At 43.3% G+C, this 72,089-nt stretch overlaps 1 protein-coding gene across 1 annotated transcript; it reads left to right on the forward strand.

The window, feature by feature from the left end:
* Positions 1-29,952: 29,952 nt before the first annotated feature.
* LOC149290517 (uncharacterized) lies at positions 29,953-37,159 on the forward strand. The gene is made up of 3 exons (XM_089489310.1): positions 29,953-30,029; positions 33,492-34,055; positions 37,146-37,159. The coding sequence occupies exons 1-3, from the start codon at positions 29,996-29,998 to the stop codon at positions 37,157-37,159; spliced, it is 612 nt and encodes a 203-aa protein (XP_089345436.1). The 5' UTR covers positions 29,953-29,995.
* Positions 37,160-72,089: the final 34,930 nt, after the last annotated feature.

Raw genomic sequence — 72,089 nt, forward strand, 5'->3', positions numbered from 1 at the left:
CAGAATCCCATCATCGCAGGGAGCCTTGCAGTTAGAAGCAGTGCCAAACTGGATTATTTCTGCAGTATGGATGGCAATGGAAAAGGGAACGGAAAGAGAGCCACAAAACAAAATTCTGGGAAGACAGGGCCGGGATGCCAACGTACTAGGTGCTCTGCCCATGCTCAGAGGCATATTTAATCACTAACACACACACACACACACACACACTCAGGGACATCACATTCACATCACACAACCCAAGTGGTCCTCACAGTACAACAACGACCCTGAGAGGTAGGCTTGGGGCACTCTGCCCAAGCTCAGGAATTCAGAAATTCAAATGTCACTCTCAGGCAGACACAGAAGTCCACAACATCAAGCCATGATACCATGATCAAGTATTGACTTTGTGTGCCTTAAAACTTATGTCTTACTTGGAAATCCAAGGCAATTGGGAAGCCAGCCAAGATCCCTCACTCCCTACCTCTCTCCAGCACTTTTGCTCCTGGAGCCTGAGAATGCCTGAGGGGGGGGAGCAATCACTGTCCTCTCTCTGATTGGCTGAACTATTCCTCCAAACAGTTGGGGTTGGTTGGGCTTGCTCCCTCCTGGCTCTCAGAGGGAGTCATTAGAGAGAGAGAGAGAGAGAGAGAGAGTTTTTTCTCCAGCCCTCTTGGCTGAAAACTTACACTCCAGAGGGTTTTGGTTGCTCTGCAGGCAGCCTTCTCAAGCTGGAGCTGAAAGGGCCAAAGTCGCGGAAAAGGCACTGAATTAGAGCAAGGCGCGAAAATCACACGAAAAGCTCTGAAAAGTCCCCGTTTTCGTGTGAAAGTCGCGAAATTGGCAACACTGGACATAAAGCAGGTCCTCCCCCTCCTCCTCTGTGTGAAAGAGAAGTCAAATTCTCATTAGTGATGATGACACAGCATGAAAAATTTGCATTCCTGCATTTAAAAATCTGAGGAGTCCTGAATCCTGTTGGTTAACCCTAGAGAGTAGACCCACTGAAACCATAAGTGACTGGTGAGTCGACATATAGATAAATCCAACTGATTCAGTGATTCTACTCTGATCAGGACTAGGCACAAGATAGAGGCTAGGATTTAGTTCTGCATGTGGCTGGAACAGGATATTCCCAAGACAAGATGGATAGACAACAGTGTGGAAAATGGGCACTCTCCACATGGGCAAAGACACTATCAGAATTGTGACTTCTCTGCATGCAGAAGGCTGCCATGGGAATTGGGTGCTCCCTTTCCATCAGCTCAATCCTCTGGTGCCCCCTGATCCTGGGAGAAGGGCTGGATCCCATGGAAGGGGAGCAGCCTGAGAAGAGAGAGCGCCTTTCCTGCCCTTCTTGACCGGGGGCCTCCCTGGGGAAGGGCCATTTGTAGACCCATTCCACCCAGAGCAACACTGGAGCATAAAGAGTTCTGCTGGTTTGGCCACTGGGAGAATGAGGAACCACCAGGCCAGACAGCCTGACCCAGCAAAACCCTCTATGCTCCAGTGTTGCTCCGAGTGGAATCAGACTACAACTGGCCATTCAGTGGCCCAGGTCCTACCATACAGTTGTGGAAGCCATCCCGCATGGCCATTCCATGCCTGGTGAGAGTGTTGGTGTGAGGTATTAGAGAAGCATCCAGCTGTGTTTCTGTAGTCAGAAGCAAAATGAAGAAATCTTGCTCTGAGGGCCACTGGTGACCTCTGCAGGTTTCAGCAGATAATGCACTCATTTCACATCTAGCTATGAGGACATAGTCAGGACCCTTTCCAATTCCCCATCCCCTGATCCCCAGCTACTCTCACAAGGCATGGAGTAACTGTTGTGTAGGGGAGCTGTAGTGAGTCTGTGCTAGGTCCAGGGGTTTTTGTTTGGTGCAGAGGGAGGAAGGGGATGCTCACCTCTACATCGGCCCAAAGGAGGCGTATGTTACCTGCGTATGTCAGCAGCTGGATGCTGTTCTCTGTGTCTTTGACTGCTGCAGGGTTTCTTGCTAAACCAAGCCTTACCCTGGTCTTTTTTCTCAGGAACTTCATCGCGATTCCCTTGTACACAGCGTTGGGACATTGTTTGCTGGAAGTGACCAAAGTGCAGGGCCACCAGGATCCCCCTGCCCACCTGATGGCCAACACAAAGGCCAAGCAGACAGAGCTGGGCACCAACAGAAAGAGGCTGCCGAGGGTTAACAGCTCTTTGGTAAGTTGCCATCCTGACTGTTATTTTCATCTGTATCTGGGCTGGATCACGAAAGCAAGCGGAGAAGATACTGTCCCACTTTGGCAGAGAGTGTCCTGGTTAATCCTCTGTCGCCTCATTTTTTCAGGGGTTTAGGAAATGTCCTATTTCACTCTCCTCCTCCCATTTCCTCCTTTCTCCTCAGGTCAGTTCAGTTGCTGCAAAGTGCATTCCAGGTTCAAAAGAGTCTACAGCCCATCAATGCAAAAGAGGGGAGAGGGGAGGAGAGAAGGGGGCAGGGTCTTGCCCTTGCCAGGAGTCTGAGCCAAAAGCAAAATGCTGTACCCTTTCTCGCTTGTGTGATCTTTATCATTAACAACTTTGGCCATCTTGACCCACTTCTGGTGTTGCTTGTCCACATGTGTGTTGCTTTCCCCATCTGTGAAATGCTGGATGATATGGAAGAATATCTCTGGACCTAAACTGAGGGTGGGCCCAGTGGCCCTCAAGCCCAGAGTACTCCCCAGAACTGTTTATTAAAAATGAAATTTGCCTCTGAAATTAGGTGAAATATGGCTAAATGAAAACTAATATACATGTTGGAATAGCCAGTATGTTAATCAATCAATAATATTCCAGAAATGGCCGAAATTATATTGTTTATCATATTGTATATTATATTGAAAGGATTCGAGACAAACTGGATCTCAAAGGCTGTAGCTTTTTGCTTTCTTGCAGAATTTAAAGTTTATTTCCTGGACTGAATTCTGAAGTGTTGAAATAATATTTGCAATGCACCATGTGCTTTCCTCCCCTTTTGTTTAGTCACTCTCTGGATCAGGGCTATTTTCTATTGCAGGTGACCTTTGCGGATGTGGCTGTATATTTCACTGAGGAGGAATGGAAACTGTTAACGAAGAAACAGAGACTGATGTACAGTTATGTGATGATGGAGAATTATGGAAATGTAGCCTCTGTGGGTAAGGAACCTGAATCCATTTCCCTTCCTGTGAAGACTGAGGGCCCTTTCATAATTCACTGTCAGAGTGCTATGATTCCACGTTAGAATTATAAAATCAAAGAGTTGAAATAGACCACAAGGACCATCCGGTTCAATCTTCTGCCATGCAGGAATAGACATTCAAAGCACCCCCGAGAGATGGCTATCCAGCCTCTGTTTAAAGACCTCCAAAGAAAGAGACTCCACCAAACTCTGAGGGAGTATATTCCACTTTTGAAGAGCTCTTACTATCAGGAAGTTCCTCCTAAGGTTTAAGTGGAATCTCTTGTCCCTGTGGCTTGCATCCATTGTTCTCTGTCCATTAATTTGAAATTAATAATAATAATAATAATAACCATAATGCGATGCCACCATGCTCTGATGGAGTATATTCCACTGTTGAATAGCTCTTATTGTCAGGAAGTTCCTCCTAATATTTTGGTGGAACCTTTTTTCCTGTGGCTTGTGTGATCGAGTTTGGATTTATATAAATTTTGGGTACCAAGTGATCAAAAATCATGACCCCTGACTGACCCCATCACAGCCGCCATTATCCCAAAAGCGAGCTGACCACGTAGCCAGACAAGCCTAGCAGGCCATGGCTAAAGCAGAAAGGTAGATTTAAACCTTTAAAACCAGTTCTGGGAGTTGCCGTTATCGCAGGCAACCTGAATGAGGACAAAGGAAGTTTGCCTCACCTATTGATGGTATTAAGTACCCAGCCATCTACATAGTAGTCTTCTCCCAAAGAAGTGGCAGACCCTTTTGTGTATCCATTGTTTAACTTTAGTCTTAGTCAATAGATAGCCATGAAGACCTTTGTTCCGCAGGTAGCTATAGCCTGAGGATACATTTCGCAGTATAAATAAAACCCAGATTCCAGCCCTCCTTTGGGCTTTGTGAGCTACAGTTCCAAACCTCAACTCTGTCGAGCAATCGCTCCGGAGCTCTCTTGGGCACTGCGCCCTGCTGAAATCACTTGGGCAAGCCAAAGCCCACTGTCTCTTTCGGGCCTCTTGTTAGCTTAGCCCGCTGGAACTTAGCTCCTAGCCATCGCGGTTGCCGCTTGCTTTCTGTTCCCCGCTGCCGTGTTCACTTACCAACATCCCTCACATCTGTCGCTTGGAGAAGACTCCTAAGATAAATATTTCAACGGTGCCTCTATCCTTTCTCCTTTACCCCCAACTCTTCCCCTCCCTTGCTTTAGCATTGAATGTGCGTGTGCGTGTGTGATCCCTTTTTGGTTGTGTGGCTTTAATAAATGTTTATATTTTAATTGCAACTCATTGACATTGCAGTCTCTGTTTCTTGGGGTTGGACTATATGACCTCTGGTATACACATAGGGACCCAATCCGCTGTGTGCGTTGTTAAGACACGCCTCTTGTAAATTTGAGCTAATTAAATTCCTCTGATTCGATCCTTCCTAACACTTGCGTCCATTGTTCTGTGTCCTTTGTTCTAGAGCAGCAGAAAGCAAGCTTGCTCCATACTCAGTATCTCTTCAAATACTTGAACAGGGCTGTCATATCCACTCTTAACCTTCTCTTCTCCAAGCTAAACATACCCAGCTCCCTAAGTCATTCCTCAGAGAGCATGGTTTCCAGACCATTACCATTTTGGTTTCCTTCCTCTGGACATGCTCCAGTTTCTCAACATCTGTTTGAACTGTGGTGCCCAGAACTGGACACAGGATCATTGCAAGTGAGCCCTGACCAAAACAGAATAGAGTGGAACTATTACTTCCCTTGGTCTTGACACTATACTCCTATTGATACAGCCTAGGATCACATTGGCCTTTTTAGCTGCTGCATCACACTGTTGACACATATTCAACTTGTGCTCTACTACCATTCCTAGTTCCCTTTCACACATAATTTAATTGTCATAACAACTTCCTGTGGAATCTTGGAATTTCTAGTTTTAGTGAGGCACTATTGTTCTCCACTTTGTAAGGATTCTCAATATCCAATCCTAAACTGCCAATTCTGGAATTTTGTGGGAAGGAGCCATGGAGATTAATGCTTTTTGCCCCTAAATGGTCCTCAGCCCATTCCTGAGCAAGTTTCCTGTCTTTTGTGGCCCCTCTTCCAGCCTTTTGGGGCTCTGGAGAGGCTTCATGGGAAAAAGGCCTCCCTTGGCCCTGCAATGGATCAGAGAGGGCCCAACAGTGGCAAAATGGCCTCCACTTCCACAAAGGGATGCTGTGGGATATTGAGGGGCAAAACATTAAACCATATTTTTAGGCAACACAATTTGGGGTTTCCCCTGAGATCCCCTGGGGTCCAATGTGACCACCCCACTTCCGAACAGTAGTCCATCTCTGTCTTAGAGATGCCTTAAGGTTGTTTTAAGGCTCATCCCTCACACTTGACCCTCACTAATATCAGAAACCAGGTCCCAGACTCCTTGTTCTGCCTTTCCTAATGCATTAGTTGTATAATGATTGTCTTGCCTTTCTCAAGAAATGAGCCTCAAAGTGTCCCTTTTGTGCATCACACTCTGTGGGTGTGTGTCTGTGATAGAGAGATGGAGGCAATGTGAAAAACAGAAAGGCAGGGAAGAGATGCTGAAGGTCAAATGGTAAAGCAGTGCAGATGGGCAAGAGGCAGGGTTGGAGAGCGGAGGGAGAAAAGGAAGGGGATCAGGCCTCTGGGATCCAGGAGGGGAAGGCAGGAGCAAAGCCAGGATCGCCTAGCTTGAAAAACACAAAAAGCATCACAAGAAGTAATTTGTATTGTAGCAATAAGGGTAAACATCAATCCATAAAATGAAATCCTAAACCTGGCAGGTAAAAATTGTCCCAAATAACTTTGAGAAATATAGACTTAAAATAGTAGCTTTGGCACGGTTGCTTAGAAAGTTGTATCCTAACTGAGTATCTCCCAAGCTGAGTTATGTAACATTTCAAGCAGAATACAAGCTGCACATGGCGTGTTTATAGTGTTTATAGTGGTAACCCACTCATTAACTTCAAACTTCTAAAATGATTCATATAAAACAGAAGAGTCAAATGGATATAGTGCAGAAAACATCGTATACAATCCTATTAATTCCAAAATGGAAGTTGTATAAAAATGTAATAGCCTGACTCTTGGTCAAAATTATTTCAAGATATTACATGGGTGTTTCTACATCTGTTCCAAAAAAAATCTGCTACAAATAATCGCAGATGCACAATATCTGGCAACTTTAACAGTTACCTGCTCCTAATAATACAATTATTTGCAAGCTCTCCTCTCCGACTTCCATCAACTTCACCATCCCTTGTACACAAAACACTAATCCACACCAATCCACATGTGAGCTGTATACTGTATTGGTTGTGAGTCATCTCCTGGTGCCACACAGCATGAAAGGACCTCTGCAGTTAGCTTCCATCATGCCTTGGGCTCTGACTCAGGACTTTATGGCAGTCTCACAGGATATAATGCCACTTGCCAATCAAACTATTTCTCCATATGTTTAATAGAATATTTTTGCAACATTCCTTTTTCTGACTATCTGCTTCCAGTGATTCCCTTAAGTCCCCCTCCAATCTCTTCTTTGTTAACTCCTATTAATACGGATACAATTGTTCCATGGATTTAGGGGCATAAGTAGTACGGTCATGCTTGGGTTACTAGCAGAAACTCTCTTAATTTAATCTCTAATAAGGAGGGGTTAATGAGGGCTAAATCATGGGTAACACCCTCCTCTCTTAATGCTGATTTTCAGTCTTATCTGTCACTGTGCTTCTTTACAGAAAAACATTTGAGTCATGAGAGAATCCACACAAGAAAGAAGTCACATAAATGCCAGCATTGTGGGAGACATTTTGCTTACAAGACAATCCTTGTCATGCATCGAAGGGTCCATACAGGAGAGAAGCCATACAAATGCCAGCATTGTGGTAAATGTTTTTCTCAGAAGTCAGTCCTAGTGAAACATCAGAGAGTCCACACAGGAGAGAAGCCATACAAATGCCAGCATTGTGGGAAATGTTTTTCTATGAAGTCATTCCTAGTGACACATCAGAGAGTCCACACAGGAGAGAAGCCATACAAATGCCAGCATTGTGGGAAATGTCTTTCTCAGAAGTCAGACCTAGTCAGACATCAAAGAATCCACACTGGACAGAAGCCATAAAAATGCCAGCAGTGAACTAACATTATTTTTGTAAATAAGGAATACAAAAAATATATTTGCAGTCCTGCTGTGCTAAGAAAAGGCCCTTGTGATTTTGTTTTTCTGTCCATATGTCTGTTTATGTTTTAAAATTGTATTTTGTTAGATTTAGGTTTTAATTGCTAATAGAATAGATAATTGTTTTGGGTTGTAACTTTGGCTGGGGATTGTGGTTCGTGGTATAAGTTAGCTAAATGGGGGGCTGGGATTTGTTGCAGTTGGTTAGAATAGTTTTGGGAATGATAGCGTTTGGAATTTGTGGGATGTTGGCTGAAGAAAGTGCAGGCTGATATTAACAGGAAGGTGGCTAGTTTCTGGGAATGGCAATGGGGGGCTTGTTACCTGTGGGGCATAGACTGTGGGAATTGAAGGTGGGGGCTAGGTTGTAAGAGGGTGGAGTTTTAGGTTTGGGGGTTTTAATGTATTGTTTGGATTGGAGTGGGCAGTTCTGACGTAAACGCTGAATTTCTGACTATGTGTTCTCAATAAAATTCTTTGTTGTTTCAACAGACTGGACTCATTGGTGTACAGAAGTTCTGCATTTGCCCAAAATTTACCCTTTCTTCTCTCCTCAGCCATCATCTCCATTCCCAGCTATAAGAACAGCAGAGGCAAACACACATACATTTATATATATGTATATATGTGTGTGTTTGTGTGTGTGTGTGTGTGTGTGTGTATTATATCTACATACATACAGTATACATAGACTTTATTTCCAATGCATAGCCTTCCTTTCTTGCCTTTCCTGGGCTCCATTGTGGCCTCTTCGAAGTGTCCTCAAAATAAGGAAGGAAGGGGAGGTTGCTGAACCCCCGGCACACTCCTTCCCTTCCCTCAAAGGCCGCCAATGGAATAAACAGCAGGAGCAGTAAAGCCCTGGTGATCCCTGCGCATGATCAGAAGGGGTCTTTGGATGTATGTGCGCATGCACAGTCTCAGCCCTAAAGCCATTGCTGCCCTCACACTCTGTTCTGAGGGAAGGAAGGATGGAAATGGGGGGAAACCATTGTTCGTTCAGAGGAATGGCTGGAATATCTTCTGGGGGGGGGGCTTGGGGATTATAAGAAGAAGGAATCCCCTCTTCTCCCCCCAACCAAAACACAGGGGGCCTGCCAGGTCTCCTCTCCCTCTTTCCTTCCCTGCCCCTTCCTCGGGCGATTCCTTGGGGCCCTGGTACTTGGGGGTTATCATGAGAAGAGAGGACAGGGGAGACCATTAGAGAGAGGCATGACCATGGAGGGGGGTCCAAAGATAAAAAGGGCTTTGAGAAGCCCCCTCCATCCTGGAAAGTGGGGCAGAGGAGAGGCCCTCCCTTCTGATGCCTCATTTGAAGAAGATTTTTGTGCCAAATAAAGAGCACCACACAGCATAGGCTTCAATAGCATTGGAAACAACATTATTTGGGGGGGGGGGGGGTTCTCTGGGGTCTTGGGGGGAGGAGGGGGGAATCTGGGACCTGACTCAGGCACTCCCCCCCCCCCCGAACCCATTATTAGAGCCTTCCACAGCTCACTGTGATGCTTTAAATGACCATTTTGCAAATAAAATCTCTCAGATAAGAGCCAACTTGGATGCTAACATTATTGCTGATGCTATAGGTGAGGTGTCCAGTGACTCTGTGAATGGGATCATCCTGGATCAATTTAAATCTGTGAGTACTGAAGACATGGACAAGCTCCTTGGAAGTGTGAAGAAGACAACTTGCCCTCTCAACCCTTGCCCTTCATGGCTAGTCATCCAAGAAGGAGATGCACTTAGGACTCACCTGAGATATATCATAGATGCATCTCTGAGGGAGGGCTATTTTCCTTCTTCCATAAATGAAGCGGTGGTACAGCTGCCTCTGAAAAAGCCCTCCCTAAATCCCTTGGACATGAACAAATACAGACCGGTCTCCCATCTTCCATTTCTAAACAAGGTGATTGAGAAAGCTGTTGCTCTTCAACTCCACGTGGTCTTGGATGAAACAGATTATCTAGACCCATTTCAAATTGGCTTCAGGATGGGATACGGAGTCGAGACTGTTATGGTCACCTTAGTAGATTATCTCCGCTTGAGTATGGACAGGGGAAGTGCAACCCTGCTGGTGCTTTTGGATCTCTCAGGGTCCTTCGATACCATCAACCATGGCATCTTTCTTGAACGTCTGAAGGAATTGGGGACGAGGAGGCAATGCATTGCAGTGGTTCTGGTCCTATCTCTTGGGCAGATTCTAGATGGAGATTCTTGGGGATGGTTGGTCCTCTAAGAGGGAGCTTAAATCTGATGTTCCTTAGGACACCATCCTCTCCCCAATGCTGTTTAACATAAACATGAAGCTGCTGGGAGAGATCATCTGGAGACATGGCATTGGGTGTTATCAGTACGCTGAGGAATCCCAGATATATCTCTCCATGTCCGGGCTTCGGCGTCAACTAAGAAAGGCATCTCCCCTCTGAATGAATGTCTTGAAGAATTAATGGGCTGGGTGAGAACAAAACAGAATGAAGCTGAATCCAGATAAGACAGAGCTGCGTAATGCTGGAGATCCTAATCCAGGTATGGAGGTTTGACACGTGTGATGCACCTGTATAAGGGGTCACACTTTCCCTAAAGGACTATGTCAGTAGTTTGGGGGATGCTCCTGGATCCATCACTCCAGATGTCAGCTCAGATACATGTGACGGCGAGGAGTGCCTATTATCTCCTTCAGTTGATATGCTAACTGCACCCAGTCCTGGAAGCTGAAGACCTAAACACTATAGTTCTGATCTGAATTTTATTACATTATATTTATCAATTATTTCTATTAACTGATTTTCTGAATATATATCTGCTCACCTTTTTCCTCAAATAATTTTTCAAAATATGTAGTGAAAGTATTTTTAATTTTCCTTTGTTCTGTTATGACTGTGTTATTTTGTTTAGTTTTAGTTATCATTTTCTTTTCTCTCTCATTCTTTAATCTATTAGCCATCCGTCGGCTTATTTTATTAGCATTCTCAAATTGATTTTGCTTTGATCTTCTTAAATTTATAGCTATTTCCTCTGTCATTTTTTTCTCTAATTGTTCTTTCAATAGTTTTATTTCATTCATTATTTTTATCCCCTTTTGTTTGTTGTAGTTTTTGTTCTCTAATTTTAAATTCATTCCTAATTTTTTCCTCTTTCTGCTTTTCTAATTTTTTATTTCCATTGTTCTTTGTATAAATAGTCCCCTTACAAATGCCTTACTAGTATCCCATACAACCTTCATTTTTACCTCCTTTCCACTGTTTTCTTTAAAAAACATCTTTAACTCCCTCTTTACCTTATTTACAAATTCATCATCATCCAGGCTATCCTCTTTCATTCTCCATCCTATATTTTTGTCCCAATTTATATTTAATTCCAGCTCTATCATATTATGATCCGACATCGTCCTTGGCCAAATTTCCATTTTTTTCACTTTAGTAACCAGTTGCTTCGTCACGAAAAACATATCCAACCTTGAGAAGGATTTATGTGCATCTTAATAGAAGGTATACCCTCCTTTGTTCCCATTACAATGTGACCAAACATCTAACAAATTAAATTCCTCTTTTAAAACAAAAAACCTCTTGGTAATTTTCCTTGTGTTTTCTTAATTACTTTTTTCTGGGATTTCCTGTCCCAAATTGGATTTAGAACTCCATTGAAATCTCCTGTCAAGATTAATTTGTCATTATCAACTTCTCTCTTAACCTCCGCCAAATTTCTATAAAAGGTTTCCTTCTTCTCTAATGGCCCATAAACATTAATCAGTACATATTTAACATTATCTATCAAAATCTCCACACACAAGAATCTACTGTCTTTATCTTTCTTCTTTATATCTCCATCTTTTATTTTTGTTTCCTGTAAACGCAATCATTCAAAATTATTCTTCCATAGATACTGCATTACATGCTTTCTCTTTCTCTCTTGGCTTATTCCTTTTACATTCCACGAAACTATTTTAAGCCCCATTTTCCTTTTAGAGAGGTTCTTATGTCTTTTATGTAGACTTTCCTATCTCTCCTGAGTAACCCTCTTCTGAGCTTTTGTTTCCCAAATTGTCAGTATTTACCTCCTTAATCCCTAGATTATCTCTCCTTCCTTGCCCTTTTCTCTGGGTCTTTTCTTCTCTTTGTCTATTTACACTTTCTCCTTCCTTCTTGTCCCTTTCTTTATTTCTTTCTTCTTGCTCTCTGTTATCTCTGCTTAATCTCTCATAAAAGGCTTTTGCTTGTTCTATTGTACTTATCCTATATCTCCTCTGATGGTAATGAAAGATCACTCCTTCTATCATATCCCATCTGTACAGTATCTCATTCTTACTGCAAAAGAATATTGTTAGGAATTTATATTCCTGTCTCTTTCTAATTATTTGCAATGGTAAATCCTTATAAATTTCCACTATTCTATCTTCCACAATCAATTTTTTCTCATCATTTCGTTGCAATATTTGCTCTCTCATCCTTGAGCTTGTAAAACATACCGTAATGTCTCTGTCCAATTTCCTTTCCTTTGCTATCTTTGAGCTAAGTCTAAATATCTTATCAATCTGTGCCTCCATCAAATCCTCCTCAATATCCACATATTTTGCCAGCATAGGTATAATTTTGTCATATATTTGTTCGTCTTGTTCTTTACTTTCCCTAATTTTAATTGCCCTTTCCCTATATCTGACCTGCTGCAGAAGATTACTCTGTTGTTCCCTTAATTGAGCCTTTTCCAATTCTTCTGTTTTTTTCCCAGACTTTCCGTTCTTTCTAATACTTCCTCCACCTCCACTTTCACTCCTGATATCTCTTTAGCTAAATTGTCTATTTTTCCCCCTAATCCATCTATCTCTTTCTGCATATCCTCCCTTATCTCATTCCTGTTATCCTTCAATTCATCCCGTATCTCCTTCTTAATTTTTTTTAAAATTCCCTTAGTTCTTTTAATATTATAGCAGAGATGTCCGCTTGCCCCAATGATCCTCTTCTCGCCGTCATACTTCTAGTTTGCATTCACTTATGTTTTACCTATTACCTTTTCTCCTATTTTCCTTACTCACTTTAGAGGATTACAATCCCTAATTTACTATTCATGCAAAACCAATATCCGTACTAAACATTAAGTATCCATATATCAAATACCAATATGGGAATCAGATAATTATAGTCCTTATTGCTTTACATGTTTTCCCCTTAAAATGTGGGTGCCTTGAGTCTGATTCTCTCTTCCATCACTGTCTAGTCTTTTAATTCCACCTTCATTCCAGCTGTTTACAGTGAGGTCTGGTTGTTATCTTTACGCTGTTATTTCTCTCTCTTAATTTACTCAGCCTGTCCTCCCAGCTGTCCGTAATGAGCTCCAGATGTGTTCCTTTTGCTGTTTTATCTCACTTTTGAATTGCTGTCTTCCCAGCTGTCTGCAGTCAACTCCCAATATTTCCAATTTCTTTCGTTGTCCAACAATTACACTCTCCAAATTAATGTTTAAAGTTTGTTTTATCAAGATATCGAATGTCCAGTCCAGTGTCCAGTATCCAATCTTATTCAAATCCTTCTGTTAATTCAAATGCACCAAAGAAAACCCCTTTTGTAAACACAAACATTCAGGTATTCCAATGCTTTAGGATCCGTTATTAACTCTCTACATCAATTTCTTACAACTCAATACTTAGTGACTTTCAGCTTAGATACAACAAATAGTCTGTAAAGGAGTAGCAGGCAACTACCACAGAAAAATAAGTTCAGAAGCTTACTCCTCTTTTTTACCTCCGTGTTTATCAGTAATTTACAACAGAGTCCAGCTTTCCTCAGTCCAAGGTTTTCTTTTCCCACACTCTTCCTGGTAAGGAGCTACTGCTCAGAGATTCAATTATAACACAGAGACTTATCAAAATCTTCTTCCTTCTTCAATGTATAAAGTAAAGTTTGCCACGTTGCATCAGAGAATCCACACAGGAGCAAAGCCCTACAAATGCCAGCCTTGTGGGAAATGTTTCTCTTCAAAGGCACACCTAGTGAGACATCAGAGAGTCCACACAGGAGAGAAGCCATACAAATGCCAGCATTGTGGGAAATGCTTTTCTCAGAGGCCAAACCTAGTGAGACATCATAGAGTCCATACTGGAGAGAAGCCACACAAATCCCAGAAGTGAAATGACATTATTTTTCTCAAGAATGAATACAAAGAATATATTTTCAGTCCGCTGGTGATAAGAAAAGGCCCTTGTGATTTTGTGTGTTAGGTTTGTCTGTCGATATGTCTGTTTAAGTTTTAAAGCTATATTTTGTTAAGTTTTGGTTTTAATTGCTATTAGTATATTTCTTTGCTTTAGTTTATAAATTTGGCTGGGGATTATGGGTTGTGGAATAGGTTAGCTAGATAGAGGGGTGGGATTTGTTGCAGCTGGCTAGAATAGTTAAGGGAATGGTGGCTTTTGGAATTTGTGGGATATTGGATGAAGACAGTTGGTAGTTGGTATTAACATAAAGAGGGCTAGTTTCTGGGCATGGCAAAGGGGGCTTTTTTACCTATGAGGCGTAGACTGTGGGAATTGGAGGTGGGGTCTAGGTTTGGAAGAGGTTAGAGTTTTTGGTTTTAGGGATTTAATGTATTCTTTGGCTTGGGGAGGGCAGCTCTGGTTTAAAAGGTGAATTTCTCACTATGTGTTCTTAATAAAGTTCTTTGCTGTTTCAACACACTGGACTCATTGATGGACAGAAGTTGTGAATTTGTACAAAACTGACACTTTCTTCTCTCCTCAGTCCTCAGCTCCATTCCCAGCCATAAGAACAGAGGCAAACGCGCGCGCACACACACACACACACTCACACTCAGAGAAACAGAGCTATATGTACAAAGCAGAGCCTTCCCAGCCTTTCTCTCCTGAGTCCAGCTCCGCTGGTTGGGTTCCATTCTGGAAGGAAGGAAAGAAGGATGGAAGGAAGGAAGGGCGTACTCCTTACCTTCTTCCAAAGGCTGAGAGTGGAATAAGCAGCAGCAGCAGCAGCACCAAGGGCCATGCAATCCCTGCGCAATCCCTCAGGAGTGGCTTTTGGTTGCTAATGTGCATGCAGTTTCAGCCTCTGAAGCCATTGCTGCCTTCACAGCCTGCTCTGAGGGAGGGAAGTGGAGGAGAGCCCTTGTTCGTTTGAAGGATTGACTGGAGGGTCTTCGGGGGGGGGGGGGGTGGAATGTTGTAAGAAGGAATGAAACCCCAATCTCCCCCGAAAGAAAGGCAGGGGACCTGCCAGTCCGCCTCTTCCTCTTTCCTTCCCTGCCTCCTCCTTCGTGGGGTCCTTGGGGCCCAGGTACTTGGGAGGTTATTATGAGAAAAGAGGGCAGGGGGACCCTTGGAGAGAGGCATGGCCATGGAGGGGAGGGGGATCTGAAGGTAAAAAGGGGTTTGAGGAGCCCCCTTCCTCCTGGAAAGTGGGGCAGAGGAGAGACCCTCCCTTCTGATGCTTCATTTGGGGGAGATTTTTGTGCCAAATAAAGAACATCACACAGCATAGGCTTCAATAGCATTAGATCAATCAATCAATTTTTTTATTAATGCTTAAGCCAAAGGCCATTCGCATGATTAAAATGTAAAATCGGTGACAGAAATTCAGAATTATAAAATGCTCCATCAAATGACTAACATCCAAATTTTATACATTAAACATAATAAAATTCCAGACAATTAAATAAAACAACATTAAAAAGAACTTCAAAGTTTAGATAAGATCATCCCCATGACAATCAACTGCAATGTCCGCTATTAATGTCCGAATTTTGATTGCTGCTGAGGCAAACAGTGAAACCTTATAAGTTACCTGACAATCAATATCAGACAGGAGAAAAGAAATCTTTTCAGAAGTGGTATTAGACTGTAAATTGGACAGAATAGATCCCATAAATTTAGTTCTTGGATCAGTATATAATGAGCAAAAAAGCAGATAATGAGTTAAGTCCTCGATTTCTGGAGCTCCACAAATACATAAACGGGAATCCGTAGGTGTGTGTGAATATCTACCATCGATCATGGCTGAAGGCATTGTTTGGAAACGAAGAGCTGTAAAAGCCTGCCTAAGCTTTGGGAATGTAAGCTTCCCTAAGTAAACAGCCATCTGATGGTCCAATTTATATAATCTAAACCATTTGGAAAATGTCGAATTGTTAATAGCCAGTCTATCCAGATACACATCATGGTTAAAAATGTATTCACGAAGCTTCTCTCTTGAATTCCAGGTAGAAGGATTTTCAGTTAGAGCAGGATATGATTCAAGCAACCTATTGTATCTTAAACTCCAGACTTTGCAGCTTGGTAAATGTTGGAAACACAACTTAGGAAAAACCTTAACCGGAGAACCTATTACAGATCTCCAGTAGTTAAATAAAGCAAAATGAATACAAGCTCTGATGGAAGGGAGGCCGACCTCATCCCGAACCAAAGCTGCAGGTGTTTCAGGTGAAAGTAAGAGCAATTTCTTGAAAATGTATTCTGGATGGCCTCCAGTTTCACCAATTGGGAATCATCCCATCCCCACACAGAGCGCCATATAGGATCTGAGCTATAACTTTACTCTGAAATACTTTTAGAGCTGGTGCAACCAGATGACCCCCTGCCTGGTTGTAGGATCTAAGGATTGCTCCAATAGATCTCACAGCCATTGCTCTACTAGCTTCTATGTGGGACCATTTTAATAGGTCCTCTGCCCCCAACGGTGGGAATAGTGACCTTCAGCCCAACCTTGACCAGGAAACGGTCCATGGTCCATGGCAATGCGGAGATATGGACTACCTCCACCCACGGATGTGCCTGTTCCATACAGAAGACCACATTGAGAGTATGACCTGCACAATGCGTAGGATCAGAGATTGTGATGATCTCCTGGGGTCCAAGCAGCCAAACCACAGCCCTGTTATGGCTCTTAGCCCAGCAGACCCTTAAATTCCTTAAATCACGCTGCCGCACACAGTGCATTATAAAAGGATTTCCCTTAAACTACACTGGAACCGGTTAAGGAACCTTATTTCTACTTCTTTACTTATCTTCCCAAGCATCAACCAAGCCAAGACATGTGTAAAAGGAGCATCGAGTAGTAGATACTACAAGGAGATATTCATTATAAATAATAAATATAACTAAATTATAAGTCATGCAAGATATTTCATACAAGGGATTAAAACAAATAAATAAACCTAAGCGTCCAATTCTGAGACTAACTTCCAAGATCCGCTCTTTAACTCTCTCTCTTGATCTCCAACTGACACAATTCCCCCAACTGTCTCTTGGTCTCTCAGGCCTTATAGCTCCTTCTCACGGAAGCTTCCAGAAGAACCTTTATCCTGGTCTCTGATTGGTCAAGAGAGCCTTCCGTAGCAGTGATGTCATCCTGCATTTGCATAAACCTCCCTTTACTGCCTGAAGAAGATCTCAATTGACTGGAGCCCTGTTATTACAACAACAACAACACCCCCCTCTTTTCCTTGGAAGAGATTCACAACTATACCTTATTTTCCGGTTGGGAAGAACAGGAGGATTCCAGAGGTTTCCATTTCCACTAAGATTTGGAGCTCCCAAATGTCCATGGAAGAGGCTTCCTAAGGCATGTGCCAGGACAGAGCGGTAATGGGGGCTCCTCATGGGTGAATTACCATTTGTCAGCTGAACTTGGGACTCGGGGTCCCTAAGAAGAGGAGTTGCCCAGGCCCCCAGAATCCCCTCTGAGCCTCCAGGAGAGCAAGACTCAGGGAAGGGACAGTCTGCAAGGGGCTGAGAGCCACTTGGACCAAACCTTGAGGGCACTTTCCCAAAAGCTGGCCAGGATTGGTTTCAGGGTCTGGCATTTTCCTCTCAGAGGACCTTCAGGATCTCAAAGACCACTCCCCATTTTGGATATCATTTTTCGACTGTGCTGCCCTCAGTGGAGATTGCTTGCTCCTAAGGTGGCATGGAGGTGAGCATGGAATACACAGAGAAGATGGCTTTTGTAATCTTTACCACCATTGAGCTTACCTTATGTTGTCTTCAAGCCTGTTAGAAGAGAGCAGGAAAGTAATTGGGAGGAGAAAGCAAAGTCCCACATTTGCTCCCATAAGCTCCCCCTGAAACTTTTCCCAGCATGCCCTAGTCCTCAGTCTCCCTTCCAGGCTCCACCGTTTCCTCGAGAGATGGGAACCTTCAAGGGAGAGTCTTTGGGGGTCAAGCCAAGCTCTCCTCTGCTTCCCCAAGGCCTCCTTCTCCATCCACTGCTGGTCTTTGGAAGGGAGACCTAGACTGCTCTTGGGAAAGTTACTTTTGGAGAGACAGGGACTCCCAAAACCTCCCACTCTGGCTCTAATATTAAGTATGTCAGATATCTGCAATGAACTGGGCCAGGTCTTACGCCAGGAGTGGGGATCCTGGGGCCCTCGCTCTCTATCTCCATTAAGAAAAAGACTGATTCATCATAACTAGGGCCATGTTTCATACTCTTGGGATGGGAAGCCAGGAAAACAGAATGCTTCAAAGAATTCAAAGGTTTATTGGATGGAGATAGAAGTGCAAGATGCCTTAAAATCATATGTTTTGAATCAGACAGCATCAAAGGGGGCTCTAATAGTTTTACAGGACAGAATCTGGATAGACTCTCCCTCCAAACAAAAAGTATTTCACACTTCCACTTTCCTTTCTGGAAATGCTGATGCCTCAAGGGCGGGATTCTAAGCAAAACAAGAGATAAGGTTTGAACTGCTGTGCAATTCGGAGGTCAAGGTTTGTACATGGTTTTTGATACGATTTAGTATTTTCAAGGTGCAACTGTATAAATGGTTTAAGTTTAAAAACTTTGCATTGTTTTGAATTAGTACTGTATTAAATTTATTGTTAGCCACCCCGAGTCCCGATATTGGGAGAAAGGATGGATGTATATAAATAAAATAAATAAACTGGAGATCCTTTGGAGATCCATGGGTTTCTTGGTGTAAATAGCCCTCCATCAAAAGAGACAGAGACTGAATGAGTCTGTCCAGAATTGCTATGGGTCATTTTTGGCACCTGGGTTGTATCTCCATTGCCCAAACCTAGCACTTTGACACCATGAAACTTCCAGGACTCTGTCCAACAGAATCCTGGGAATTCTTATTTCATGAAGTACTTCGAATAATATAGAAACTCATGAAGGACTGCACTGGGACTCTCTGCCAAGCATCCAGTTCTAAGCACCCCATTCCCAGGTTTCTCTGGGGTGGATCCACAGCCGGTAACATGGCACCAAACTGCTACAACTGGATAATATGTATAGGACTTTGGTTGCCTACTTTCTGGTGTCCCTCCATCTCTCTTATAGGGTTGTGAATTCAGGTCCTGAGGTTTGTGAGCTAAAACCTAGACCTGGGGCAGGGCCTCTAGCGATCTCTTTCAGCCTAATGCATAAATTACAAACTACAGTCGCTCACAGTTTGTCATTCAAATCTACTCAAGATGCAAGAGCGGAGCTCCTATTGAGGTAGTGTGGGGCAGGGGGAGGTATGGCGGTGGGAGAAGGGACTTGCGTTACAGAGGAAGGCGAGATCGATGCGTCATATCTATCTCTCCTTCCGGTCCCCCTCCCAGCCAAAAGGACCTGAGGGTCACTCCAACCGTACCACAAACCCTGTCGCTGCTCCTGTGCAATGCCAGGTCGATTAACAATAAGACCCACATAATACACGATCTGCTAGAAGATAGCAAGTGCGACCTGGCTTGCATTACCGAGACCTGGCTTGGGCCTGAGGGAGACACTGTGTGGGCACAGGCCCTCCCTGCCGGGTTTTCGGTGAAGGACCAGACCAGGTTAGGTGGGTGGGGGTGTGTGTGTGGCCTTGGTACATAAGAACACCTTGTCTCTTACCAGGAACCACATCCGTCAAACTTCCTTTATCGAGTGTATTTACCTGACCCTGAAGGCTAGGGATAGTCTAGGGATTTTGTTGGTGTATCGGCCACCCCGTGCGCTAACAGACTCCCTTAACGAGCTGACACAGTTGGTCGCAGAGCTGATGCTGGAAACACCCAGGCTACTTGTCCTCTCCGTCGCGGCCAACTATGTTCCACCCGGTGCGGCTCGGGAATTCATGGATACCATGGCGGCCATGGGCCTGTCCCAGCTGATTTCTGGTCCTACGCATTTTGCGAGAAATACACTGGATATGGTTTTTTGTACGGATGCGGAAAATCCGTGGGCGGAAATAACTAATATTTCCCCCTTGTCATGGACGGATCATTTCCTCGTGGAGGCAAAAATCAAGGCTTCTACCCAGATCCCCCCCCCCCCCCCGGGGGTGGTGGACCTATTAGGATGGTCCACCCTCGAAGGCTGATGGAACCCAAAAGGTTCCAGGAAGCCCTAGAGGGTCATATGGTTGGAAGTGACGGCAACTCTGTTGATGCCCTGACTGGTATCTGGGATACCGGTCTCTCTAGGGCTATATACAGCATCGCTCCCAAGCGCCCTCTCAGGCCCGCTTCCAAATGTAAGCCCTGGTATACGGAAGACCTCCGGACAAGGAAGCGGGTCCTGCGACGGCTAGAGTACCGCTGGCGGAAACACCTTTGCTTAGCCGACAAGGCTCTCCTAGACCACCTTTTGGAGGACTACGGAGAGGCGATACGAGCAGCTAAGAATTCGTTCTATGGTGCTCATGTCACGTCCGCGGAGTCATGTCCAGCAGAATTGTTCAGGGTGGTCAGGGAGCTAACTCAGCTCCCTCCCACTCTGAACCAGATCCTTGAACCTTCTAAGGCCTGCTGTGACCAATTTAACAACTTCTTCGCGGATAAAACATCTCGGATAAGCGAAGGTCTTAATGTCGGCATTAGGGCAGAACCAAGAGTAGAGGCATCCAGAGCCTCCGTGGACTCTATTAAACTGGATCAGTTCGAGTTGGTCAGTACCGAGGATGTGGACAAGATCCTTGGAAGCGTTCGGAAGACAACCTGCTCTCTCGATCCCTGCCCCTCATGGCTCGCTGTTACACCGGATTATTAATACATCTCTGAGGGATGGGCAATTTCCAACCAGCTTGAAATTGGCCACAATAAAACCGCTGTTTAAAAGCCCTCCCTCGACCCCCTGATACACAGTAATTATCGGCCAGTCTCGCTGCTGCCATTTTTAGGGAAGGTGATCGAGAGGGCGGTTGCAATCCAGCTTCAATCGGTCTTGGATGAAACGGATTATCTGGACCCATGTCAAACTGGCTTTCGGGCGGGTTACGGGGTTGAGACGGCCATGGTCGCCTTGGTCGATGACCTCCGTCTGGGCATCAACAGGGGAAGCGTGTCCCCGTTGGTGCTCTTGGACATCTCAGCGGCTTTGGATACCATAGACCATGGTATCCTTCTGGAGCGCCTGGCAGAGGTGGGAATCGGGGGCACTGTGCTCCAGTGGTTCCGATCCTACCTCTCTGGGAGGTTCCAGATGGTGCAGCTGGGAGACGTGTGGTCCGATAAGAGGGTCCTTACATCCGGGGTCCCTCAAGGAGCCATTCTGTCTCCCATGCTTTTTAACATTTACATGAAACCGCTGGGAGAGATCATCCGAAGCCATGGGGCTCGGGGTTATCAGTACGCTGATGACACCCAAATAGTCTTCTCTATGTCTCCGACTGATGCAGTGACTGAGGATGGCGTCTCTCCTCTCGTGGCCTGTCTGGAGTCGGTAATGGGCTGGATGAGGGAAAACCGACTCAGTCTGAATCCAGAGAAAACGGAGGTACTTGTGATAGGTTCCCCTGGTCCAGGAATGGCGGTTGTTCCACCTGTCCTGAACGGGATCACGCTTCCTGTGAAGGACTCCGTGCGCAGTCTGGGGGTGCTTCTTGACTCGTCGCTTCACCTTACAGCTCAGGTGAATGCGATGGTCAAGAGCACCTGTTATCAGCTTCGGCTCATTCGCCAGCTGCGCCCATACCTGGCCCAGAGGGACCTTGAAACGGTGGTACATGCTCTGGTAACCTCTCGATTGGATTTCTGCAATGCACTCTACATGGGGCAACCCTTGTACCAAACCCGGAAGCTACAGATGGTACAGAACATGGCAGCCAGACTGGTCACTGGTACTTCCAGGGCCAGTCATATTACACCTGTACTCAAAGACCTGCATTGGCTGCCCATCCGCTTCCGGGCACAATACAAGGTGTTGGTTATAACCTATAAAGCCCTACATGGCTTGGGCCCAGGTTATCTTGAGGACCGTCTCTTCCCATACATTCCGCCCCGCACCCTCAGAACATCTGGGCAGCAACTATTGAGCGTCCCTGGGGCTAGATTAGTCTCCACTACAAGGAGATCATATTCCATCATCGCCCCGACCCTCTGGAACACGCTGCCCATTGAGCTCCACTCGGCCGCCTCCCTTGCCCAGTTTAAGAGGGAGTTGAAAACCCTCTTGTTTCGATCTGCCTTCCCCAATACAGCAAGGGTAGCTGGCTGATGGGGTTTTTAATATTGTTTTTAATGGTTTTGTATTTGTATTGTTGGTTTTGATAGTTTTTTTTGATATTGCACTGTATTGTATTGTTTTGATTGTTGTTCACCGCCCTGATTGTAGGAAGGGCGGTATACAAATAAAATTTTTATTATTATTATTTATTTCCTGTGTAGAAATGAAGAGAGAAATTTTTAAAGGTCTGTTCCCAGATCAAGGGGAAATGAGAGAATTATTCTTTCTCACTTGCTTGGAGAGACAGGATAAAAAGCGTGAAGTCGAAGGCTTTCATGGCCGGCTTCCATAGCTTTTTGTGGGTTTTTTGGGCTATGCGGTCACGGTCTAGAAGAGTTTCTTCTGATATTTGGTCAGCATCAGAGATGCCAGCCACAGATGCTGACGAAACGTCAGGAAGAAACTCTTCTAGAACATGGCCACATAGCCCAAAAATCCACAAAAAACTAAGGATAAAAAGCATTTAATTTAGCCTCCTTCTTTCTAGCCAGATGGCGAATGCAGAGTATAGTAGTGAGCCCTTGTACCATCACAACTGAGACAAAGCAAGAAACTGAACCAATCCATAGACCCCTGCAATTATTCTAGTTGAAGGCCGGTTACAAACCGGCATTTGGGACGTCCAGAGGACGTCCCATTTTAAAAAAGGGGTGTCTCTTCTAGACGCCCCTGGGCCTAATACGGACTCCATCCGTACAAGATGGCACCGGCCCTTCTACATGGCCGGCGCCATCTTTGCGTATCGGACGCTGAGCATCCATATGCGTCGTGTCCTTTGTGACGTAGCGAGTGCGCCCCTGGCGCCTCACTACATCGCAAACGCGACTCTAAAAGAAGCTCCATTTTGGAGCTTCTTTTTCGGTCCGCACGGGAGCCGTGCTGTGTGGAGGCTCCAGCTCCCCCGTGGACTAACCAGCGGCGGCGGCAGACCGCCGCAAAGCAGCGGTCTGTAACCCGCCGAAGAAACCAATGAATGAATCCTTGCAAATTATAATAAGCTACTGCTCTCACGTCTGATCTAGATGTTTGCACAGAGATCTTTCCTCTTTCCTGGAATTGGGCTCCCTCCAAAATTGAGAAGAGACAGCCTCATCTCCTGTCTGAAGATCATGCATTAAAACTGGAAGCTCAATGCCAGGCCCTGCTGTATCGTATCTTTACTGCCACGTGTAAAAAGGGCAAGGAAAAACACATGTTACAGGAGAAGAAAGCAAATAAAACCTGATCCTTTCTGGTCAAGGTTTAGGTCCTGGGCAAAAGAAGGGAAACCAGGATTTGACTTGGGAGTTAGCAAATGTTGTGTGGCCTGCCCTGCCTGCCCTGGGGCCTCCCTGGGGACCAAATCCATCACCCTTCTCTTCCCCCTCAGTCAGCATTCTCACAAAGGAACCAAATTTAGGGGTCTCCCATCAGCATCTTCAGGCACCCACCTTTCCTTTCCTTTCCTGCCAAGGAAACCCAGAAGGAGCCCTTCTTCATAAGCAGCCAACGACCAAAGCCACCAGCCTTCTAGAACCCTATTCAGGCTCCAAGCCAACCACTAACAATGGTCCAAGTTCAGGGCTGCTTTAACTGTCTGGCTGAATGCTAGGGAATGCTGGGAACTGTAGTTTTGTGAGATATTTAGTCTTCTCTGTCAGACAACTCAGATGCCATAATAAACTAAAATTCCCAGGATTCCCGAGCACTGAACTAGGGCAGTTGAAGTGGTTTATTTCTGCAAACTGGATTATTTCTGCAATGTGTTTTTGACCTCTGTTACTATTTGAGCATCCACAAGGCTCTCTGGGTTTGAAGGGAAAATTCATCATAATCATAATTTCTGCAGTGTTTTTGAACCAGATCTGAGAGAGCCCTGCAGCCTGGATCTGCCCAAATCCCAAATATTGCCCTCTCAGCAAAGCCTGGAGATATTAACCTTTAAGGACCAGAGCTCCTCAAAGGCTGACTTTCCCAATCTCTCCTGAGAGACCCTCCTGGACCTAGAGCAGCCTCAAAGGAAGGAGTCCCATTGAATGGGGGGCCCATGTCTTTCTGAGTCTGTGGGTCCAGAGGAAGAGGACTTTTTTTCCAGGACCCTCTTCCTAACCCACAAGGCATCTCTTAGCATTTGCCCAACATGCAAAGATCAGGCAAGCAAGATCTGCTTTGCTGTTTGAAAAAAAAGATGGAAAAACAATGGGCCCTTGGTATCCTTTGGGATTTGGTTTGGATAGCAAAATCCATGGGTGCTCAAGTCCCATTATACAAAATGGGTGACCTTGGGTAAGTCACACTCTCTCAGCCTCAGAGGAAGACCAATGGCCAACTGGAAGGCAGACAACACACGCACACATCTACATGATGGAAATGGCATTCATTCCGGGCCATGAAACCCACTGCAGGGGAACCTTGGGCAGCAGACACTCTCTCAGCCTCAGAGGAAGCCAAAGGGCAAAGTGGAAGGCAAACCTGAAGGCAAGGAAACCCTGGGAATAAGGTCAGTAGACATGGGTTCAAGGCACGCAGCACACACCTCAGCCACCAAGGCACACTCTCTCAGCCTCAAAGGATGGCAATGGTAAACACCCTTTGACAAAATCTACAAAGCGACTCCTGTGTCAGTGTTGCCTTAGGATCCCCAGGAAGGAATTGAAGGCACACAATTGTCCCCCAAAGTCTGGGAGGAAAAGGAGGAGGAAGGCTTAGAGGACGGGAGTGAGGAAGAGGAAGAGGAGGAGGAGGAAGAGGAGGAGGAGGAAGGCTTAGAGGAAGGGCCTGAGGAGGAGGAGGAGGAGGAGGAAGGCTTAGAGGAAGGGCCTGAGGAGGAGGAGGAGGAGGAAGAGGAGGTGGTGGAGGAGGAGGGCTTAGAGGAAGGGCCTGAGGAGGAGGAGGAGGAGGAAGAGGAGGTGGAGGAGGAGGAGGAGGGCTTAGAGGAAGGGCCTGAGGAGGAGGAGGAGGAGGAAGAGGAAGAGGAAGGGCTTATAGGAAGGGCCTGAGGAAGAGGAGGAGGAAGGCTTAGAAGAAGGGCCTGAGGAGGAGGAGGAGAAGGAGAAAGCCTTAGAGGAAGAGCGTAAGGAGGAGGAGGAGCAGAGAGACCTCTGGAGGATTCTTCAGAGGAAGAAGGAGAAGAAGAAGGGGCTCCTGAGCATACGCAGAGGCCTCTGGGGAGAAGCCCCAGGGAGAAATCTCCTGGTTGTAACTTATTATTACTATTAGTAGTAGCAGCATTAGTATTATTAAATTTTATTTATTTATAAAGACATGTAAAAGTATTTATAAAGAGCATCTCAGGGAGTCTCTATATTATAGCATCAGGAAAGATTTTAGGTGTTGTTAAGGTTTGGAAATGCTGTTTGGGGTCCCTTCTGACTTTGGGGCCCTTTCATCCTCCATTTTGGGTTCCCTGAAGGCCTCAAACTGCCAACTGTCAAGCGCTGAGACAGAGGCAGCCATTTTGTGTTCTGGCGGCCATTTTGTGCTTCTTGTGACTGTGGGGAATAATGTTGCAGAACCTTCTCTGAGCCTCAGTTGAACAGAGGCTTCTCTTTCTCTCCTGAGGCTCCAGAGTCAGAAGGAGGCCAGGCTCCTTGGGCCAAAAGGAAGGAAGTGTGTCCCTTTGTGTCTTTTGTGTCTCTTTTCTGAGAGGGTTTTCTTATTACACAGCTCTGCTCCTTCTGGGGAACATGGGTTTTAAAAGGGATCAGAAATGGGGAGGAGAGTTTTAATACAAGTCTTATTATTCTTCCTCACAAACATTGGGCTTTGGCTTCTAACAGGAGGCTAGTCCTCCAAACAAGGCCAAAAGTGGCTCCTTTGGGAGGTTTTAAAAGTCTCCCCAGTTTCCTTATTAATAGATTTTCAGGCAAAAAGGAAGGAGACAGACCAGAATAACTCATATTACCAAGAATGAAACAAACAAACATACAAACAAACAAGAACAACAAAAATAAGAATTAGACAGAAAAACAAACTGCTTATATTTAAAAAAAGCAAAACCATTTTTAACAGGATAAAAGTATGAATTGGGTTCTTCTATCCTTTATAACCGACTGAGGCTGTGTCTGAACTACAGAAATAATCCGGTTGGAAACCACTTTTTTTCTTTTGTAATTTATTTATAAACAATCCTTTACAAACAAAAATGAAAAAACATACCAATACATTTGCATAACAAATACAACTACAACAACAAAAATGTACAAATACCTATAACATAGACATACAACATGCAATAAATAACATCCTCATATACAAAACAGTCAGAAATGTACTATTAAGTTACTTCCCAGTTAAGCTAAGATGACCCTTTTATTTAATTTACTTAAATTCCTACAAGGTATCGATACGTGTTAAACCTCTAATGTTCAAGTAGACTTTCCATATGATATCTGGGATTGTAAATTAATAATTAGTATTACAAAATAAATCAAAGCATGACCAGTCCTCTTTAGTTTTCTCAACTGGTTTATCCCTCATGATTGCGGTTAAAATGTCCAATCCCTTTGCTTCTCTTAGTTTAATTATCCACTCCTCTATTTTAGGAATGTGGATGTTTTTCCAATACTGTGAGGGACCATCTACAAAATTAGTCAGGAAAATCTTTTAGCTACTTCCTTTTTCAGTTTACATGACATATTCAGCAAAAAGATCAAAGGGTTTAAAGGTATTTCTTCCTGTAAATGCCATCAAAGAAAATGCCATCAAAGAAAACCATTATCCTGAAACATGGAAACAAGCTAATTTAACTTTGCTGTTAAAAGAAGATTGAGATGCAACTGAGGTAAAGAGCTATAGGCTAATTTCCTTATTAAATATGGATTATAAACTATTTTCTATTATTTTGGCCCATAGACTCAAAAAAAGTTCTTAAAGACTGGATTCATAAGGACAAGTCAGTGATAACATACAAAACATCTGAAATATAATTGAATATTTTCAAAGGCACAACGAAAAAACACTTATCTTTTTAGAAAAGGCCTTTGATAACATAGGATGGGATATGTTATTTGTGACACTTGAAAAATGGAAATAGGAGCTTCTTATTATAGATGGATAAAGGCAATGTATAAAGATCAAAGAGCCAAACTAACTGTTTGCTATAAAAAACAGAGGAATTTAAGATTTCTAAAGGTACAAGGCAAGCTTTCCCACTATCACCTTTTGTTAATTCTGATCCTTGAAGCACTGAATAATAGGATAAGATTAGAAAATAAGATCAATGGAATAAAAATTAAAAACAACTGAGTTTAAAATGAGAGTCTTCTCAGACGACATTTTTATTCCCTGGAGAACCCAGAAAAGAGCACAAGACAATTGATGGATGTAATAGTGGAATTCAAATATGATTAAGGACTAAAAGTAAACAGAGACAAAACAACATTAATAACACAAAATATGGGGAAAAGGAAGAACAAATCCTGGAAGAAATTAGTTGATTTAAAGTGGGAAAGAAAGTTAAATATCTAGGAATCAATTTAACAAATAAAATCTCATATCCATTTCCCAATAACTATGAGACACAAGGAAGGAAATCAGAAAAGACCTAGAAAAATGGGGGAAATTACGCTTATCGCTATTAGGAAAAATATCACTGATCCAAATGAGTTTCCTTCCTGAAATACTGTTTCTGTTTCAAGCGATACCCATCATCCAGAATGAAAGACCATTGAATCTATGGCAAAAGGAAATCTCAAAATTTATTTGGAATTAAAAATAGAGCCAGGATAAAGACGAAAATACTTTGTGATGACAAAAGTAGAGGAGGGCTGGGTTTACCAAACTTAAAACTTTATTTTGCTGCTTATTGTTTAGTTTGGATTAGAGAATGGTTTATGTCAGAGAATGAACAATTATATCTGGAGGGTGAACATTTAAGATTTGGGTGGCATGGAGACCTAATTTACAGCAAAGAGAAAGTTCATAAAGTTCATAAAGAAAGCTCAAATCATTTCATAAGAAAAGCAATATTGAAGATCTGGGGAAAACAAGTGTAGAATATGTCCAAAAATACCTTTATGGTGTTCGCCGCATGAGGCTCTTTTCGGGAGGAAAGGTATCCAGAAAACTAAATGGTTGAGATACAAGGATGTCCTGAAAGAATCGCAAGGAAATCTAGACATCAAAACACAAGAAGAACCTAAAGAATCTGGCCTAGATTGTCACTGGTATCTTTATCATCAAACGAGGGAGAGGTTTAAAATAGATGTGAAATTAGAAGGAATACAAAGTGAAAAATGGAAATTGTGGAAGCCATGCTCCATGTTCATTCCATGCCTGATGAGAGTGTTGGGTGTGAGGCATTGGAGAAGCATCCAGCTGTGTTTCTCTAGCCAGAAGCCAAAGGAAGGCATTCTCCTCTGAGGGCCACTGGGGAGGTCAGGAGGTTTCAGCAGATGATGCGCTCATTTCACATCTAGCTACAGGGACATAGCCAGGGTCCTCTCCAATTCCCCATCCCCTGACCCCCCTCCACTCTCACAAGGCATGGAGTGTCAGGACCATGGTGAACAGGTCTGAGGAAATGACATGCATGTGGCCACTAGATGGAGCTGTTGTGGAAGGCATTGACAGCTCTAGTGGCAGTTAGATGTGTCAGCATTTAAACAGTGCATCACTGGAATGTTGATGCAACTGTCAACTGTCATTCTCAACTGTCACTGAGGAAGAGTCAGACAGTGTGTGCCTCAGAGTGGGTTGTTACTGGTGTGGATGGTGGAGGGTGTTGATGTATATAGTGTTGTACACAGTGGAACTTCTCATATGAATAAAAGCCTCATCTGAGAGAAGATTACAGTGTCTCTTTGCTCACTGAGAAAGCGACAGGTGTTTCTTCAGTTCACAATCTACTGACTACAGTCAAGATACAGAATCTGGCGCCATACATTAATGTTTAGCTTCATGTGCTGTGCAACATAGCAATGTCAAAAGCATTTTAACATGGAGTATCTGTTGTGTAGGGGAGCTGCAGTGAATCTATGCTAGGTCCAGGGGGCTTTGGTGAAGAGGGAGGAAGGAGATACCCATCTCTGCATTGGCCCAAAGGAGGCATATGTCACCTGTGTATTTCACTAGCACCATGCTGTTCTTTGTGTCTTTGAGTGATGCGGGATTTTTTGACAAACAAAGCCTAACCCTAGTCTCTTTTCTCAGGAACTTCATATCGGTCTCCTTGTACACAGATCTGGGGCATATTTTGCTGGAAGAGACCCAACTGCAGGGCCACCAGGACACCCTCCCCCTTACCCACCTAATGGCCAACACAGAGGCCAAGCAGAGGAAGTTGGGCTCCAAGAGAAAGAGGCGGTTGAAGTACAACAACTCTTTGGTGAGTTGCCATCCTTACTATTAGTTTCATTTGTGTCATTGTTGGGCCAGCTCATGAAAGCAAGTGGAGAACATATTGTCCCAGTTTGGCAGAGAAAGTTCAGGTTAATCCTCTGTTACCCTACTTTTTCAGATGCTTTCAAAAATATCCCATTTTCTCTCTCCTCCAGCCACTTTCCTCCTTCTCCTCAACTCATTTCAGTTGCTGCAAAATGACTTCCAAGGAGTTTGCACCCCATCAACTCAAAAGGGGGGAGAGGAGAGGAGATAAGTTGCCAGGGTCTTCCCTTGCCAGGAGGCTGAGGCAAAAGCAAACTGCTGTGCCCTTCATAGCTTGTGTGATCTTCCCAATAAACAACTTTGGCCATCCTCACCACCTTCTGGTGTTGCTTGTCCACATGTGCCTTGCTTTTTCTGTCTGTGAAATGTTGGGGATATGGGAGACCATCTCTGGATCTAAATTGGGGGTGGGCCCAGTGGCCCTCATGTACACAGTGCTCCCCAGAACTGTTTTTTACGAATGACATTTCCTCTGAAATTTGGCAAGAAATGGCTAAATGCACCATAATTGTTTTGTGGCTGAATGTACTATATATTTTGGGAAAGTCAGTATCCCAATTCATCCTCAATATCCCACACATGGCCTAAATTATATTCTTTATTATATTGAAAGGATTCGAGACAAAGTGGATCTCACAGGCAGTAGCTTTTTTCTTGCTGACAGAATTTAAAGTTTATTTCCTGGACTGAATTCTGAAGCGATCAAATAATATTTGGATGCACCATGTGCTTTCCTCCCCTTTTGCTTAGTCACTCTCTGGATGAGGGCTATTTTCTATTTCAGGTGACCTTTGCAGATGTGGCAGTATATTTCTCAGAGGATGAATGGAATCTGTTGACAAAGAAACAGAAACTTTTGTACAATTCTGTAATGATGGACAATTATGAGAATGTGGCTTTTGTAGGTAAGGAACCTGAACCCATTGCTCTTTCTATAAAGACTGAGGGCCCTTTCATACTATATCAATAATAATAATAATAATTTGTTTTATTTATATACCGCTATTCCAAAGATCATAGCGGTGAACAGCAAGTAAGCTAATTAGCAAGTAAGCTAATTTGCCCCCAACAGTCTGGGTACTCATTTTAGCGACCTCGGAAGGATGCAAGCCCGAGTCGAGCTTGGGCCCTTTTGCTGGTCTTGAACTCGCAACCTTGTGGTTTTGAGTGAATGGCTGCAGTACAGGCATTTAACCACTGCGCCACCATGTCGCTATGGTTCCATTAGAATTATAGTATCATAGAATAGGAATAGACCACAAGGGCCATCCAGTTGAACCCCCTTCTGCCATGCAGGAATACACATTCAAATCACCCCCAAGAGATGGCCATCCAGCCTCTTGAAAGACCTCCAAAAAAGAGGACTCCTCCAAACTCTAAGGGAGTATATTCCACTGTATAAGAGCTCTTACTGTCACAAAGTTCCTGCTAATGTTTCGGTGGAACCTCTTTCCCTGTGGCTTGCATCCATTGTGGTGTCTCCCTTTCTCTGTAGCAGCAGAGAGCAAGCCTTTTCCTTGCGCAAAATGACACCCTTTCAAATATTGAACAATGGCTATCATATCCACTCTTTATCTTCTTTTACCCAGGCCAAACATAACCAGCTCTCTAAGCTGCTCCTCATAGAGCCTGATGTTTTCCAGACCCTTCACCACTTCGGTTGCCCTCCTTTGGACATGCTCCAATTTGTCAACATCCTTTTTGAATTGTGGGGCCCAGAACTGGACACAGGATGATTCCAAGTGAGGGCTGACCAAAGCAGAATAGAGTGACACTATTACTTTCCTTACTCTAGAAACTATTCTTGTAATGATACACCCTAGAATCACATGGGCCTTTGTAGCTGCTGCATCACACTGTTGGCCCATGTTCAACTTGTGGTCTCCTTGGAATCCTAGAGCCCTTTAAAGCATAGTTTAATTGTGATAGCAACATCCTGTAGAATATCTGAATTTGTAGTTCAGTGAGGCACTATTGCTCTCCAGCTTCTAAGGATTCTAAATACTCCATCCTAAACTTCCTATTCTAGGATTTTGTGGGGAAAAGCCATAGAGATTAATGCTTTTCACACCCAAATTGTACTCAGCACATCCCTGGGCAAGTTTCCTACTTTTTTTGGCGCCTCTTCCATCCTTTTAAAGCTCTGGAGAGTCTTCTTGGGGGAAAGACCTCTCTTGGGCCTGCAGTGGCTCAGAGAGAGCTCAACAGTGGTAAAATGGCCTCCACTTCCCCAAAGAGATGCTGTGGGATGCTGAGGGGCAAAATATTATTTCATTCTGACCCCCCTCCCCCCCCCCCAGCAATACAATGTGGGGTTGCCCCTGAGATCTCCTCCAAACCCCATCAGTAGTCCATGCCTGTCTTATAGATGTTTTAAGGCTGTTTTAAGACTGCTCCCTGGCACTTCACCCTCACCAAAATTGGAGTCCAGGTCCCAGCTCCTTTGCTCTGCCTTTGCCAATGAATTATTTGTATATTGATTATCCTGCCTTTCTCAAGAAATGGGCCTCAAAGTGTCCCTTTTATGCATCACACTCTGTGCGTATATGTCTGTGATAAAGAGACGGACGGAAAGTGAAAAAGTGAAAGGCATGGAAGAGATGCTGAAAATAAGATGCTGATGGGCAAGAAAGAAGGTTAGAGAGCAGAGGGAGAAAGTGAAGGGGATCAGGCCTCTGGGAGCCAGGAGGGGAAGGCAGGAGCAAAGCCAGGATCGCCTAGCTCTGTGCGGAGAGGAAGGGACCCCTGGGAAGGGCCAGGAGAGGGGCCTTGGGGATTGGGAGGCAGTTCTGACAGATTTTAAGAACTGGTTTCAGTGAACTAATGAGAACCGGATCAGGTCCTTGTTTTCAGACATATTAAGTGGTTTTATTTAGCAATTATGAGTAATATTTAGGAAGGACGGAAATGAGGACACAGTTAGAGAAAAAGCACTTTTATTTTCCAACCTGAGCTTGCTTAGCTGCCTTTTTGGTTCCAGAGGCCCTTGCAAGGACACTTGCAAGTGCTATGCTTTGGGAGGGGGGGGATTTGGTACTTAGCCCAAAGAAGAGACATAATTTTGTTCAGGCAACAGTGACCTCAGCCCAACTATACCAGGCACACAATCTCACATAACTCCAGAGGCATTTCAAATGGGTTTTTATGTTTTATTTAGGGAAAAAGCAAAATACATGCACCCACACGGCGCGCGCGCGCACACACACACACACAAGCATTCATTCATACACACAAGAGGTAAGTAAAAAAGGTGGGATTGGTGAATAATGTAAAGCTATACTAATGGTAATACATTTCCTAGAATGTTCTTGATTCCAATTGCTGAGGGTCCTGCAAGGGAACGGAAAGTGGGTTTGTTGAGTATATTGAGGCGCTTAGCCATGTAAACCAACAGAGTTTCTCTCTGCAACGGGACTGACGCCAAAGAACAATAACTATCGGGGCGGACATTTATACTGAAATTGTTGCTTACAGAGACTGAGGGTTCAAAATGGTTTAAATCGCTTTAGTATGTTTCCTGGGTGGGGAAAGAATTGTCTGAATCCAAATTGAATGCAACGGATGCCTGATGCAAATACCTCAGACAAAAGGGATTAGCACACCGGCTCTCAGGTCCTTCTTGGCTCTGAATTCCAGTCCTGTTCATAAGCCAATGTACAGCGCGATCTGGAAACAACACTTCCAGATGCAGCTCAACAATAACATAGCAGAGTATGGAAACACATATCCAGATATAGGTTTTGGCAGTGCACTGATTACTGTCCACACTTAAAAGTATCTCACAGACACAGTTGATTTCACCCAAGTCCTTGGAGGTTCTCCATCCTGAGTTGCAAAATAATACAAATATTTGCAAGCTCTCTGACTTCCATCAACTTCACCATCTCTTGTACACACAACTCCAATCCAGTCCACAGCAATCCGCATGTGAGCTGTATACTGTATTGGTTGTGAGTCATCTCCTGGTCCCAAACAGCATTAAGTGACCTCTGCAGTTAGATTGCATCATGCTTTGGGCTCTGACTCAGGAAACTATGGCAGTCTCATAGGAAATGATGCCACTTGTCAATCAAAATATTTTAAATCATGTTTAATGGAATATTTTTTCAACAGCCCTTTGACTATCTGCTTCGACCAATTCCCTTAAGGCAGTTCTACTACAATCTCTTCTTTGCTCCTGTCAGTAGGGATACAATTGTTCCATGGATTTCGGGACATCTGCAATAGTGTCATGCTCAGGTCACTCTCACCAACTTTATTAATTTAATATCAAATAGGGAGGGTTCAGCAAGGGCTAAAAATTGGGGTAACACCCTCCTCTCTTAATTCTGATATTCATTCTTGACTGTGATTGTCCTTCTTTACAGAAGAACTTGTGAGTCATGAGAGAGTCCACACAGGAGAGAAGCCATACAAATGCCAGCATTGTAAGAAAGGTTTTTCTTCAAAGTCACACCTAGTGAGACATCAGAGAGTCCACACAGGAGAGAAGCCATACAAATGCCAGCGTTGTGGGAAAAGGTATGCCTACAAATCAGTCCTTGTCATGCATCAGAGAATCCACACAGGAGCAAAGCCATACAAATGCCAGCATTGTGGGAAATGTTTTTCTCGGCAGCCACACCTAGTGATACATCAGAGAGTCCACACAGGAGAGAAGCCATACAAATGCCAGCATTGTGGGAAATGTTTTTCTTGGCAGCCACACCTAGTGAAACATCAGAGAGTCCACACAGGAGAGAAGCCATACAAATGCCAGCATTGTGGGAAATGTTTTTCTCAGCAGCCACACCTAGTGACACATCAGAGAGTCCACACAGGAGAGAAGCGATACAAATGCCAGCATTGTGGGAACTGTTATTCTCAGCAGTCAAACCTAGTGACACACCAGAGAATCCACTCAGGAGAGAAGCCATACAAATGCCAGCATTGTGGGAACTGTTTTTCTCAGCAGTCAACCCTATTGACACACCAGAGAATCCACACAGGAGAGAAGCCATACAAATGCCAGCATTGTGGGAACTGTTTTTCTCAGCAGTCAACCCTATTGACACACCAGAAAATCCACACAGGAGAGAAGCCATACAAATGTCAGCAATGTGGGAAATGCTTTTCTTGGAGGTCAGGCCTATTCAGTCACCAGAGAGGCCACACAGGAGAGAAGCCACACAAACCCAAGCAGTGAACGAACATTATTTTTGTAAAGAAGGAATACAAAATATTTCTTCAATCCAGCCGTGCTAAAAGGCCCTTATGATTTTATATGTACGATTTTTCTGTCCATATGTCTGTGTATGTTTTAAAGTTATGTTTTGTTAAGTTTAGGTTTTAATTGCTACTAGTAAAGATAATTGCTTTGGGTTATAAATTTGGCGGCGGATTGTGGGTCGTGGTTTATGTTAGTTAGATGGGGGGCTGGGATTTGTTGCAGCTAACTAGAATAACAATGATAGCATTCAGAATTTGTGGAATTTTAGCCAAAGAAAGTTGGGGACTGGTAGTAACACAAAGGGAGAAAGCTTCTTCGAATGTCTGGGGCAGGGAGAGATTGTGCATGTGAGAAGGATGGCAAAGTGTGGCTGGTTAATAATGGGGGATAGATGGTAGGAATTGTAGGTGGGGGCTAGGTTTGGTAGAAGGTAGAGTTTTAGATTTTGGGGTTTCAATATATTCTTTGGCTTGGGGAGGACAGTTCTGGCTTGAAAACTGAATTTCTGACTATTTGTTTTCAATAAAGTTCTTTGCTATTTCAAGACTCTTTGATGCACAGAACTTGTGAATTTGCACAAAACTGACCCTTTCTTCTGTCCTCAGTCGTCAGCTCCATTCCCAACCATAAGAACAGCAGAGGCAAACACACAAACATCTATATCTATATACTTACAGTATACACAGAGAGACTATTTCCAAAGCGAGCCTTTCTTTCTTGGCTTTCCTGGGCTCCATTGCGGCCTCTTCAAAATCTCTTCAAAGGAAGGAAGGAAGGAAGGGGGGCTGCTGAACCCCTGGCGAACTCCTTCCCTTCCCTCAAAAGCTGACAGTGGAATAAACAGCAGCAGCAGGAATGATTTGATGAATAAACAAGGCAATATGATTAAATTAAAAAGTTAGAAGAAATAAGAGAAGAAGGTAAACAATGCAATTGGCTTATTTTCAGGCAAATAAGAGAGAGATTTTTGTTGGATATGAAAACATATGGAATAGAAATAATTAGTACAGAAATACTAGGAAATGTGCTTGCTATTGGGAAAGGTTCACTTGTGAGATTGTATAAAATCCTGTTAAAACATGAGATGGAATCTCTTATATACACAACTCCAATCCAATCCTATCCACAGCAATCCACATGTGAGGTGTATACCGTATTGGCTGTGATTCATCTCCTGGTGCCACACAGCATGAAGCATCCTCTGCAGTTAGCTTGCATCATGCCATGTGCTCAGACTCAGCGCTCTCTGGCCATATCGGTGATGGCATGGGGACACCTTGCCGACAGCTTAGCATGCAGTAAACTCTGTTTTCACTCGGCCATGTGCGTTCCCTGCCCATGCCCAGAACGGAGACAAATGTGTGTGCGATAAGTTCCTATGTAAAGCACTGTGCAAACTTTATAGCACTCAATAAATAAATAAAGAATAAATAAATAAATAAATAATAAATTATCAATCAATAAATAAAGAAAACATGGTTCAATGGCCAAGAAATCTTGGACACAATATTGAGATGGAAGAATGGGAGTTAACCTGGAAAAGGAGGATAAAGTACACAGCTTCCAAAGCCCTGAGTGAAAGCTACTACAAAGTATTTTTATATAGTATTTGAAACCTGAAAAAAATCCATAAAATATCTAAGACTTGTTCTGATGGGTGCTGGATGTGCGGAAATGAAAAGGGCACATTTTTCCATCTCTGCTGGTCCTGTGTCAAAGTGAAAGAATACTGGAATACATTGTATAACAAGACTGGTAGAAGAATGGGACAAAGTGATGGACTATATCAAAATGATAGAAGATTTAAGGGGATTCATAGAATCAAAGAGACCCCAAGGGCCATCCAGTCCATCCCCGTTCTGCCATTCAGGAACTCTCAATCAAAACATCCCTCACAGATGGTCATCCAGCCTCTGCTTAAAGACCTCCAAGGAAGGAGACTCCACTATACTCCAAGGAAGGAGTGTGTTCCACTGTTGAACAGCCCTTACTGTCAGGAAGTTCCTCCTAATGTGGAGCAGGAATATCTTTTCCTGGAGCTTACATCCATTGCTCTGGGTCCTTGTCTCTGGAGCAGCAGAAAACAAGCTTCCTCCTTCCTCAATATGACATCCCTTCAAGTATTTAAACAGGGCTATCATATCACTTCTTAACTTCTAACTATACTTCTATTGATGCAGCCTAAAATCGCAACGGCCTTTTTAGCTGCCGCATTGCACTGTCGACTCATGTTCCATTTGTTGTCTACTTGGACTCCTAGATCTGACCTGACTTGCCTTGTAAAATTCATTGAACGGCTCTCACTAGAGACAAAGCTCTGTGTCCCATTGTATCCAACCCCCTTAGTGGCTTCCATCTTAGTGGGACAGTGAATCCATGTTGGTTTTAATCTTGACTGTCCAAGGGATTCAATTTATTGGTGGGAAGAGAGTTCAGTAAAAAGTTTGGGGTGGATTTAATGCTCCCCTGCCCTGACCTCCGTTACTTTAAGGATAAATTCTCAGTGGGGAGGAATAACTAACTCTCTTTGCAAGACAGCCAGATGCGAACACGCTGCCCAACTCTAAAACACCATGGAAAGTGCATGAGGCTTCTTCTGTACCTTGTCAGTTAGTTCCAGGTCGTCGTCTGGAGCCCATTTCCAAAATAGAGTCAGCACCAGAGAGAGCTCAGACTAAAAGACAGAGCAGATTCACCAACCCACTAACATGGAAGTCTCCATTCACTACTGTCTATGCGAGATAACTCCAAGCCATTGTCCTCCAATGTCCTCTTTCCCTCCCAGTTAACATTTGTAGATTATCCCTTGCAGATCTTGGAGAATGAACTTCCTGTCAGGGATGATGGGAGTTGTTGCTCTTCACCTCTGGCTCGAACTCACCACCTTGTTACGCACCGGCGCTGACCAGTTTTGGCCAGTGGTTAAAGCTTTGCTCTAAAGCAGCAGAGTTACAGAGAATAGGCTGAAGACCCTGACAAACTCTCCAAGCCTTCTCACTCTTGCTTCCACAGAAGTCTTCCCACTTCTTCAGGATCCAGCTGGCTCTTGTGTCTTCACCCAAGACACCAGACAACTCAGTAGTCTTATATAAAAGATCTACTTTATTCTACTATATACAGCTCCACAACTCCAATACAACAATACTCCTCACTGCTACTACCCACAAAATACATTAGGATTCATAGCCATTATTATAGTCCTTGGATAATACCACCCACTCTTGTCAGTATCCACCCAGTGGGCGTGTACATCCACTCTCATTGGTTCTCTTGTTTCTACCCAGAATTAATTGATTTCATCATCTCAGCCTTGACCACTTAACAATTCTCAGGTGTGTTCAATTATCCACTTTGCATTTCTGTCCTTGGCATTTAGGACTTTTTAATTCCATTACCTTCTACACCTGTGTGGCTCCTAATTGCTTCTGCTGAGTCACCCTGACTCTCACATATATGTTTTATTTCATTCACTGTATGTCCCATGTTGCTTTTTCCTTAACAATCCCCTCCAAAATAAAATATTGTATGTGGCTTACAATGTCATTCCAACCATTTGTGTCAACCTTTCATGTTTTTCCACTGTTAAAGCTTTAGTAAACAAATCTGCTATGTTATTTTGTGTTTCTATGTATCTCAACTCTATTTCTCCTTTTTGAACCATGTCTCTCACATTTTGGTATCTTACACCCACATATTTGGTTCTGTTCTTCAAACTTTCTGTTTCAGCCATCGCTATGCATGATTGCGAATCTTCTTGAATTTCTACAGGTACTCTGAAATTTTCGTTCAAGTCATTTAACAATTGTTCAAGCCATTGTACCTCGTTCACAATTTCATTCAAAGCTGCAAATTCTGCTTCAGATGTGCTTAACGCTACGTTTGTTTGTTTTCTGCTTCTCCATACTATTGGACTTTCACTATACTTGATGATCATTCCTGTGACTGACTTCTTGTCTCCTAACTCTGAAGCAAACGAACTGTCTACAAAACAATCTAAATCTGCATTACTGCTTCTGATGATTAACTTTTTGTCTATAGTCCCTTTCAAATATCTTAATAAATGTTTCACAGCTGTCCAATCCTCAACCTTAGGATCACAAAGTCTTCTAGATAAAACGTTAATGGCATACGAAATGTCTGGTCTAGTGTGGAAAGAAATGAATTGTAGAGATCCTATGACGCTCCTGAAAAATGTCTAGTCCTCAAAATCTCTGGTTGTTGGTTCAGAAACGAAACCAGTTGTCATTGGAGCTCTAACTATCTTAGCATTCTGTAGTCCACACTTTTCAATCAAGTTTTCTATCTTCTTTCTCTGACTTAACAATGTCCTTCTTGTGTCCATTCAACATTAATGCCTAAATAAGATTTCAACAAACCTAGGTCTTTTAAAACAAACTTTTCAGACAATTCTCTCTTCACTGACTCAATTTCCTGTTCTGACTTTGCTGCCACGCACAAGTCATCCACATAAATCACTAACACTATGTCTCCTTTTGTATAAACACAAGCATCTGAAACGCTTCTTTTGTATCCTAACTTAACCAACTCGCCATTAATGCACAAATTCCATGCTCTGGCACTTTGTTTTAAACCATATAACGCCTTCTTCAATCTATAAACTTTCTGACTTCCATTCTCCTCAAAACCTTGTGGCTGTTCCATAAAAATTTCTTCATCCAAGTTTGCATTTAAATAAGCTGTCTCAAAATCAAAATGTTCTACAACCAAATTCCTTCTTGCTGCTACAGCTAACACCATTCTCAAACTTTCTGGCTTTGCTGTTGGAGAATAAGTCTTGTCAAAATTCTCATACTGCTGTTGTGCAAAACCCTTAGCTACCAATCTTGCTTTGTACTTAATGCTTCCATCAGGCATTTCCTTTCTCTTATATACCCATTTACAACCAATCACTTTCTTATCTATGGGTCTATCAACAATTTCAAAAACATTTTTGTTCACTTGGCAACTAAATTCACTATCCATTGCTTCACACCATCTTTCTTGTTCTTCCCTAGAAAAAGTTTCTAACTCTTCAAAACTCTCAGGCTCTTCTACTACTGTACAAGCTCTTGCCTGTGTCACAACAAGCCTATCTGGTGACTTCCTAACTCTGTGACTACGCCTGGGTATGAATTCTGTCGATCTGCCTCTCTCCTCATCACTGTCTGCACTAGAAGATGCTGTCTTTCTGCTAAACCTTTTGTCTTCTGTCATTCTAGTGGTTACTGGTCTTGTTTGTGTCTCCCCATCTGAGGTACTACCACTACTGCTAGTAGAGGCTTCTGGCTTGACTGAAACCCCTCCGTTTCCTGAAGTTGGTTCAGTCTGGGCTTCTTGCTCACTTGAGCTACCTAACCTCAAGAACACTTCCTTGTTGGCATGCAGCTTGTCCCAGCCAGCATGTCTTTCAAAATTTGCAGACCTGGAGTACTGTACTTCTCTTCCTCCCAAAAGAAATTTGTAGCTGTTCCCTGAATATCCTAAAAACATAAGCCTTTTGCTTTTTGGTTCTCCTTTTCTCCTAAAACAAGCAGGTATGTACACATGTGCATATTGTCCAAAAACTCTTAAATATCTAAAATTTGGCACTCTCCCATACAAGACCCTGTAGGGAATGTCTTCAATCTCAGAATGAAACAACCTATTACTTATATGTATGGCAGTCAGAGTTGCTTCACCCCAGAAGCTGTCCCCAACCCCCGCATCTGCCATCAAACAAGCAGAAATCCTTTTAATGTCTTGGATTTTCCTTTCAGCTAAACCATCCTCACTTGGACAAGCAGGGTTAGTGGTTTCATGCCTTATCCCCACCTTTTGAAACCAATTATACAGCTGGTTGTTTAAAAATTCTCCACCTCTATCTGTAACAATTGTTCCTACTCTGCTATCAAATTGTCTTTCTATCATCCTTACCCATGCTTTCAAACTTTGCCCAGCATCAGACTTATTTTTCAATATTCTTATAAAAGCATACCTTGAATATCTATCCACAATTACTAGGAAATATTTGCTTCCTCCTAATGACAAACAATTAGCTTGGGCTACATCTGCATGTACAAACTGAAATGGTCTTTGAGCAATTCTTCTGGATTTCTTAGCTACTGGAAAAGCTCTGACCTTGACTTGATTACAAACAGTACAGTCTAAATGATTTTTACATTCTGCCACTTTTAGATCTGGACACATGCTTATTAAATTCTTTAAACACTTAAAACTAGCATGGCCAAATTTTCTATGGAGCTCATGTATGCAGTCTTTGTGCATTGGCACATTATCAATATTGTTGGCATTCTCAACCTTGTAATTATTAACATTTTCTTCTAAGAAATAAAGCTTATCCTTTTTCAAGCCTATGCCACGCAGTTCCCCATTCAATGTTATTTTACACAAGTTCTTTTCAAATGTGACTATGTAGTCTCTGTCTGTTAATCTGCTCACTGATAACAAGTTGTTTTCTAATTCTTTTACATGCAAAACATCATTAAAGTTTTCTTTTAGCCCTGGAATGTAAACTGTTCCCATTTGATTTACAGTACTAAGCTCATTCCCATCAGCCAAAACTACAGCATTTACATTGGCTGGCTTCTTATCACTAATTAAATTAATATTGTTACACATGGAGGACGAAGATCCTGAATCTACAAGCCATTTAGAGTTAGTATTTTGTTTTTCCTTGATCATTGTTGCAAACTCATTATTATTATTTCTATTGTCCTTCAAAAATGGTGGCTTGGACTGCTTCTGCCTCTGGTCGTGCCGTGGTTGCCATCTGCTCTCTTGCTTGCTTCTCTCAGCAGCCAAAAGATTACAGTGCTTCTGCAGATGTCCAATCTTTTTGCAGTAAAAACATCTCCGTTGCTCCCTCGAAGAAGCTGCCTGGTCCAGCCCACGCACATCAGGCTTGGCTTGCTCACTTGGCACAGTCTTAGAAGTTGCTGCGTCATGTCTCTCAGACTGTCTCCTCTGGTTCTCTTCCAGAATCCTGGCCACAATTAAGTCTCTAGTCAACTCTGCTTCTGGTAAGTTTTGCAAACTGTTGGTAATGTTCCCCCAAGAAGGGTCTAATGATTCAATTAATATGTAGCACTGCTGTTCTCTACTTATTTCAACTCCTCTTAGCTCAGCCTGCACAAACAAGTCTTGCATCGTTTTCAAATGCTCTACCACACACTGGCCCTTTTCCATCTTCTGCCTATAAATTCTCTTAGACCATAGCATTTTTGCAAAGGCAGTCGAAGGAGTGTGTAGTCTCTGCAGAGTGTCCCACACATCTTTGGCGGTTTCCTTATCTCTGACATCATTAATCAAGTCTTCTTCCAACATTAGAAAAAGACAGGCTTTGGCTTTGTTATCTTTCTCTTTCGTGGCTTCATTAGCATCGGCTGGCAGCCCGGCTTGAACTATGGCCCACAAACTTTCTTTTACTAGCAGAGACTGGGCATAAATCTTCCAGGTGGAGTAGTTGCTTCTGTTCAATTTACTAAACTTCAAAATCTCCATCTTAATTTGTGCAGTGACTCAATTGACACAGTCCTTCTGAGTATGCACAGCTGACCCCTTTTGGGCTTAATCAAAACACAGGAGGAGTTACTCACGGAGCTTATCAGTGCAGCGTAAACAGCTTGCTCTGATCTGTCTTCCACAAAACTGTCTTCCACTCTCTGGAACTTTCAGCTTCTGTGGATGCTGGGTGCTGCAGTAACTGGGCCCATAACCCTTGTCAGGGATGATGGGAGTTGTAGCTCTTCACCTCTGGCTCGAACTCACCACCTTGTTACGCACCGGCGGTGACCAGTTTTGGCCAGTGGTTAAAGCTTTGCTCTAAAGCAGCAGAGTTACAGAGAATAGGCTGAAGACCCTGACAAACCCTCCAAGCCTTCTCACTCTTGCTTCCACAGAAGTCTTCACACTTCTTCAGGATCCAGCTGGCTCTTGTATCTTCACCCAAGACACCAGACAACTCAGTAGTCTTATATAAAAGATCTACTTTATTCTACTATATACAGCTCCAAAACTATCCAATACAACAATACTCCTCCACTACTACTACCCAGAAAATACATTGGGATTCATAGCCATTATTATAGTCATTGGAAAATACCACCCACTCTTGTCAGTTTCCACCCAGTGGGTGTGTACATCCACTTTCATTGGTTCTCTTGGTTCAACCCACAATTAATGATTTCATCATCTCAGCCTTGACCACTTAACAATTCTCAGGTGTGTTCAATTATCCACTTTACATTTCTGTCCTTGGCATTTAGGACTTGCTAATTACATTACCTTATACACCTGTGTGGCTCTTAATTGCTTCTGCTGAGTCACCCTGACTCTCACATACAAGTTTTATTTCATTCACTGTATATCCCATGTTGCTTTTTCCTTAACAGCTGGAGCATGTCCAGAGGAGGGAAACCAAAATGGAGAACGGTCTGGAAACCATGCTCTCTGAGGAATGACTTAGGGAGCTGGGTATGTTTAGCTTGGAGAAGAGAAGGTTAAGAGTTGATATGACAGCCCTGTTCAAATATCTGAAGAGATGCCATATTCTGGATGGAGCAGGCTTGCTTTCTGCTACTCCAGAGAAAAGGACATGGAACAATGGATGCAAGCCACAGGGACAAGAGATTCCACTTAAACTCTAGGAGGAACTTCCTGAGAATAAGAGCTCTTCAACAGTGGAATACACTCCCTCAGAGTTTGGTGGAGTCTCTTTCTTTGAAGGTCTTTAAACAGAGGCTGGATAGCCATATCTCGGGGGTGCTTTGAATGTCTATTCCTGCATGGCAGAAGATTGAACCAGATGGTCCTTGTGGTCTATTTCAACTCTTTGATTCTATTATTCTAAAGTGGAATCATAGCACTCTGATAGTAAATTATGAAAGGGCCCTCAGGGTTCACAGGAAGGGCAATGGATTCAGGTTCCTTACCCACAGAGGCCACATTCTCATAATTGTCCATCATCACAGAACTGTACATAAGTTTCTGCTTTTTCGTCAACAGTTTCCATTCCTCTTCAGTGAAATATACCGCCACATCCGCAAAGGTCACCTGCAACAGAAAATAGCCCTGATCCAGAGAGTGACTAAACAAAAGGGGAGGAAAGCACATGGTGCATTGAAAATTTTTATTTCATCACTTCAGAATTCAGTCCAGGAAATAAACTTTAAATTCTGCAAGAAAGCAAAAAGCTACAGCCTTTGAGATCCAGTTTGTCTCGAATCCTTTCAATATAATATACAATTTGATAAACAATATAATTTAGGCCATTTCTGGAATATTATTGATTGATTAACATACTGGCTATTCCAACATGTATATTAGTTTTCATTTAGCCATATTTCACCTAATTTCAGAGGCAAATTTCATTTTTAATAAACAGTTCTGGGTAGTACTCTGGGCTTCAGGGCCACTGGGCCCACCCTCAATTTAAGTCCAGAGATATTCTTCCATATCATCGAGCATTTCACAGATGGGGAAAGCAACACACATGTGGACAAGCAACACCAGAAGTGGGTCAAGATGACCAAAGTTGTTAATGATAAAGATCACACAAGCGAGAAAGGGTACAGCATTTTGCTTTTGGCTCAGACTCCTAGCACGGGCAAGACCCTGTCCCCTTCTCTCCTTCCCTCTCCCCTCTTTTGCATTGATGGGCTGTAGACTCTTTTGAACCTGGAATGCACTTTGCAGCAACTGAACTGACCTGAGGAGAAAGGAGGAAATGGGAGGAGGAGAGTGAAATAGGACATTTCCTAAGCCCCTGAAAAAATGAGGAGACAGAGGATTAACCAGGACTCTCTCTGCCAAACTGGGACAGTATCTTCTTCCCTTGCTTTCATGATCCAGCCCAGACACAGATAAAACGAATAGTCAGGATGGCAACTTACCAAAGAGCTGTTAACCCTCGGCAGCCTCTTTCTTTTGGAGCCCAGCTCCGTCTGCTTGGCCTTTGTGTTGGCCATCAGGTGGGCAGGGGGATCCTGGTGGCCCTGCACTTTGGTCACTTCCAGCAAACAATGTCCCAACGCTGTGTACAAGGGAATCGCGATGAAGTTCCTGAGAAAAAAGACCAGGGTAAGGCTTGGTTTAGCAAGAAACCCTGCAGCAGTCAAAGACACAGAGAACAGCATCCAGCTGCTGACATACGCAGGTAACATACGCCTCCTTTGGGCCGATGTAGAGGTGAGCATCCCCTTCCTCCCTCTGCACCAAACAAAAACCCCTGGACCTAGCAGAGACTCACTGCAGCTCCCCTACACAACAGTTACTCCATGCCTTCTGAGAGTAGCTGGGGATCAGGGGATGGGGAATTGGAAAGGATCCTGACTATGTCCTCATAGCTGGATGTGAAATGAGTGCATTATCTGCTGAAACCTGCAGAGGTCCACAATGCCCTCAGAGGAAGATTTCTTCAGTTTGCTTCTGACTACAGAAACACAGCTGGATGCTTCTCTAATACCTCACACCAACACTCTCACCAGGCATGGAATGGCCATGCGGGATGCCTTCCACAACTGTATGGTAGGACCTGGGTCACTGAATGGCCAGTTGTAGTCTGATTCCACTCGGAGCAACACTGGAGCATAGAGGGTTTTGCTGGGTCAGGCTGTCTGGCCTGGTGGTTCCTCATTCTCCCAGTGGCCAAACCAGCAGAACTCTCTATGCTCCAGTGTCGCTCTGGGTGGAATGGGTCTACAAATGGCCCTTCCCCAGGGAGGCCCCTCGTCAGGAAGGGCAGGAAAGGAGCTCTCTCTTCTCAGGTTATTCCCCTTCCATGGGATCCAGCCCTTCTCCCAGGATTGAGCTGATGGAAAGGGAGCACCCAATTCCCATGGCAGCCTTCTCCACGCAGAGAAGTCACAATTCTGATAGTGTCTTTGCCCATGTGGAGAGTGCCCATTTTCCACACTATTGCCTGTCCATCTTGTCTTGGGAATATCCTGTTCCAGCCACATACAGACCTAAATCCTAGCCTCTATCTTGTGCCTAGTCCTGATCAGAGTAGAATCACTGAATCAGTGGGATTTATCTATAAGTTGACTCACCAGTCACTTATGGATTCAGTGGGTCTGCTCTCTAGGGTTAACCAACAGGCTTCAGGACTCCTCAGATTTTTAAATGCAGGAATGCAAATTTTTCATCCTATGTCATCATGACTGATGAGAATTTGACTTCTCTTTCACACAGAGGAGGAGGGGAGGGCCTGCTTTATGTCCCAGGTGGAGAAGCTCTAGCTCTTGGGCTGGATGAGACATGAATTACTTTACAGATGTAATCCATGCCCTCCCATCACCATGGCCTCCTTCCCATTTAGACACTGGCCAAAATAATTATTTTATTTTTGCAGATGAGACTATTTCTCTAAGCTTAACTGCTGTGTTTGTCTATGTCAGTCATAGCAGGAGCATGAGGTATCTACCTCCTCCCTCTGCTTGCTAAAGCCACATAGAAATTGAGGCATGTACATTTGTGTGCATTGTTTCTGAATGGATCTATTGTTAAAATCACAATTTCTTCATTTTTCCTTGAATATTTTTTAAAAAGATGCACACTGCTGAATATGTTGCACTTGATATAACAAAAATCTATAAATGTATAGCTTTATGACTTGAATATTGCACCCTGGATTATGCTCATTTGGGGTAAATGAAGACGTATATAAATTCATCTTATAAACCCAGTGAAACTAATATTTCACAAAGTTCTAGTAAACAACACATACACACACAGTTCCCATAAAAAGGACTCACTTGCGCACTGTGTGTCTGAGGTCTGGAAATCTCCCTTCCACCTTCTGGGAAGACAATGCTGTTAGAGAGCGAATTTGGGGCTTTATGCCTGCAAAGCATGGGCTCAGTCTCTCAGCTGCAACCCTTCCACACAATCCTGGACTGAAACATTTAAACCAAGGTCCTCTTCCAGCTCCAGGAATAAAGGCCTACCTTCAGTACAAAGACAGCCCCAGAAAGGCCTCTTCTGCAGTCCTTTATGGCCGGAGCTTCCCTGGGTCAGAGTCCGTCTCCTCAGCCATAGAGAAGGGTTGCTCTGAGTGCGAAGGAGGAGGAGGTCCACAGGGCTGAGGGAGGGAAGGCAATGGGAAAAGGTCAGTGCCAATGGCCATGGAGGGCAGAAGGTGACAATGCCTAGGAAACTCCTCTGAGTCCCAGCCCTAGGAATGAGTGTCAGGAGTTAGTTCAGGGGCTGAGGGGGTCTTCTTTCCCAAAGGGGGAGGCAAGGACCGGTGGACCCTCCCCAGCTAGGGCCCAAAGGGAGGGTCTCTTTCCCCACCTCTCTCTCTCTCAGCCCCCAAAGCCCAGCCTCCCCACTGGCCCTGAGTCCCTGCCTCCCCTTCTTCAGAGCCTCACAGGCCCCTTCCTTCCTTCCTTCCTTCCTTCCTTCCTTCCTTCCTTCCTCCCAAAATGGAGGGTCAGAGGCACAAAGGGACACACAACCCTCTTTTTGGCCCAAGGAACCTGGCCTCCTTCTCGCTCTGGAGCCTCAGAGAGAGAAAGAGGAACCTCTGTTCTGTTGGGGCGTGTGGAAAGACGTGCTGTGTCCACCACGACCACCTGCTGAGTTGAACCACATCGACAGGACGCCAGGGAGAAGGAATCTGTGGAGGTGTCTGCAAAGGTATTCTGGTCAAGAAGGAAATATTCCTTCACCACTGCAAACGGCCTTCAGCTCCAGGCTTGAGAAATAACCACAGAATAAGCCTTCACTCTTCATGAGGACTTTAATCTTCGTTTGCAATATTTACAATATATATATATATATATATATATACATACATACATACATACACACAGTGTATTGGACAACTGTCTCTAATACACACTATTTACACCAACCAACAATAATAACACAACCTGTGACGCAGCCACAGTAATACCATCCACAGAGAGGCAGTTGCTCTCACACACCAACTGTCTCACTCTGTCTCTCAGTGACAGTTAGGAATGACAGTTGACAGTTGCATCAACATTCCGATGATGCACTGTTCGAATGCTGACACATATAACTGCCACTAGAGCTGTATATAACGTGCACAACAGCTCCACCTAGTGGCCACATCCATTTCATTCCCTGACATGTTCAACTGAGGCTTCAGTGAATGTTCCGGAACATTATTCCCCACATTCACAAGCAGCACAAAATGTCCACCAGAACACAAAATGGCTGACAGAAACGAAAAAGTCCACCGGGACACAAAATGGCCGCCAGGACACAAAATGGCTCCCTCTGCCTCAATGCTTGGCAGTTGGCAGCCTTCAGGGAACCCAAAATGGAGGATGAAAGGGCCCTAAAGTCGGAAGGGACCCCAAACAGGATTTGCAAACTTAACAACACCTAAACATTTTCCTGATGCTATTGAAAGGAGGAATCTGATCCCCTCCTTAATTACAATCAATAGTGAAAGATATTAATATTGATATTAAGAGTGCCCATTGTCCACAACCCAGCTCAGGTCTTGACCACTCAGGGAGGCCAGTCCAGCTGCAGGTGGCCCTCCGTCCGTCCGTCCGTCCGTCCGTCCTCCTTTCCTTCTGCATTCCTCCTCTTTTCCCCAGCATCAGCCCCTTTCCCAAGAAGGCTGGATCCGCACTTAGAAATAAGACACTTTGACACCGCTTTAACTGCTCGGTGCTTTGGAATCCTGGGATTTTACCTTTGGGACATTAGCCTTCTCTGCCAGAGAGCTCTCATGCCACAACAAACTACAAATCCCAGGATTCCATAGGATGGAACCAGGAGAGTTAAAGCAGTTTCGAAACAGATTACTTCTGCAGTGCAGATACAGCCTAAGTTGGTTGTAAAAGAATAGAGGCACCCAAGTCAAATTTTTATCCTGTAAAAAATGGTTTTGTTTTTTTAAAATATAAGCAGTTTGTTTTTCTGTCTATTCCTTATTCTTCTTGTTGTTGTTTGTTTCTCTTTTTGTTTGTTTCATTCTTGGTAATATGAGTTATTCTGGTCTGTCTCCTTCCTTCTTTCCTCAAAATCTATTAATAAGGAAACTGGGGAGACTTTTAAAACCTCCCAAAGGAGCCACTTTTGGCCTTTTTCGGGGGAGAAGCCTCCTCTTAGAAGCCAAAGCCCCATGTTTGTGAATAATAATAATAACACTTATATTAAAACTATCCTCCCCATTTCTGATCCCTTTTAAAACCCATGTTCCCCAGAAGGAGCAGAGCTGTGTAATAAGAAAACCCTCTCAGAAAAGACACACACATCCTTCCTTTTGGCCCAAGGAGCCTGGCCTCCTTCTCTCTCTGGAGCCTCAGGAGAGAAAGAGAGGCCTCTGTTCAACTGAGGTCTCAGAGAAGGTTCTGGAACATTATTCCCCACAGTCACAAGCAGCACAAAATGGCCGCCAGAACACAAAATGGATGCCTCTGGCTCAGCGCTTGGCAGTTGTCAGTTTGAGGCCTTCAGGGAAGCCATAATGGAGGAGGAAAGGACCCCAAAGTCGGAAGGGTCCTCAAACAGTATTTCCAAACCTTAACAACACCTAAAATGCCAAACCAAAAGAACATTCCCAGAGTTCCATAGCACTGAGCCATGGCCATTACAGTGGTGCAAAGCAAGAAGGCACAGGAAGGTGACATTAATGATGATTAAGGTCTGGCAGCAGCTCTAGCCTCCCCCCTAGGCCTGATAAAATCATCATCATCATCATCATCATCATCATCATCATCATCATCATCATCATCATCATCATCATCATCTTTGCTACAGCATGAGCGCCACCATTAAAAGCACTGGAATCCCCTTTGGGACTTCAGAGAGAGTGGGCCATGCCTAGAAGGACTGCTGGGCCTCCTTCCTCCCCTCCTTAATGGCAGTGGCCAAAGAAAAGCAGCAGCAGTAGACCCAAGCCAGGCCCAGAGAGATCTCAGTGCATCAGTGAAGCCTAGTGGTTCCAGGCCGTGTCCCTCTGCTGTCGCTTCACTCCCCTCACTCCTTCCTCCCTTCCTGTCTGTCTCTTTATCTCTCTTACACGCTACTCCTCTCTCCTCCTTCCTTCCTGTCTCTCTATCTGTCTCTTTCTCCCTCTGACACTCTGCTCCTCTCTCCTTCCTTCCTTCCTTCCTCCCTCTCTGTCTCTTTCTCTCTCTTACACTCTGCTCCTCTCTCCTTCCTTCCTCCCTCTCTGTCTGTCTCTTTCTCTCTCTTACACTCTACTCCTCTCTCCTCCTTCCTTCCTGTCTCTCTATCTGTCTCTTTCTCCCTCTGACACTCTGCTCCTCTCTCCTTCCTTCCTTCCTTCCTTCCTCCCTTCCTGTCTGTCTCTTTCTCTCTCTTACACTCTGCTCCTCTCTCCTTCCTTCCTTCCTTCCTCCCTTCCTGTCTGTCTCTTTATCTCTCTTACACTCTACTCCTCTCTCCTCCTTCCTTCCTGTCTCTCTATCTGTCTCTTTCTCCCTCTGACACTCTGCTTCTCTCCTTGGTCACTTTTCCGCACGCAGAGCTAAATAGAGAAGCAGAAGCTCCTCCTCTTCTTGAGGCTGGCCAATGGGGGCAGAGGACCTGGAAGACCCCACCCCCTGCCCCAGACTCACATTTTCTGTTCCGGAGGCCATTTTGTTTTCTGGCAGCCATTTTGTGTCCCTGGCCCTGATTGGCTGGAATCCCAGTCCCTGCCTCCTTGTGTTCTGGCGGCCATTTTGTGCTGCTTGTGACTGTGGTGAATAATGTTCCAGAACCTTCTCTGAGGCCTCAGTTGAACAGAGGTCTCTCTTTCTCTCCTGAGGCTTTAGAGAGATAAGGAAGCCAGGCTCCTTGGGCCAAAAGGAAGGAAGTGTGTTTATTTTTGTGTGTTTTGTGTGTCTTTTCAAATAGACACAGCTCTGCTCCTTCTGGGGAACATGGGTTTTAAAAGGGATCAGAAATGGAGAGGATAGTTTTAATACAAGCATTATTATTATTCTTCATAACATCAGGCTTTGGCTTCTAAGAGGAGGATTCCCCCCCCCCCCCCCCGCCAAAAGGCTAAAAGTAGCTCCTCTGGGAGGTTTTAAAAGTCTCTTCAGTTTTATTATTAAGAGATTTAAATGCATGAATGAAGTTGACAAACCAGACCATCTCATATTACCAAGAATGAAACAAACACACAACAACAAAAATAACAAAACAAAGCGCTTAGTTTTTGAAAGTAAAAGCATTATTAAGAGAGGAAAAAAACCAGACTTGGGCGCTTCTACCCTTTTACAACCAGCTCAGGCTGTGTCTGCACTGCAGAAATATTCCAGTTCGAAACTGTGTTAACTCTCCTAGCTCCATCCTGAGGAATCCTGGGATTTGTAGTTTGTTAGGCACCAGAGATCCAGAGCCACCCCAAGGCAAGGCTCTCCAGGGCTCTCTTGGCCCTCCTTTGCTTGCAAATATAGTGGGGCCCTGGTATACGTGGGGGATCCGTTCCGCCCCCCCCGGCGTATACCAAAATCCGCGTATGCTCAAATCCACACGTGCCAACATTGGGGACAAAAGTCCCTCTCCTCTTCTCCCCTCCCCAACTTTTTCCCTCCTCACCGCCACGGTCGGGGGAAAGGCCGCGTGGGGATGTTGGAGGCCAAGAGGGCTCCATCCCACCATCCGGCCCTTCTGCGGAGGTGGCAGTGATTGCTGCGGTGGCAGCGAAGAGGAGGCAGAGGATCAGCGCCAGAGGCCTCCTCTCCACCTCGGCCTGCATGCCCCCACTGCTGCCACCGTGGAAGGGCTGGGTGGTGACCCAGAGGCCTCTTGGCCTCCAATAGCCCCACACGGCCCTTGCGCCATGGCGGCAGTGGAGAGGGGGCCAAAGAGGCCTCTGGCAGTACTCCTCGGTCTTCGCTCCACTGCCAGCACACTTGGCCTCCAGGAGAAACACCTCGCCTTTCCCCTGGCCTTGGCAACGAGGAGCCCGAGGTGGCGGAGCAGCAACACCAGATGCCTCCTCAGCCTCCTCGCTGCCACCGCAAGCACAAAAGGGCCAGGTTTGGGTGTTGGAGGCCAAGAAGACTCCAGCCCAGCACCTGGCCCTCACGCAAAGGCGGCAGCGGAGAGGACGCCTCTGGCACTCTCCTTGGCCTCCTCTCCGCCGTCACCATCACCACCACAGGAGTTGCCGGCGGCGACGGCGGAGAGGTGTCTGAGGCTTGGCCTCCTCACAGCCACAGCTCCACTGCCGCCACCAATGCAAAAAAGCCAGGTGGAGCCTGGAGGCCTCTTGTCTAGCTTGTTCCATGTTTTTGTTTTATATACTGTTTAATTTGGTTAACTGCTATTAAGGGACATAGCTATGAGATTCTATGATATGGGGTGCACTATAAACCTTTTAATAAACGAACAGGGATTGCAATCCTATATATTCATATTATCAGACATAACTCCAGAGAATGTTAGCCTTTTGGATGCCAGAAGGTTCCTCTCATTCTTCAATGGAAGAAGCAACACCTCAGCTTCCTTCTAGAAGATAAAGCAAAAAGGCTTCCAAAAGGACTGAAGCCTTGGGCAAGTCACACTCTCTCAGCCTCAGAGGATGGCCATGGGAAACCCACTCTGAAGAAACCTGCCAAGAAAACCCCTTCAGAGACTCCCATAAAGTCACCATAAGACCTGGAAACAACTGGGAGGCAGACCCCAAGAACAACATTGGGAAATAGGTGCAAGCCTTGCCTTGGGAAAGTGTAATGACTGGGCTCCAGTCAATGGAGGTCTTCTTCAGGCAGAAAAGGGAGGTTTATGCAAATGCAGAGTGACATCACTGCTACGGAAGGCTCTCTTGACCAATCAGAGAGCAAGATAAAGGTTCTTCTGGAAGCTTCCGTGAGAAGGAGATATAAGGCCTGAGAGACCAAGAGACAGTTGGGGGAATTGTGTCGGTTGGAGATCGAGAGAGAGAGAGTTAAAGAGCGGATCTTGGAAGTTATTCTCAGAATTGGATGTTTAGGTCTATTTATTATTTTAATAGCTTGTGTGAATTGTATATTATATACTTACAAATATTGTAACCTGCAAGATTCTTAATATCTTGTATGACTTACATTTTAGTTATATTTTGTTATTTATAGTAAATACCTCCTTGGAGTACCTACTACTCGACGCTCCTTTTACACGTGTTTTGGCTCAGTTGATGCTTGGGAAGATCAGTAAAGAAGGAGAAATAAGGTTCCTTAACTGGTCCCAGTGTAGGTTAAGGGAAGTCCTTTTATAATTCGCTGGATGATGGCAGTGAGATTTAAGGAAGTTAAGGGTTTGCTGGGCTAAGAGCCATAATGTCTAAATGTCTAATTAACAGTTTGTAAGACACTCTGATAGCCTTTTGGCTGAAGAGAGGGGTATAAAATTATTATTATTATTATTATTATTATTATTATTACAGGGCCGCGGTTTGGCTGCTTGGACCACCGGAGATCATCACAGAGAGTCAGTTGGAAAAGCCCATCTCACTCCAGAAAATAAAGGTACTTGAGGAGTTTGCACTCTACGTCTTTCTGTAATAATAGCTACAAAACTGATAATAGCATTTGGGACATTTAGTCTTTTAAAAACAAATAGTGCACATTTAAATGCTGCTTTAAAACCTCTTTCCATCTTCCAGCTTTGCGCTGGTTTTGGGGGTAAATGAGAAAGTGTTGGGAGGGAGGGACTGCCAACAGAATTAGGAGATGCATTGCAGGCTATGGACAGTTTGCGGCCAAGTAAGGTCCAAAACACACGGCAGCAATAGTCCAGTCTGAGAGCGCTTTAACTTCCCTGGCCCAGTGCTAGGGAATCCTGGGAACTGGAGTTTTTTGTGGCACCAGAGCTCTCTGACAGAGAAGGCTCAATGTCTCAGAAAACTAAATTTCCCAGAATTCCTTAGCACTGAGCTCAGCTAGGGCAGTTAAAGCAATCTCAGATTGGATTATTGCTGCAGTGTGTTTTGGACTTAGGCGGCCCTTGGGAAGTCACACTTTCTCAGCCTCAGAGAATGGCAATGGCAACCCCTCTCTGAAGAAACCTGCCAAAGAAACCTCATGATAAGGTTGCCTTAGGGTTGCCATAAATTAGAAGTGACTTGAAGATACACATGAAGAAAAAACCCTGCAATTATTTCTCAGGTTGTACATGGGAATGGGAGACAGTGTGGTGCAGTGGTTTGTGTGTTGGGTTAGAACTCTGGAGGCCAGAGTCCAGTGCCTCACTCCTCCATGAAACCAGGTCGGTCCATTGGGCAAAAAGTCACACTCTCTCAGCCTCAGGGAAGGCAATGGCAAACCACCTCTGAACAGCTCTTGCCAAGAAAACCCCAGGAGAGGCTCCTCAGAAGTCGACAATGACTTAGAGCCACTCCACAAAAAACGACAAAGCCTCAAGAAAGAGCCAACATGGTTTAGTGGCTGGAGTATTGGACTATGACCCTGGAGCCCAGGGTTCGAATGCCTTCTTAGCCACGGAAACCCACTGAATGACCTTAGGCAAGTTACACTGTCTCAGCCTCAGAGGGAGGCACTTACAAAACCACTTCTGGACAAATCTTGCCAATAAAAGCCTGCAAAGAGCTTCCCTTAGGGTCAGCATAGGTCAGGAACAACTTGGAGGCACACAACGACAACAAGTCCAGTAACACCACTAACACAAGGCAGCTAGGGAGAAAGAAAGAAAGAAAGAAAGAAAGAAAGAAAGAAAGAAGATGTGGGAGTTGTAGTCCTTGGTTCAGAAGGATTGGAGGGGCCTTACTGCAAGGCAGGACCCCTCCTCTCTCTGGCCATGTGGATGCTGGGAGATCCAGTCCAGGAAATGCACTTTAAATCCCATTGGCAAGAGAAAAGGCTACTACTGCCTTTCAGGTCCAGTTTGCCCCAAATCCTTTATGAGGCCAGAAACCCCTTTGTTAAGAAGTGAACACCGAATATCTCAGGAAGGCCCTATATCTCCCAAGGCCCCCTCCCTCCAGGACCTCCTTCCACTCTTCCCTCAGTCTCTCTCTCTCTCCTGAAGGCCTCAAACTGCCAACTGCCAAGCGCTCAGACAGAAGTAGCCATTTTGTGTCCCAGCGGCCATTTTGTGTTCCAGTGACCATTTTGTGTTCCTGCAGCAATTTTGTGTTCTGGTAGCCATTTTGTCTTCTAGCAGCCATTTTGTGTTCTGGTGGCCATTTTGTGTTCTGGCAGCCATTTTGTATTCTACCAGCCATTTTGTGTTCTGGTGGCCATTTTGTGCTGCTTGTGACTGTGGGGAACAATGTTCCAGAACCTTCTCTGAGGCCTCAGTTGAACAGAGGCTTCTCTTTCTTTCCTGAGGCTCCAGAGTCAGAAGGAGGCTAGGCTCCTTTGGCCAAAAGGAAGGAAGTGTGTCTCTTTGTGTGGAGATTATCGCACTGCGTTCTGAGACCGTTCCTATCATCACGTGATGAGAACGTTCCTGGAACAGATATTACTGCATTAGTAAACTAGAACGTGATCAGAACGTGATCAGAACTGCATTTTACCGCACAGCGATTCCTGAAACCGTTCCGAGAACATATTCCACCAAGGCCGCCTCCGTCTCCTGATTGGCTGAAAGAATGACAGGCAGGGAGGCAGTGAAGCAGGCAGGCGAGCGACTGCAGTGAGGGAAGGGGTGTGTGTGAGAGAGAGAGGGGGGAAAGGAGGAGGGAGGGAAGGGAGGGAAGAAGGAGGGATCGGGAGGAAGGCAGGGAGAAAGAGAAATGGGGATGCAAGTTACATCCCAAGCCTCCTTTGCAAGGCTGGGAAGAAGGAGGAGCTCCATGCAGGTCTCTTCAAGCCGAAGAAAAGCTATTTTTATTTGGATTATTTATTGGTCATGTTTTATGTATTTGGAAACTTAAATAAAGATGAATTTTTAAAAATACATATAACTTATAACAAACAAATGAACAACATTTAAATTACCAAACATACATAGGAATGCCATGTATACATATAATTCTAAATGCAAAATACATTAGAAAAGATTTCCAAACCTAAAGGGACAGCTAGCTCCTTTCTTTAAGTAATCCTCTTTTATCTCTGGCTAATTAGTCTTTACATCTTTTCTTGTTCTCAAGTCGATTTAGATTCATGGCGACCCTATGGATGAGAGTCCATAATTCTCTATTTGTCTTCATACTTAACTTATACCAATTTTATTTTGAACTGGAATTATTCCCTCCCCTTTTCAATGTAAATCCTTTGTACACATTCCCCCAGATATTACCATTTCTTCCCACAATACATAGTAATCTTCATTACAAATTTGACGTTTATGGGGGACTTCCTGTGTGTGGGCGTTGCTGGAGGACGCAAGTCAGGGCTGCTCCTGACAGCGTCTCCACGGCTGCGGTGCTTGGTGGAACGGGACTGCCTTCTACCCGTCCATACCTTCTTGGAGAAAAGAAGGTACCGCTGAAGTTCGTTGGGGACCCTGGGATAGGCAAAGTGGGGTGCTGGAGGACTCCCCCACACGCTATCGCCGCCCCAACTTTTGTGGGTCGAAGAACTTTGCCTCCCACAGCTGTAGCCGTTCCTGCGGCAGGCAAGAAGCCTACACTCTGTGTCTTTTTTAGTTTCTATTTGTTTGGAAACTGCGGAGAGGAGGAGGTATCTCTTCATTACACCTAAAGTGTGTGGTTTTTTTGGTATTTCCCCCCCCCCCCCCTCTGGCTGATAACTGGCTGAGTTGTGGTCGTGAAGGAGGAAAGGAGGAAAGGAGAGAAGCGCAAGAGTGCTGCCAGAACAATGACCTTGACGCTGAGCAAAAGAACTCATTAATGATTTGGACATGGCAGTAATAATTTACAATACTTAAAGAAGAACTCTAGAGCTGTCGACAGAGGTTTTGGGAGTCTTTGAAGACTTGGAGCGGTCTTTCGTTTTTGTTTTTTGCTGTTGCTCTTGCTGCTGCTTATGCCCTTCAATTTTCTTTTACTGCTGTTTGGAAGGTTGGTTCTTATATTTTGACTAATATACTGGCTGTGACCATATGGAATTGAAGGGACAATATCAACATTAAGCGCTGGTCATTATTTTGGAGAATGTAATCTTCTCACTGTTCTTAGTAAGAGGATTATACTGATGGCTGCAGCTGGGAGAGAAGAAGAAGAAAGGCAGACTTGCTAATTGCTAATTCCTGTGAAGTTTTTGTTACATCGAGTCCATTAAGGTCATTACCTTAACTGATGATTGCTTGTATTCTCTTCCTGAATGTTGTCCATTTACATACTTTTCTTGGATTGTTAAAGGAGAGACTCTTAACAGATGGTTCTTATTCCACATTCGTGCTCTATCAAGTTGGGATTAGATCCCTTATAGGAGGAGAAAGCTACTTGGAGCTGAGATAATACAGAGAGACTTTGAGAAAAGTTCCAGTCCTTTTCTCTTAAAAGGCTTCCCTTACTTTTTTTTGGATAAGCCTATAAGAGCTCTTATATTGTCAATACATAACAAAAGGCCCTCTAAATTTTGGAACATCTTTATGGATACTAGAAGTTCTACACGCAAGAAGGAGGGTGTAAGACCTTATGTTATTTAGTTATCTACTCAAACTGCATCTCTAACCTTATTGTGCTTTGGAAGTGTATGAAACATGTTGGGACTTAAGGCTGACATTGTGGCATAAATTATTTTTGTTTGGAGGGATTCTCTACTGCTACATGCTCTTCAAGTTATTTTGTGATTTATAGCATATATAACCTTTTTTTTTTTCTTTTCCTTTTGTCTTTCGTATGGTATAGTTTGGGCTTATATAACCTTTTGTGTGTTTCCGTGGAGATATATTGGAATAATAAGCTGTAGTTAGCTATAAAGTAAAGTGATTTAATTTTTTAAGATAGCTTATTTTTGAAGTGAAAGTTCTCTTGGATATTGGAAGTGATTTCTATAGATAATAGTGGGATTAATAACATAGTTCCTACTCCTTTTTTATCTCTTTCTGATCCTCATTATTTTGTTATCTGCAGAAGGAAATGACTCAACCTAAAAAAGCTTTAACCCAAAGCCAGCTCCAGCTTACCTTCCAGAGGAGAGACTCGATGGAAGATAATATTAAAACTACTGATCCTAATATGTTAATTTTGGATGAGATACGGAGAATTAGGCAGGAAATTAAGGATCTTAGAATGGAAATGAAAGAGGACATTAAGGAGGCGAATCAGGAAGTTAGGGGAGAGATTAAGGAAGTTAGATCAGAAATTAAAGATGTTAGAAATGAAATAAGGAAAGATTTAAAAAAAGAGCTAGACATTTTAGGAAAAAGAATCGATAAGATTTCAACTGATGTATCTAAAACACAAAAAGATCTAGATACATATAAGGAAAAAACTTTGGAATTGGAAAGATCAAATTCACACCTAACTCAGAAACAAGAACAAATTTTTTGGAAGGAGCTGAATCAAGATTTGAGATATAGAGAGAAAATTATTAAAATTCGTGGTGTTAGTGAGAAGTCTGGTGAGGATTTGTATGGTCGAATTATACCTTTTTTGGCAGACTTTCTTGCTTTTCCTCGGGACAAGATGGACTGTGAAATTGATAAAATCTATAGGATTCAATCAAGTCAAGCTAAGGACAGGAACCTTCCCAGAGACATAGCGGTTTGCTGTGTGAAAACTAGAGTGAGAGATTTAATAATCCAAAATAGTTACAGTAACAATCTTATCATAGAAGGAATTGAGACAAAAATATTTAAAGATATCCCACCTTCTATTATGGTTTCTCGTCAGAAGTACAGATCCTTGGTTAATATGTTGAAGTACTTAAAGATTGAATTTAGATGGGAAAGAATTGAAGGCCTCTCTTTTATGTATCAACAGAAGAGACATAAGATTGACAATCTGACAAAAGCCAAAGAATTTGAAGAAAGACTAAGAAAAGAACACAGAGATAAAAAAGGGGATTTTGGTGTTGAAGGATATAGGAAGAAGGAACGGAAACCTAGTGGAATACAAGGAACTGGACTTAAAGAAGGTGTTAATACGGGGAACCACCCAGATATTAATAAAGACTTGGAACAACAGGATAGTGGAGAGACTAATCAACAGAATTTAGGAGAGGATTCGATAGAAACATACTAAGTGGTTAAGGCCCCGTGAAAGGAATCTACATTCTCATTAATTTTGTTCTAGATATCTTAGCCTTTTAAGGCGAACTTAATTTGATTCTAATATTTTTTAATAAAGAATAACTTTTTCCCTTTTAACCTTACTAGCTTCTCGCTTATTGTGATCGAATGATAGTTAGATAAAACAATGACAATTAAAATCTGTTCCTGGAACGTAAAGGGAATTAATTCAAAATTTAAAAGAAGCAGAGTCTTTCACTATTTGGAAAAACTTAAAAGTGATATAATTTGTGTGCAGGAAATTAAGATCAAAAATAGGGAGGAACGACTTCTAAGAAACCCTAAGCTAGGGAATTGTTATTGCTCATTAGTAGACAAAAAGAAAAAAGGTGTGGCAGTTTATGTGAACAAGAAAATTGAGTCAAAGGAAATTTTCAAAGATAACAATGGCTCGTACGTTGCTATAGAAGTTAAATTAAATGATAAAACAATATTGGTAGTGGGAATTTATGCTCCCTGTGATAATAAAGAGGCTTTCTTCTCCCACCTACATGAAGAGCTTAGACAAACAGATCATGATAATATTTTGTTGATGGGAGACTTTAATGCAGTAATCTGCCCTTCTGTTGATAGGAAAACTAATAAACAATCTAAAATTAAAAAACATCAGGGCAACTTCCTAGATCCTTTTTTTATCTTATGAAAGACTATAAATTGGAAGATGTTTGGAGACATAAATATCAGACTAATAAAGAGTTTACTTTTTACTCTGAAGTTCATGACTCTTGGTCTCGGATTGATCTCTTTTTGGCATCTAAAGGTGTTCTCCCTTCTATTTTAAGAATGGACGTAATTCCCACTACTTTATCTGATCATAATTTGATAAGCATGAATGTTTTTGTTAGGAAGCCAGGATTCAATTGGAGGTTACCTAAGGATTTGTTAAACAGTGCGGAAATCAATGAAAAAGTGAAACAATCTTTGAAACTTTACTTTAAAGAAAATAAGACAACTGATATTAGTAATAAGATACTTTGGGATGCTAGTAAAGCAGTCATTAGAGGGGTTATGATTAAACTTAATAGTATCAAAAGGAAGAAAGAAGTAAAAACTACTGAAGATCTCAAACAAGCATTAATGGAGGCCGAAAAGCAATGGAAAAGTGATGGTGACTTACAGTCAAAATTGAAAGTAGAAAATATTAAACAAGAATTGAAAGTTTTGGAAATAGCGGAAGTAAAGAGAAAATTACTTCTTTTAAAGCAAAAATATTTTGAGTATGGAGATAAAGCTGGGAAAATTTTAGCTTCCAGGTTGAGAAAGAAGAGTGATAACAGACTGATTACAGAGATTAGGCATTCTGGGAAGATTTACACTTTGCAAAAAGAGATTAAATCTCTGTTTAATTCTTACTTTAGAGATATTTACAGTGGATCAGAGAGTAACCTGAGTGACTTAAGTAGTCTAAGAGATTATATTTCAGACCAGAAGGCTTTGGCATTAAATGATCCAGAGAGGAACTTCTTGAATAAAGAGATTTCGGCAGAAGAGATCTCATTAGTAATTAAAGCTATGAGTTCGGATAAAGCCGCTGGGACAGATGGTTTATCTATGATGTACTATAAAAAAATGGAGGAAGTCTTGGTTCCTTTTTTAAGAGACACAATAAATGATATTCATTTGGATGGAATTCCTGATTCGTGGAGGGAGGCGGCTATTGTCCTAATCCCTAAAAGTGAGGATAAGAAAACAGAACTAAGTAACTATAGACCAATTTCTTTAACTAACTGTGATTATAAGATCTATACTAAGGTTCTAGCAGAAAGATTAAAGGTAGTACTAGTTAATCGGATTCAGGAAGATCAACCTGGGTTCCTCCCTAAACGTCAAATTAAAGATAATATTAGGGTTGTAGTAAATATCATAGATTATTTTGAATGTCATAATGAAAAAAAACTAGCTTTATTACTGATTGATGAAGAAAAAGCCTTCGATAGATTAAGATGGAACTTCCTATTGGAAGTATTGAAGTTTATGGATATTGGTTCTAAGATGTATAGTTGGATTTCTTCCATCTATCAGAAGCAAAGGGGACAACTTATTGTAAACAATGAAAAGACTGACTCTTTTGAGATAAAACGGGGCACGAGACAAGGTTGCCCACTTTCCCCTTTATTATTTATTATTGCTTTTGAAGTTTTGCTTAATAAGATTAGGGATGATTCAGCACAAAAAGGTGTTAAAATCAATAATTATACTTATAAGGTTAGAGCCTTTGCTGATGACCTAATTTGCTTTCTAGAAGATCCTTTATATAATATTGATTACTTGAATAAGAGTTTGGATACTTTTGCATTTCACTCAGGCCTGAGTGTTAATCAATCTAAGACTGCATTTATTACTAAGAACTTATCGGCTGCTGAAAATGAAAAATTAACTCAAATTTCAGGCTATAAGGTGAAGAATAAGGCAAAATATCTGGGCATTTTTTTAACAAATAGAAACATCGATCTCTTTTCCAATAATTATGGCAAGCTATGGAAAGAAGTGAAGGCTGACCTAATCTCTTGGTCGAGATTACAACTATCCCTCTCTGCTAGAATGACTATAATTAAAATGAATATATTGCCAAGGTTTATCTATTTATTCTTAAACCTACCGATTATCTCTTCAGAGGTCCAATTTAACCTATGGCAAAAGGAACTTTCTAAATTTTTATGGAATGGTAAACGTGCTAGAATTAAATGGAAAATATTGACGGATGACTGGGAAAGAGGAGGTTGTTCCCTCCCTAATCTGAAGCTGTATTATTATGCGGCTGGTCTATGTTGGTTAGAAAATTGGATCTTCCTCTCAAATGAGAAAATGTTAAATTTGGAAAATTGCGACTTGGGACAAGGATTGCATGCCTTTATGTGGTATGGGAAGGGTAAGGAATATAAAGATTTTAGGCATCATTTCTTAAGAAGATCTCTATTATGGGTATGGGGAAAAATCAAAAAATTATTTTATGTTAAGCTCCCATATTGGGTTTCTCCCCAGGAAGCATTTTTTGGCAGAACTAAAAAGATTTCATTTGATTGGATTAGATATAGTGACCTCTTGACTTTTGACAATTTGGATAATGCTATAATTAGAACAAGAGAAGAACTATCAATATTGGGAATCAAATTAGAATGGTACTTATACCTACAATTGAGTAATAGATGGAAAGTAGACTCAAAAGAATTGGGAATTAGCACTGTGAGAAATGAACTAGATAGTATATTAGAAGATAAAAAAGGAAAGCATTTATCTAAGTTCTACAAGCTACTAAAAGGAAGAGATTTAGAGAATGAAACAATCAAACATTCAATGATTCGATGGGCCCAGGATGTTGGGAATCCTATCCTTCTGGAAGATTGGCATAAATCCTGGAAGATTACTAAGAAATTTACTGTTTGTCAGAATTACAAAGAAAATTATATAAAAATGCTGTTTAGATGGCATATGACTCCTATTAAAATTAACAAGATTTATGGTAATGGAAATCCCAAATGTTGGAAGTGTGGGGTTAAAGAGGGTACTTAATTCCATATATGGTGGAAATGTTCTGTATCTACTGCTTTTTGGAAAAATATCCAAAAATTAATGAGTGATATCCTTGGTAAAGAGATCCCGTTTGATCCCTTATTATTTTTATTGAATATGACATGTAATCTGGATAAGGAAATAGAGAAAAAATCGTGTAAATTGGTATTATATATGGTCACTCTTGCAAGATTGTTATTTGCCAAAGCTTGGAAAAAGCCATACTGCCCAAACTTAGAAGAATGGATATTTAAATTGAAAGAAGTGCGGAACCTAGACTTACTGACTGCAACTCTTCAAGATAAAGCCGTGGAAGAGACAAAAGAAAAATGGTACTGTGTTGATCATTTCTTAGAAATCTATAATTGGCAGATGTAAATGTAATTTATCTACTCTCTTTTCATTTTCTTTTTTTTTTTTTCTTTTTATATATGACTTTAGGTATTTGTAATTTAGATAATCTTTTATGTTTACATAAAGGCTGATGATTCTTCTTCTTTTTATTTCTTATTATTACTATAATGAACCACTGTGATAAATTTTCTAATCTGGTGTAAGAAGAGAGTCTTGGAAGTCGAAATATAGAGAATAATCTTTTGGATATTTTGCTTATTTTATGTTGTCCTTTGTATGTATGTAAGTTTTGGTTTATGTATTATACATTGCACTTGTTCCGTGTTTGCTTAATAAAATTTAAATTAAAAAAAAAAAAAAAAAGAAAAGAAAGTTTAGAATGGACCTGCCAGTCATTGTTAAGATCCTTAGAAAGTTTAGAATGGACCTGCCAGTCATTGTTAAGATCCTTAGAAAGTTTAGAATGGACCTGCCAGTCATTGTTAAGATCCTTAGAAAGTTTAGAATGGACCTGCCAGTCATTGTTAAGATCCTTAGAAAGTTTAGAATGGACCTGCCAGTCATTGTTAAGATCCTTAGAAAGTTTAGAATGGACCTGCCAGTCATTGTTAAGATCCTTAGAAAGTTTAGAATGGACCTGCCAGTCATTGTTAAGATCCTTAGAAAGTTTAGAATGGACCTGCCAGTCATTGTTAAGATCCTTAGAAAGTTTAGAATGGACCTGCCAGTCATTGTTAAGATCCTTAGAAAGTTTAGAATGGACCTGCCAGTCATTGTTAAGATCCTTAGAAAGTTTAGAATGGACCTGCCAGTCATTGTTAAGATCCTTAGAAAGTTTAGAATGGACCTGCCAGTCATTGTTAAGATCCTTAGAAAGTTTAGAATGGACCTGCCAGTCATTGTTAAGATCCTTAGAAAGTTTAGAATGGACCTGCCAGTCATTGTTAAGATCCTTAGAAAGTTTAGAATGGACCTGCCAGTCATTGTTAAGATCCTTAGAAAGTTTAGAATGGACCTGCCAGTCATTGTTAAGATCCTTAGAAAGTTTAGAATGGACCTGCCAGTCATTGTTAAGATCCTTAGAAAGTTTAGAATGGACCTGCCAGTCATTGTTAAGCTCTTTAGTGCCTCAGGCAACTTGTATTGTAGGGTACTTAGCTTAATAGGCCTCTATTGTGCCTTTGTTTTGACTTGCAGGTTCAGTCTGAGGTCATAGAACGCATTAGTTATTTTCAATGGAAAATGTGTTTCGGGTTACGAAATTTTCGGCTTACGAAAGGAATAGCGGAACGAATTAATTTCGTAACCCGAGGTACCAGTGTACTTTGTGATGTTTTTATGATATGTATTTTACACTTGATCGCCTCCTGAGGACACTCTGAGGGCTGCCATTGGCTGGAGGCCCAGTCCCTCCCACCATCCCTAGCCCTGATTGGCTGGAATCCCAGTCCCCCCCCCCCCCACCATCCCTGGCCCTGATTGGCTGGTATCCCAGTCCCTCCCTCCATCCCTGGCCCTGATTGGCTGGAATCCCAGTTCCTCCCACCATCCCTGGCCCTGATTGGCTGGAATCCCAGTCCCCCCCCCACCATCCCTGGCCCTGATTGGCTGGAATCCCAGTCCCCCCCACCATCCCTGGCCCTGATTGGCTGGAATCCCAGTCCCCCCCCACCATCCCTGGCCCTGATTGGCTGGAATCCCAGTCCCTCCCTCCATCCCTGGCCCTGATTGGCTGGAATCCCAGTCCCTCTCACCATCCCTGGCCCTGATTGGCTGGAATCCCAGTCCATCCCACTATCCCTGGCCCTGATTGGCTGGAATCCCAGTCCCTGCCTCCTGTTCTGGCGGCCATTTTGTTCTGCTTGTGACTGTTGGGAATAATGTTCCAGAACCTTCTCTGAAGCCTCTGTTGAACAGAGGCTTCTCTTTCTCTCCTGAGGCTCCAGAGTCAGAAGGAGGCCAGGCTCCTTGGGCCAAAAGGAAGGAAGTGTGTCTCTTTGTGTGTCTTTTGTGTCTCTTTTCTGAGAGGGTTTTCCTATTACAAAGCTCTGCTCCTTCTGGGGATCATGGGTTTTAAAAGGGATCAGAAATGGGGAGGATAGTTTTCATACAAGCCTCCTTCTTCTTCATCACAAACATTGGGCTTTGGCTCCTATCCCTGTTTTAATAACTGTTTCAATAACTGTCCAATAATTTAATGGTATTTTATTTTGGATGGGAGTCTTAGGGACATTAGGGTTTGGGAGATCATGAAACATGTTTTTATTGTATTGTATGGATCTTTTTATTGTAAGCTGCTAAAAGGTGGCCATTCTTGTGTAGTAATTGTCTTGTGATTTACTCCCACAACAGCCTCGTAAGGTAGACTTCATAGGCTCCTAGGGCTGGAAGGGAGCCCCAAGGGCCAAACAGTCAGCCCCATTCTGCCCTCCAAGTCCTCCGAACAGATGGCCATCCAGCCAGAGACTCCTCCAATGCTCTTTGAGGCAGCGGCTCCCATAGATTTTCTCAGAGGTCATGAGGTCCACAGTCCCATGGGAACTGGTCCTTACTCCCACTTTGGGAAAGGAGACCCCTCAGCCCCCTGGACTATTTCCTACCAGGAGTTGCTATGGCTGGGACTCAGAGGAGTTTCCTAGGCATTGTCATCTTCTTCCCTCCATGGCCATTGGCACTGACCTTTCCCCATTGCCTTCCCTCCCTCAGCCCTTGGACCTCCTCCTCCTTCGCACTCAGAGCAACCCTTCTCTACGGCTGAGGAGACGGACTCTGACCCAGGGAAGCTCCGGCCATAAAGGACCGAAGGAGAGGCCTTTCTGGGGCTGCAGGAATCAGGGTCTTTGTGCTGAAAGTAGGTCTTTATTCCTGGAGCTGGAAGAGGACCTTTGTTTGAATGTTTCAGTCCAGGATTGTTTGGAAGGGTTGCAGCTGAGAGAGTGAGCCCATGCTTTGCAGCATAAAGCCCCAAATTGAGTGTCTGGCAGCATTATCTTCCCAAATGATGGAAGTGAGATTTCCAGACCCCAGACACACAGTTCACCAGTGAGTCCTTTGTGTGGGGACTGTGTGTGTATGTGTTGTTTACTACAGTTTTGTGAAGTTTTTATATAATGAATTTACATATGTCTTCATTTCCCCAAAATGAGCATAATCCAGGCTGCAATCTTCACTCATAAACCTATACATTTATAGATTTTTGTTATATCAAGTGCAACATATTCAGCAGTGTGCATCTTTTTAAAAAATATACAAGGAAAAGTGAAGAAATTGTGATTTTGACAATAGATCCTTTCAGAAACACTGCACACAAATGTACATGCCTCAATTTCTGTGTGGCTTTAGCAAACAGAGGGAGGAGGTACATACCTCATGCTCCTGCTATGACTGACACACACAAACACACAAATCTTGTAACTGTCAATTTGTAAACTGCTTTGATCTTTTTGGAAAGGTGGTATATACATAATTTATTATTATTATTATTATTATTATTATTAACACAGCAGTTAAGCTCAGAGATTTTTCTCATTTGGGAAAATGAAATGATTATTTTCATCAGTGTCTAAATGAAAAAGGGGGCATAATGAGGGGAGGCCATTGATCAGATCATGGAAGAAATACAGGTCTTATCCAGCCCAGAGGCCAGAGTTTCTCCACCTGGAATATAAATAATAGAATCAAAGAATCATAGAGTTGGAAGAGACCTGAAGGGCCATCCAGTCCAATCCCATTCTGCCATGCAGGAACTCTCAATCAAAGCATCCCTGACACATGGTTCCATCCAGCCTCTGCTTAAAGACCTCAAAGGAAGCAGACTCCACTGTACTCCAAGGAGGGAGTTTGTTCCACTGTTGAACAGCCCTTACTGTCAGGAAGTTCCTCCTAATGTTGAGCTGGAATCTCTTTTCCTGTAGATTGCATCCACTGTTCTGTGCCGTGTTCTCTGGAGCAGCAGAAAACAACCTTGCTCCCTCCTCAATATGACATCCCTTCAAATATTTAAACAGAGCTATCATATCACCTGTTAACTTTCTCTTCTCCAGGCTAAACATCCCCAGCTCCCTAAGTCATTCCTCATAGGGCATGGTTTCCAAATCCTGCACCACTTTAGTTGCCCTCCTTTGGACACACTCCAGTTTCTCAACATCCTTTTTGAATTGTGGTGCCCAGAACTGGACAAAATGTTCCAGGTAGGACCTGACCAGAGCAGAATAGAGTGGCACTATTACTTCCCTTGATCTAGACATTATACTTCTATTGATGCAGCCCAAAATCGCTTGTTTGCCAGAATGATAAGGGGAAACTTGTCAAAGGCCTTAGTGAAATCAAGTTATACTGTATCCACAGCATTCCTTTGATCTACCAAGATCATCTATGGAGATTAAATTTGTTTGGCATGACTTGTTTCTCTGAAACCCATGTTGACTTTTTGTGACGATGGCATGTTTTCTAGATGTTCACAAACTCTCTTTTTAATGATCTGCTATAGAAGCTTTCCATAAAGAAGGTCCTCCTTCTTCTCCTCCTTTGCATTTAAGAGAAATCAAATTCTCATCAGTGATGATGACGCAGCATGGAAAAATTAACATTCCTGCCTTTAAAGTCTTTTAAAAAAATATTTTTTATTGAAACTAAAGTACATACAATGAATTTTATACAATGCATAATTATGTATATATATTTTCTACATTCTATTGCAACTTATCTGAATATAAATTCTGAGGAGGCCTGAATCCTGTTGGTTAACCCTAGAATAGACCCACTGAACCGATAATTGTCTGGTGAGTCAATCTCTAGGTAAATCCAAGAGACTGAGTGATTCTACTCTGATCAGGACTAAGTATAGGATAGGATACAGGCTAAGATTTAGTCCTGCATGTGGCTAGAAAAGGACATTCCCAAGCCCAGATGGCTAGGCAACAGTGTGGGCAGAGACACTCTCAGAATTGTGACTTCTTCATGCAGAAGGCTGCCATGGGAATTGGGTTTTCCCATCAGCTCAATCCCCTGGTGCCCCCCGATCCTGGAAGGAGGGCTGGATCCCATGGGGGGCAACCAAAGAAGAGAGAGCTCGTTTCCTGCTCTGCTTGACCGGGGAACTCCCTGGGGAATGGACAGCAATTGGTTTGGCCAATGGGAGAATAGGAGGCCATCAGGCCAGAAAGCCTGATCCAGCAGAATCCTCTATCCTCCAGTGTTGCTCCATGTGGAATTAGGTTACAACTGCCCATTCACTGAACCAGGTACTACCATAGAGTTATGGAAACCATCTCGCATGGCCATTCAATGCCTGCTGAGAGTGTTGGGTGCGATGTATTGGAGAGGAATCCAGCTGTGTTTTTGTAGCCAGAAGCAAAATGAAAACATCTTCCTCTGTGGGCCACTGGGGAAGTCAGGAGGTTTCAGCAAATGATGCAATCTTTTCACTTATAGCTACTGGGACATAGCCAGGGTCCTCTCCAATTTCCCATGCCCTAATCCCCCACGACTCTAATAAGGCATGGTATATCTGTTGTGTAGGGGAGCTGCAGTGAATCTATCCTAGGTCCAGGGGGCTTTGTTTGGTGCAGAGGGAGGAGGGGGATACCCACCTCTACATCAGCCCAAAGGAGGCATATGTCACCTGTGTATGTCACCAGCAGGATGCTGTTCTCTGTGTCTTGGAGTGCTGCAGGGCTTCTTGCCAAGCCAATCCTAACCCTGTTCCCTTTTCACAGGACCTACATCTTGGCCTCCTTGTACAAGGCTTTGGGGCCTGTGTTTCTGGAAGTGACCCAAGTGCAGGACCACCAGGACCCCTGCCCACCTGATGGCCAACACAGAGTCCAGGCGGAGGGAGAGAAAGAGGCTGCCTAGGTGCAAGATCTTTTGGGTGAGTCATTATTTTATTAGGTTCATCTGTGTCACTACTGGGCCAATTTATGAAAGGAAGCAAATAAAATACTGTACGAGTTTGGCAGAGACAGTCCTGGTAAATATTCTGTCACCCCATTATTTCGGGAGCTTTTCAAATGTCCTGGTTTCTCTCTCCTCCTCCCACTTTCCCCCTTCTTCAGCTCATTTCCATTTCACCATAATGAGGGCCAAGGAGTTTGCACCCCATCAAGTCAAAAGTGGGGAGAGGAGAAGAGAGAAGGAGACAGGGTCTTGTCCTTGATAGGAGTCTGAGGCAAAGGCAAACTGCTGTGCCCTTCCTAGCTTGTGTGATCTTCCTCATAAACAACTTTGACCATCTTCACCACTTTCTGGAGTTGCTTGTCCACATGTGTCTTGTTATTCCCATCTGTGAAATGTTGGGGGATATGGGAGAATGTCTCTGGATATAAACTGGGGGTGGCCTCATGGCCCTCAAGCCCACAGTGCTCCCCAAAACTGCTTTTTAGAAATGGCATTTGCCTCTGAAATTTGGCAACAAATGGCTAAATGCACTATAATCTTTGGAGGCTAAATATACTATACGTGTCGGGATAGTCAGTATTCTAATCTATCATTAATATCTCAGCCATGGCCTAAATTATATTGTATATTACATTAAAAGAATTTGAGACAAACTGGACCTCAAAGGCAGTAGCTTTTTTCTTGCTAACAGAATTTAAAGTTTATTTGCTGGACTAAATTCTGAGGTGATCAAATAATTTTTGAGATGCATCATGTCCCCCCCCCCCCCCCAGCCCTTGTATTAATCATTACCTTGATGAGGGCTATTTTATATTGCAGGTGACCTTTGCGGATGTGGCAGTATATTTCACTGAGGATGAATGGAAACTATTGATGAAGAAGCAGAGACTTATGTACAGTGATGTGATGATGGAGACTTACGAGAATGTGGCCTCTGTGGGTAAGGAAGCTGAATTCATATGAAGACTGAGGGCCCTTTTATTCTACATGATCATGGCACTGTGATTCCACTTTAGAAATATAGAATCATAGAATTGGAATCACAAGGACCATCTGGTTTAGCCCCTTGCCATGCAGGAATACACACTGTTTAAAGGCCTTCAAAGACCTTTAAAGAATTTCAAGAAGGAGTATTTTAGAGATTAATAATAATAATAATAATAATAAGATGCCACCATGCTCAGAGGGAGTATATTCCAATGTTGAATAGCTCTTACTGGCAAGATGTTCCTCCTAATGTTTAGGTAGAACCTCTTTTCCTGTGGCTTGCGTCCATTGTTGCGTGTCCTTTGCTCTAGAGCAGCAGAATACAAGCTTGCTCCATCCTCAGTATCTCTTCAAATATTTGAACAGGGCTATCATACCCACCCTGAACCTTCTCTTCTCCAGGCTAAACATTCCCTGCTCCCTAAACCACTCCTCATGGGGCTTGATGGTTTCCAGATCCTTCACCATTTTCATTGCTCTCCTTTGGATACACTCCAGCTTCTCAACATCCTTTTTGAATTATGGTGACCAGAAGTGGACACAGTATTCCAAGTGAGGGCCTGACCAAAGCAGAATAGAGTTGCACTATTACTTCCCTGAATCTATAACATAGAATCAAAGAGTTGAACAGAAGTAGAAGGGCCATCCAGTCCAACGCCCTGCCATAACACTATACTCGTACTGATGTAGCCTAGGATCACATTGGCCTTTTTAGCTGCTGACCCTCACCAAATTGGAGTCCAGATCCAATAATGTCCAATAATGTGAAAAACAGAAAGGCAGGGAAGAGATGTTGTAGGTGAAATGCTGAAACAGTGCAGATGGGCAAGAGGGAAGGTTGGAGTGCGGAGGAAGCAAGGGAAGGGAATCAGGCATCTGGGAGCCAGGAGGGGAAGGCAGGAGCAAAGCCAGGATCGCCTAGCTCTGTGCGGACAGAAGGGACCCCTGGGAAGGGCCAGGAGAGGGGCCTTGAGGATTTGGAGGCAGCTACGAATCTGACAGAGTGAATTTCTGAGAACCAGCTGAAATCTTTGTTTTCAGACATATTTAGGGGTTCCATTTAGCAATTATGTGTAATATCTATGAAGGGAGGAAAGGGGGACACATGCCGAGAAGCACACAGAACTCCAAAAGCATTTCAAATAGGTTTTTGTGTTTTATTTAGGGGAAATCAAAATACAGACACACACATAAGTATTCACACACATGCACAAGAACAAGAACAGGTTGGAATGGTAAAGAGATGCAAGACTTTCATAATGGTAATGCCTTACCTAGGCGGATCTTGATTCCAATTGCTGAGGGTTCGAAATGGGAAGAGAAGTCAGGACATCCTGTGACAAGTGGGGTTGGCGAGTGCATTGAGGTGCTTAGCCATGTAAACTGCCAGACTGTCTGTAATTGGACTGACATCAAAGAACAGCCAGTCGGGGCAGATATTTATACTGGAATTGTTGCTTGGGGGCAGAAACTGAGTGTTCAAAAAGGTTTTACTCACTTTAGAATGTTTCCTGGGGGGAAGAATGGTCAGAAACCAAATTGAATGCAATGGGTGCTTGGTGCAAATATCTCAGACAAAAAGGATTAGCACATAGCTCTTGGATCCTTCTTGGCTCTGAATTCCGCACAATCTGCAAGTGATGCTCCCAGATGCCGCTCAACAATAACATAGCAGAGTATGGAAGCAAATACCCAAATATAGATATTGGCAATGCACCGACCACTTTTCACACTTAAAAATAAGTCACAAACACATTTGATTGCATCTAAATCCTTGGAGGTTCTCTATTTTGAATTGCAAATTAATACAAATATTTGCAAGCTCTCCTCTCCAACTTCCATCAAATTCACCATCTCTTGTACACACACCTCCAATCCAATCCACACCAGTCCGCATGTGAGCTATATACTGTCTTGGTTGTGAGTCATCTCCTGGAGTCAAACATCACGAAGTGACCTCTGCAGTTAGCTTGCATCATACCTTGGGCTCTGACTCGGCACTGTCTGGCAGTCTCACAGGATATGATGCCGCCTGTCAATCAAAGTATATTTGCACATGTTTCATGGAATATTTTTTCAACAGTCCTTTGACTATCTGCTTCCACTGATTCCCTCAAGGCAGTCCCCATCCAGTCTCTTCTTTGCTAGCTGCTATGAGTAAGGATATAATCATTCCATGGATTTAGGGGCATAAGCAACAAGTTCATGCTTGGGTTACTCACAGCAACTTTATTAATTTAATCTCAAATAGGGAGGGTTCAAAAGGGGCTAAATCTTGGGGTAACACACTGCTCTCTTAAGTCGGATTTTCAGTCTTATGTGTCATTGTCCTTCTTTACAGAAGACCATTTGAGTCATGAGAGAGCCCACACAGGAAAAAAGTCATATAAATGCCAGCATTGTGGGAAATGTTTTTCTCGGAAGTCAGACCTAGTGACACATCAGAGAGTCCACACAGGAGAGAAGCCATACAAATGCCAGCATTGTGGGAAATGTTTTTCTCGGAAGTCAGACCTAGTGACACATCAGAGAGTCCACACAGGAGAGAAGCCATACAAATGCCAGCATTGTGGGAAATGTTTCTCTCAGAAGTCAGACCTAGTGACACATCAGAGAGTCCACACAGGTGAGAAGCCATACAAATGCCAGCATTGTGGGAAATGTTTTTCTCGGAAGTCAGACCTAGTGACACATCAGAGAGTCCACACAGGAGAGAAGCCATACAAGTGCAAGCATTGTGGGAAACGTTTCTCTCAGAAGTCAGACCTAGTGAGACATCAGAGAATCCACACGGGAGAGAAGCCATACAAATGCCAGCATTGTGGGAAATGTTATTCTCGGAGGTCAAACCTAGTGACACATTGGAGAGACCACACAGGAGAGAAGCCATACAATTGCCAGCATTGTGGGAAATGTTTCT

Source organism: Sceloporus occidentalis, unplaced genomic scaffold (assembly GCF_023333645.1).
Source record: "Sceloporus occidentalis isolate IW3139 unplaced genomic scaffold, rSceOcc1.0.p SCAF_39, whole genome shotgun sequence".
Lineage (NCBI taxonomy): Eukaryota > Metazoa > Chordata > Lepidosauria > Squamata > Phrynosomatidae > Sceloporus > Sceloporus occidentalis.

Bases quoted from the DNA above. Each gene is read 5' to 3' on its own strand.
- LOC149290517 (XM_089489310.1), top strand. From the start codon at position 29,996: ATGATGGACAATTATGAGAATGTGGCTTTTGTAG. The intron at 30,030-33,491 runs GTAAGGAACCTG...CCTTCTTTACAG, and splicing joins TGAGAATGTGGCTTTTGTAG to AAGAACTTGTGAGTCATGAG.